This window comes from Diadema antillarum, unplaced genomic scaffold (assembly GCF_040938485.1).
Source record: "Diadema antillarum isolate AM-2024a unplaced genomic scaffold, OU_Dant_1.0 scf00000134, whole genome shotgun sequence".
NCBI lineage: Eukaryota > Metazoa > Echinodermata > Echinoidea > Diadematoida > Diadematidae > Diadema > Diadema antillarum.
The window spans coordinates 3,845,001-3,899,301 of record NW_027271023.1 but is presented as its reverse complement, the minus strand read 5'-3'; the positions used below and the strand labels follow the sequence as shown (position 1 = coordinate 3,899,301).

The 54,301-nt window shown below is 40.7% G+C and overlaps 2 protein-coding genes across 2 annotated transcripts; one reads left to right on the top strand and one right to left on the bottom strand.

Annotated features, from left to right (window-relative positions):
• Positions 1-3,058: 3,058 nt before the first annotated feature.
• On the bottom strand, positions 3,059-40,441 carry LOC139720853 (ADP-ribosylation factor-like protein 3). Its single transcript, XM_071632189.1, has 5 exons — positions 40,190-40,441; positions 38,872-39,082; positions 6,504-6,610; positions 5,845-6,030; positions 3,059-3,100 (listed from the first exon to the last, which is right to left on the bottom strand). The coding sequence occupies exons 1-5, from the start codon at positions 40,190-40,192 to the stop codon at positions 3,059-3,061; spliced, it is 549 nt and encodes a 182-aa protein (XP_071488290.1). The 5' UTR covers positions 40,193-40,441.
• A 2,023-nt stretch (positions 40,442-42,464) lies between these two features.
• Positions 42,465-49,106, top strand: LOC139720852 (putative malate dehydrogenase 1B). Its single transcript, XM_071632187.1, has 4 exons — positions 42,465-42,492; positions 44,268-44,380; positions 45,268-46,369; positions 48,676-49,106. Exons 1-4 carry the CDS (start codon positions 42,471-42,473, stop codon positions 49,104-49,106), a joined length of 1,668 nt encoding a protein of 555 aa, XP_071488288.1. The 5' UTR covers positions 42,465-42,470.
• The last annotated feature ends 5,195 nt before the right edge of the window (positions 49,107-54,301 follow it).

The window sequence follows — 54,301 nt, the reverse complement described above, 5'->3', positions numbered from 1 at the left end:
TCTTGTCAATAGAGGTGGGCTATAGAGGGTAACATTTTCAAAACATGCTCATCACACCTTAGTTTGATGACTTTGTGCCTACTGACACCATTTTTGAAAAAAAGAACGAAAAAAATGCAAAATCCGGGGTGCCCTGGCCGAAATTGTAAAAAATCCAAGATGGCCGCCGTTTCAGCTTAAAAAAGACATTTTTGGCTATAACTCGGCTATTTTTTGGTCTATTGTGATGGTTTTCGTGTCTAACCCCATGTTTTAGGGGTCAAGGAAATGGAATATAATGATAATTTTAGTGTAAAACCAAATCTTCCACATGATATTAACCTTTTCCCCATATTTAGGGTTAAATTTTCCATGTCCTTTACCCCTACCCCACCCGCCATTTTTTGAACTTTTTTCTTTATTTTTTTAAAAGTCATGTTAACTACCTTACTCTTAATAACAAGTTCTCTGGTGTTTTCTACCAACGACACAGCAAGAAATATACAAATAACTTACGTTATACATGTATGTGTCATGCAGATACCGGTATTTGGCTGGTGCATTCAGGATGCATGATGACTGTGCAACCAGTGCTAATACTGTACTGCTGTATAGTGCCCATTATTTTGGTCATTAGACCTTTAACAATACTGGAATAGTCAAAGTGTACAGTTCTACTGTAGGTGTACGAATTTGTAAACTGACTTGAATAAGCCTTCTATAATATGCCAATTGTCCAGCACAAAGGTACAGGTAATGTTTTGACTGGATGATGTACATTGTATCCGCCATCTTGCCTAGAAAACACATTGTTTAGTAATACCATAGCTCAGTCATTTTTTCATCTTTTAGCCTAGTTTTGGTGTTTCACCATCACCACTTTGACTTTATTAGTTGTTTCCAGTTCTTTTTTCCAATTCCAAAACGTGGCCCAAGCACAACAAGCAGGTAGGGTACAGTGTATGTGCATAGGATGTCTGTTACAGAAATGTAAGACATGGGGCGAACTCAAGGAATGCCTGGATACCCAAGATCCTACCAAACTCAAAGCTATTTACGTGAAGAGCTTTCATACTGCACTTGTATCCCATCTGAGGTGAAAATGAAGGTGAACTTGACTCTTCCATTGACTGGATGAGAGTCTTATAATCTCCCTGCCCCTGATCTGCCTACTGAAGATGACATGGTGAATGCATTCCATCAAAAGTCAACCAATGGCATCATACAACCAACTGCCCAATCCAAACTTGAAGAAACTGTTGATAGTGAACTGGGCATCAATGAATTCTGCATTGTGATATTGGATCACATACAAAGGTGAACGAAACTGGTACCTGGGTATGTCTTGAGACCAAGAGCATGAGGCATATAGAATCGAGCACATGGAAAGAATGAAAGGAACAGATCAGCATCAGCACTAGTGATGCCCAAAGCAAGCTGATGTACAGACAGTACTGCTGATGCAGATTTTTCCATGTACAATTATATTGGCTCATGGGATGCATCATCCAGCCAAAACATCACCTATGTGCTGGACAATATTGGCATATCATAGAAGGCTTATTCAAGTCATTTTAAAATTCAATTTGTGCACCTACAGTAGAACTGTACACTATGACGACATGTCTAATGACCAAATGTTAATTAGCACTACAAAGCAGATACAGTGTAAGCACTGGCTTCACAGTTACCATACATCCTGAATGCACCAGCCACATACCGGTATCTGCATGACACATACATGTATAACGTAAGTTACTTGTATTCTTTCTGTATTGTTGGTAGAAAACACCAGATTGATAGCTAGAACTTGTTATTAAGAGTATGGTAGTCAACATGACTTGAAAAAAAATACATGAAAAAGTGCAAAAAATGGCGGGTGGGGTAGGGGTAAAGGACAAGGAAAATTTAACCCTAAATGTGGGGAAAAGGTTAGTTTCATGTGGAAGATTATGTTTTACACTAAAATTATCATTATAATCCATTTTCTTGATCCCTAAAACATGGGGTTAGAGACCAAAACCATCACAATAGACCAAAAAATAGCCGAGTTATAGCCAAAAATGTCTTTTTGAAGCCGAAACGGCGGCCATCTTGGATTTTTTATGATTTTGGCCGGGGCACCCCGGATTTTGCATTTTTTTCGTTCTTTTTTTCAAAAATGGTGTCAGTAGGCACAAAGTCATCAAACTAAGGTGTGATGAGCATGCTCTAAAAATGTGACCTAAAATTGACCCTCTATAGCCCACCTCTATTGTCAAGGACTCATTTATTTCATCTCTTTATATTCTATTGATTCTCATCTCTCATAAGTCGAAATTTCTCTAAGTCGAAGCTATTTCTTCTGTCCAAATAAGATATGACTTTAGGCAAGGTTGACAGTTTCATTATTATAAGATTTTCATCCATGGATGGAAGTTCATTCATTGTAGTCAAATGTTTGACAACAGGGCTTCCTACAAATAGGATGGTGTCACAGAGCACACAACATACCCTAGACCTTCCCAGGCCCTTCAGCATGCCATGGACTCTTGTGCAACAAGGGATATGCTCATGATACATTGTGTGTGTTTGGGCAAATACATTTTCATACAATATCAAGATTCTCTTTCTAGGCAACATCCATAATGCTAAAATATCAAGCCATGAACCAACCTGTTGGAGTATAGTGCACTCTTTGAAGTTCTAGGGTTCATTTTGGTGCAATGATATGCCCACTGATTAGTTCTGAGAGCATGACAAAGTGCTTGCAAGTGGCATGTGTAGACATTTTCTACAAATAGATTATAATACCTTACAATCTTCCTAATTTCTCTCGTAACTTGTACTTTGACATACCCAATCTTTACAACAAACAAAATGTCTCCATGGATGATTTATCTCTTTAAGAAATCTATTGTCTGTGAAAATGCACTTTGTACATGGAGCAACACTACGTAACAGTGTCAGACACGTTGTCCACGAGTTAGATCAGTCCAGAAAGCAGCAAGAATCACATACTATGACAACATTTTCAAGGCTTGTTTTGTTGGAGTGTGTGAAGCAATCACATGCCCCTCTGTAGGAAAAACTGTTCCACTCACGTTGCCTTAATGTGATCTGTTATCCACTTTAATCCAGGCTGTAAAGGTAAAGAAAAAAGTAAAGAAAAATTGTGATCAAAACAGTAACATCAGTGTCAATTTTCTTGTCGTCAATGTCCAATATTGTAAAGAAAATCAGCAGATCTCATATTTCACTCTTCAGGACCGGTATGGGATACAACATGAAGGCAGTGTGTGAATGTAACATCAAAAGTGCCCATCATTTCCATTTAAAAAGATTATGCTTTAATTTTTAATACCTTAAATGGGCCTTGATGGATCAATGATTCAAAGGCCATTAGTTCACATTGTTTATGCAAGAACTATCAATAAAATGTTGCTACGGCGGTCGCTATGGCAACTGGTACAAGTGGTGTATGGCGTATGTCTCCACCACATCGCATTATTCTCCTAATGTGCCAGAAGTACATATTGCCAATGTGAGAAGACAATTTGACATGATTGCCAAATAGTCATTATCTGGTAATCATACATCAAATTTCATCACAATACTTTGAGCCACATTCAAAATATGGAAAACAGGAAATTTCAGCATTTTCACTTGACCTACATCCCCACGGCCCAAAACAATCCCCAGATAATTATTGTGTGGACTCGAGATGCATAATGACAATGTACAAAATTGTATTCAGTACCAAATACACTGCTAAATATATCCACACTTAAAAAGAAGGAGGATATGGAGAAAACTGTAATTTCAGCATCAAATAATGTATAAGCTGTTATTTTTGCAAATTTTGCTAATCACTGTTGGACAGTGAATTTAACATGCGAAAATGTCTCAAAGCAACAAGCATTTGCGCACTTAAAATAGCCTTGGTGACAAAATCACGAAAAAAAACAAATCTTGTGAAAATGTCTGTGACCTCCTCATTCGCAAAATCATCTGTACGCACAAATAGGAGCTTATACAGTAGTGTAATTTGTAAATTTAATGTATAGAGAATCAAAGTCAGGCAATACAAGTAAGCCTACTGAGTTTCATGAAGATAAATCAGGGTGGTCCACAACTTGAAATTAGAGCATGTTGCTGGCTCAGAATCTGAAAAAAGATTGCAGAAACTGTATGTGCGCAGAGCTCACATCACGAGCATGTAGTACACAATATTTCACAGCTAATCTCTCTTTGTGCTGCTTACATTCAATGTCCTCTCTCATGTTTTGCACACAAATATCTAGTATCAGGTAGTTTGATGTTTCTTATCTTTTGCACATGTTTTTCACATGTTTGAATTCATTTTATTTGAACTTGTTGCAAATTTTTGAGGATGTTGCATGGCATGTTTGCTAGCTGTTGAGGATGTTGCACAAAGGTTGAGGATGTTGCGCAAGAATTTGAGCATGTTGCAGCGACATGCTGAAACCCCTCATGGGACCACCCTGCCTTTTAGAGTCATTTCTGAGATATGAAGGAAAACAAGTAAAATTTTAAAATTTTAATTTGACCTTTGACCTTACAACTCAAAACTGTCCACAGATTATCTTTTTTTTGGTTTAACCCTATCTCAACTAGGCTATTTGAGACCAAGTTTTTACTCGGGGTTGGGGGGTGGAGGGGGGTTGCCCCCCCCCCCCCCCCCCTTCAGATCTCGGCTGCCGGTCGCGCGATCGCCGCAAAATTTTGCCTGATCATAGAGCCGGATGTCATCTACAAGATTACATGGTCATACAATAAAAAAATATTGACTTTCTATTTTTAGTAAATTATTTATGTAAATTTATGCATGAAATCATAGTTTCACCTGTAACTCCATCAAAAAGGCTGAAGGATTGGTCAAGTTTTGTGTCAGAATTCCTCAAGACAAATCAAACAATTTTCTTGTACAAAAATTGCACAATCGAAATCAATTTATTTTGGTTTTTATTGTTTTGTTAATTTCTTATGTATTTTGTTTTTTGGACCTTTTGTTTTCTATTGTTTTTTGGCCAAAATTTGTTGCAGGGACTTTTTCAAGCTTATCTACATTAGAATTGATTAATTTCTATGATTAAAAGTTGAAATAATCTAATTTATATAAATTTAAAGTCATACAATCGTGGCGAGTGGTTTGTGCGGCACGGAGATGAAAGCAACACGCTGTCTGGCATTGCGCAATTGCATGCACAAACTTCGGTCGTTCGGAGTTAATGTACCATTAGGGATGACGATCGTCTGCCTTTAACAAAACACAATATGCATTGGATTTGCACACCATATCATGAATTTGAGCTGTTTTCGGGTTGACTTGCATATTCATGTATGCAAAACATTACGTAACTTCAGAATGGTGTACCCGGATGTCGCAAATTTGGTCTCAAAATATGCGGGAGACTTCAACAAAAAAAGTCATACACGACGCGGCAAAATCTTTGCGCGTTGCGGAATCATGGCGCGAAATGTCGAGGGGAGTCAATATGACCCCCCCCCCCCCAGTTGATATAGGGTTAATGTATCATACACCATTCTATAGATTTCTAGAGACAAATACTAGTACTCTGTAAAGGGAAATAGTGTACAGTGTACCACCAGTTTGGCACAAGTTGAACATGTGGTAATTAATCATCCAACCCATATCAACACCAGCTACAGTTATAAATCTATCATTCATCAAAATGGAGGGCATATGGGATGGAGATGTTCTGAAACTGAAGAGGCTTCCTTTGAAAATGAGATCACATCATTATCATCATAATCTATATCGAGTAAGTCAGTCAGTGAAGTTAACAATGAAGTTAGCTGCCAATAAAGGAAGCTGCAGATCAAAATTTTCAATACCACTACCTGTATTCCTTCACTGGTGATAGCCGAGCAGGCCTGTATCTGCCAGACCCGGTCTCGGATGGTGTGCAGGTTCAGGCCCTCGGCGATCTCGCATGCTGGTGCCGCCCCTACCAGGTCCTGCTTGTTGGCAAACACGAGGAGCGGAACGCCTCTCAACTGCTCCTCCTCAAGCAGATGTGCGAGTTCCTGAATTACCAAACAGATCAATCAGTCAATCAATCAATTGATCAATAAATTACAAAGAATAAATGTAAACTTTGTATGTTTCCTTTAAGAACAACAGCATTATGAAATGCACCACCTGTGCATTTGTTTCAGTTCAAAAGAAATGACTGGAAAGATGAAAAAAAAAATTGTAATGGGTAGAAAGAAAGAACCTTACTGACTTCTTTTGCAATACCATCATTATCAAACACAGTTACAAACAATATCATTCAGATTCAGATTCATGTGAACATTGTACAGAGATTACAAGTTTCAACAGTTTTACCTTTAAATACATGTCTGACATCTACAGACATTCACGACCAAAGCATTAACACACACACAAAAAAAACCCCCACACACACCAAAAGAAAAAAAAAATACTTTGATGCATTTTATAACTCCCTGGCTCCAAGTGTGTACAATCTGAACCAAGTACTGCTAACTGTACTTACTTCTCCAGTCTCCTCAAATCTCTTTGTATCTGAGCTGTCTATGACATAGATTATCATCTCTGTATTTTGAAAGTAGTTTGACCAGTAGGAGCGGATCTTCCTCTGACCTGCAGAAGACAGGGTAAACAGAAAAATGAGAACTGCTTCAGTGATCTTCAGAATAATGTTAATGTTACTGGTGCTACTAAAGTATCATTATCTTTAACTCTTTATGTGCCATGTTCGCATGCACAACTCAGTCGACTGCGCGCCAAGTTCACATATTCTGCTGAAACGCACAAACCCGCCCAAAGCGATCAACAAATCGCCAAATGCCAGAATACAATGAAAGTGCTTCTTATTGTAACATTGCAAAAGTGCAGTAGTAAAGTTGTCCCCAGTATATTTGACCCTGCAGATGCCCCCTCCTGAGATGCACCCCCCCCCAATCATTAAGAGTGGAGCAGTCTGCAAGTAGCTTAATTTGCATATTTAATCCCAAGCCAGCTAAGAGCTGCTAGAGAGTTCTTTGTGGGTGCACGAAGACCCCAAATTTGCCATTGTTCTAGCTGCTCTACCAAGGTGAACATCTCCCACTGAGCATCTCCTCAAATCCGAAATTTGCCCAGAAAATCTGCAGCCTGAAGGTTCTGCAAACATGGAGCCAGCAGAATTCTTGTAATTCTGTAACTGGACATTCACTCGCCAGTTACTGTACATTCCTTATGAGCACAGGCTAGGTGGCCAGGGGTTTTCTTTTTTATTATTTATTTCTGAGCGGAATAAAAAGAGATGAAACGTAACTTCGGCCTATGAGTGCGTTTATCCTGCCGACACAATTAAGAAAGAAAAGAATTCCAGTGGTCCTCGGTTCTAATGTATTAAGGGATGTTCAGGCGGAGCTTCAGTCGTTACACGGGGATCAATATTTGCAGAAGGTCAAAGAGTCTGGGAATGAAGCACAGGCCAACATGCTCTATGCACTCCAAGTGTATAGGCCCCAAGCTGATATCAGAACTGTTAGAATTGCAGGAAATACTGCTATTTTAATTCCAGCTCGCACAGTAACAGTAATTGATGGATCCTGTGAACCCGCTTCTGTTGGGCAAAGACGAGAGGTCCTCCTTGAGCGTCATGTGTCCCATGTAGCTGAGCTACCACAAGGAGTTACCCTAGGAGCTGCGTTGGTGACAGTGGACGACAAGGGTAGAGTGCCCATGCAGGTGGCTAACTTCAGCGATAAAGATGTGTACCTTCCCCCAAGAACCCCCATCGGCGTATTGAAACCTGCCTCCATCGTCGAACATGGATTACACAGTGGTGATGTTGATGAACTTGTATCCAGGTTAGATGTTGGTGAGCTTACCAATGACCAGCAAAGGCAACTCCTCACAACCCTCTCCAAATTTCAGCACACTTTTAGCAAGGATGATGAAGACATAGGATATTGTGACCTTGTCAGCCACAGGATAGTAACAGAAGACGACAGACCAGTAAAGATCCCGTACCGCAGAATCCCTCCACATCACTGGGACGAAGTGAGAGACTATCTCAAGAAGTCACTGGAGAGGGGAATCATCCGAGAGTCGTCCAGTCCCTATGCATCACCTATTGTTCTTGTGAGAAAGAAGGACGGTAAATTGAGGGTCTGTGTAGATTACCGGGCTCTTAATTCTAAGACGCATAAAGACGCATACCCTCTCCCACGGATCGAGGAGGCTCTGCAAGCACTCAAGGGAGCAAAATACTTCTGCTCCTTGGATCTGGCTCATGGATTCAACCAGCTTCCAGTAGCCGAAGAGGACATCGAGAAGACAGCCTTTAGAACTGGAACAGGTGGGCTTTATGAGTACACCAGAATGCCGTTCGGACTGTGTAACGCGCCGGCGACATTCATGCGTGTGATGGATAAGGCCTTTGGAGACCTCAATTTCCAGTCTCTTCTGGTGTATCTCGATGACATCCTGATATTTGGTGCTACATTTGAAGAGACCCTGCACAGGCTTGAGACGGTGCTTTCTCGCTTAGCTACACTGAACCTGAAAGTCAAGCCTGAAAAGTGTCAACTTTTCAGGACGAAGGTACATTACTTGGGGCATGTAGTGTCAAGCGAAGGTACAACTCCAGATCCAGAGAAGGTGCGTGCAGTACAGGAATGGCCTCCGCCAGTGACAGAGCGAGATCTCCGAGGTTTTCTAGGGCTGTCTGGCTATTATCGTCGATTCGTTCAAGGCTACGCGCAGATCGCAGCACCCCTCCATAACCTCCTGAAACAGCCGGAAGATGTTAGGAAAACCACAAAGAAGAAGACCAGGCATAACAACACAAGAAACGTCTCAACAGACTGGACCGCGGAGTGTGAGAAAGCCTTTGTCACCCTCAAAGAAGCACTTGTATCACCCCCCTGTGTTAGGCTACCCCGACTTTGAGCTGCCATTCATCCTGGAGACAGATGCCAGTTACTTCGGCTTAGGTGCTGTTCTCTCTCAGGTGCAGGGGCAGAGGAAAGTGGTCATTGCCTATGCCAGTAGGAGCTTAAAACCCAATGAGCGCAATATGAATAACTACTCGAGCATGAAATTGGAATTGCTTGCTCTAAAGTGGGCAATCACTGAGAAATTTCGTGATCTACTCATTGGTGCCGAATTTGAGGTCTACACGGACAACAATCCCCTCAGCTATCTACAGACCACTGCAAAGTTAGGAGCAACTGAGACTAGGTGGGCTGCTGACCTTGCTCAATTCCGGTTTAAGATCAAGTACCGATCAGGGAAGTCCAATGGAAACGCCGACTCCCTGAGCAGGAAGACACAACATGGTGTTCAGCCTACTTCTGCTCGACTGGAAGAAGTCACCCTGACGTCTGTTCAGCAAGAACAAGTCATTGCTGATAATCCTACTCCTGTGCCGCCAGAAGTTCGTACAGGTGTCTATGAAGGTATGACACATGGACTGTTGAATGAGGTGCATGCCCGGTCAAAGGGTATGGAGCCAGAGACAGTTTCCCCTTTGCCTTCCATGTCTAGGGATGACCTAAGGCGTCTTCAAGAGTCTGATGAGGGACTAAGCAGGTTCTACAGTGCCGACCGCGGGAAACGTCACGCTTTTCCGAGATCTGGACGAGGCCACTGACGCGTATCCCCGCGGGTACCCGCGGGTATACGCGTTCAGTGGACGAGTCCATCCGCCCGCACGGATAATCCATCCTCGGGAATTTGCGTCTCGATTGACGCGGGTTGGACGAGGGTGGACGAGGGTGGACGAGGGTATTCAAGGGCACATTCCCGTTAAGCTTTATTTTGACCGCTCAATCAAAATACATTTCATGGAGTTCCGACTTTGCCCATTTTCATCAAATTCCGATTTCAGGGGCTTCTTTTCGATTTAATCACACTCTGATGTCCACTGCCTTGATTGTTCGCTACTTTCTAAAGAAGTACACCTGCGGAAGTTGTGCACATGCGTTCATCACTCAAGTATCAATAATTATTAGAACATATCGACATCGGTTACGATCATCTCGCTATTCACGACTTTTAACGACCTGCGCCACCAAAATTTCATTGCTGAAAATTCGGTGGCCCAATCGGGCTACAAAAAAAGTCGGATGTTTGCCTTTACTTTTGAAAATGAACAGTGGTAACAGTCGGCTCCGTAAGACGCAAAAATGAATGTCGCATGTTTACTTTTGATTTTAGAAATGAATCACGGTGACATTTGACTCCGTATGATACTGGAATAAATACCGAATGTTTGCTTTGGCGTTCGGAAGTGAATGATAATATTCAACTCCGTAAGACGATAAGATAAATGCCGGATGTTTGCTCTTACGTTCGAAAGTAAATAGCAATAACATTCAGCTCCGGAAGATGCTTGAGTAGGCTATATGTCGAATGATCCCTTTGACGTTCGGAAATGAATAACAAAAATATTCAACTCCGTACGATGATAAAATAAAAGACGGATATTTGCTTTTACTTTCGAAAATAAATAGCAATAACATTCGGCTTCGGAAAATGCTAACATAAATGTCAGATGATTGCTTTTACGTTCGGAAGTGAATAGCAGTAATATTCTGCTCCATACGATGCTAAAATAACTGTTGGATGTTTGCTTTTAGATTTCGAAATGAATAACAGTAACATTCAGGTGCGTTCGGTGGTAAAATTAATGTTCAATGATTGCTTTGATGTTCGGAAATGAATAACAATGACATTCAACTCCGTATATAGGTTTATAAAATATACAATGTATATCTGATGTTTGCTTTTACGTTCGGAAGTAAATAGCAATAACATTCAGCTCCCGAAGATGCTAAAGTAAATGTCGAATGATCCCTTTGACGTTCGGAAATAAATAACAAAAATATTCAACTTCTTACGATAATAAAATGAATGACGGATGATTGCCTGTACTTTCGAAAGTAAATAGCAATAGCATTCGGCTCCGGAAGATGACAAAATAGATGTCAGATGATTGCTTTTACGTTCGGAAGTGAATAGCAGTAATATTCTGCTCCATACGATGCTAAAATAACTGTCGGATGTTCGCTTTTAAATTTCGAAATGAATAACAGTAACATTCACCTGCGTTCGATGGTTCGGAAATGAACACAATAATATTCAACTCCGTGTATACGATGATAACATAAATGTCTGATGTTTGCCTTTATGTTCAAGAGTAAATGGCAATAACATTCAGCTCCGGAAGATGCTAAAATAAATGTCGAATGTTTGCTGTGACGTTCGGAAATTAATAACAAAAATATTCAACTCCGTATATACGATTTTGCGTTCGGAAGTGAATAGCAGTAATGTTCTGCTCCATACGATGCTAAAATAACTGTTGGATGTTCGCTTTTAAATTTCGAAATGAATAACAGTATACATTCAGCTGCGTTCGATGGTTCGGAAATGAACACAATAATATTCAACTCCGTGTATATGATAACATAAATGTCTGATGTTTGCTTTTATGTTCAAGAGTAAATAGCAATAACATTCAGCTCCGGAAGATGCTAAAATAAATAACGCATGTTTGTTGTGACGTTCGGAAATGAATAACCAAAATAACTCCGTATATACGATGATAAAATAAATGTCTGATATTCGGTTTTACGTTCGAAATATAACAATAACAATCAGCTCCCTTCGACTTTCGGAAATGAATGATAATAATATTCAACTCCGTACGATGTTTAAATAAATGTCGGATGCTTGCTTATAATTTATATTGCTATGTACTTTCGCAAATAAATAGCAATAACATTCGGCTCCGGAAGATGCCAAAATGATTAATGTCACATGATTGCTTTTACGTTTGGAAGTGAATAGCAGTTACATTCTGTTCCGTACTATGCTAAAATAAATGTCGGATATTTGCTACATGTGTATTACATTTCGAAATGAATAGTAACATTTGGCTGCGTTTGATGGTAAAAAACAAAACAAAAACAAAACAAAACAAAACACACACACACAAAAAAAAAAACTGTCTGATGTCTGCCTTGACGTTCAAAATTCGGCCCCGTACGATATGATGAAATAATTGTCAGATGACTCATTTCACTTTCGCAAGTGGACAACAGTGACATTCGGCTCCGTACGATGATAAAATAGATGTCGGATGTTTGCTTTTATATTTGGAAATGACTAACTGTTAAATTCTGCTCCGTATACGACAGAGCTGCCAACCTTTCGAAGCACAAATTAGTACTCAGCAGCTCCAAAATTTGTATTTTCCACCAGAATTCGTATTTTTTTCAATCTCCCTCTTTTTGCTATGAGGCCTACAGGCTCTAAACATTGATTGATTGCTTTCTCGCAATGTGTACAAGTGCAAGTTTGTACCTCCAAAATCTTTCTGGGCTGATTATGGAAGCTTCCATTTTCTAGCAGGGGACGGGGAATGCTTGATCTTCTCAAGAGAGCTTCTGTGTGAGCGGATGCAAAACTCTGTTCTGTGTTTCCAATTATGTACTATCAAAACATAATCATGCGTTGTTTTCAGGCTTTTTTCATTTTATTGGATTTTAAACATCAGTATTTTTCGAAGTATTCCAATTCCTTTTCCCCTGACTGGAATCGGAAAGTCTGCTATAACGATGATCGCAAAATGCCGCGCTGTGTGTGGAAGCGCCGATGTGGTGCAAACACGTGGCTTCATTTTCAAGTTTAAATGAATGCGCCATGTGCTCCTGCCTATAAGAGGTTACTGCAAGTTCGATGGATCGAATGCGCCATAGCTGAGCTGAGCTGAATGGCTTGTTTACGGTAAACATGCAATTTACGTTCGATATGAAGAAATCATTACGTCTTTCACGAGGGAAAAACACACAAAACAAACAAACAAACAAACAAAATACACCCACGAACGAATGTTGATAGCCAAAACTTTGAAAAGTAATAAGCAGTTTTGATGCGCGTGAACTGAAATTAATTGTCATTACACGTTGTATTTTGCTGTCTAACCAGGTGATGACTGCATCTCATTGGACCTTCTCGTAGTGAATTTGTCTGGGCATACGAGACCTTTCATGTATTTCTGTGATTGCATTTTTAATTGACTAAATAATCAATCCTTTTGTTATTGTTCAGGGAACATTAGATATTCGATCAAGTACACTATAATCGACTCTTCGATGTTCCCTACTATGCGCCAAAAGAAAGGCTATAGACATAGAACCATGATATCTTTGGAATTTTTCCTTTAATTCAACTAATGAGCTGGTTCTTCGATCGATATTTCCAGGATACTTACACGCTGTTTATTCCAATGCGCGCATTCTTTCGTCTGGCACGCACCTGGGTGTGGCACCTGCTTTTGTGGAAATTTCCACAAGGGAGAGGGGTGGGGTGTCAAGTTTCTTCGAGCCGAAGAGACTGCATACACAATCTCTTCGCTTTTATTTATTGTCATTCGTGTTTTCGCCTTATTCTTTGCTGATATTGAACATTTAGATTTAACTTTACGAAAGTTGCTATAGCACATGGTTCGTTTTGTTGTTAGGTGTACGTAATTTCTTTTTTTTTTAATCATTCTTGAGAGGGGAAAGAAGAGTAAGGGGGAAAGAAGACTAGAGGGAAAGGGAAATAAAACAAACGTCACGTACGCTGAGCATTCACAGGAAGCCGTCTTTTTACACCAGTCACCAGCATAGTTATCATCACTATCAGACATCACTCAAGATCATTTTAGCCTTTTCCTATGATCAACATTAAGAAACACGCATAATCCCTCGAGATAAATACCTAGGAAACTCAATAATAAATACAAAGTATCAACACCTCCCAACAACACAAACATTTAGAAAAGACAGCAAATAGCACATCGAAGCGACTGGGATCAAACTCCGTCGCTTCGATTGCAGCGAAGCGGAGAAATCGCCGTTACGAAAATAACAGTGCGAGACACTAAGAGAATTACGTTTAAATACTTCAAAGTATAAAGGGAACAGATAAAGTGATATAAAATGTAAGAAATCGTACTAAACGAGGTGTGAGAAACGACGGAAATAAAACGAAGTTTAGTAGTAAGCTTAGGCCCTAGCAAAAGTTTTGCAGCACCGAAAGCTACGCGAAAATAAACACACATATTATAAAACTCGGTATTGCGACGAGATCCTATGGGATCAAGTCAATAAACGATACAAAACAAAGGAAATTGATTCATTTTGACGGGAAAATAGTTTGTTATAAGTATTCTGTTATATGAGATCTCCTTTAATAGGCCTAGAAATAATCGAGTTTCCACGATACTCTGGAAAGAAAGTTCGAACGCTTTTCACCTGCACATATACTGCAGAGGGCAGTGCACATCAGTCATCAATACACGAACAGAAACTCACCTCTACAACTTCCTCGCAGAAAATGATGCAATAGCGTTATAAAAAAAAACAGACAACACTCTAAAAATCATTTCGTACTTGGGAGGCAAGGGACAAGAGGATGAAAAGAAGAGAAAAAGAAGCAGACATTGCACAACGGGACGCTTTCACCCCGCCTCATACGGTACTGTAGTGGCAGCTGGCTACATGCCGGCGGATACTGTTTTAGAACAAAAAACGCCGCGGAACGCTATCTGCCGCTACACCGGCCGGCCACACATTGGGATACCACGGCGATCCATGTAAACATCCAGGGTCCGTAGGCGACAGGGGTTCACGCGCGCGAAGTTCTGTTCGGTGTACACAGTACGCAAGCAGCGATATGCGTGTGCGCACATTTTTCTATTCAGCGCTTTCCACATACGGTGCGTACGCGTTGCATCGATATCCCAGCTGAATACAGATAACATGGCACATGCGACGTGCGTTTGCTATATTTTTACCCATTATTTTTCCCCACTGTGAATTCGTACTTTCTAAGGACGTTTTCATATTGTCGTATTCCCTTCGATTTTTCGTATACGAATTTTTCGGAACGGTTGGCAGCTCTGGTACAATGCAAACATAAATAACAGATTATTGCTTTCACATTTGAAAATGATTAATGGTATACATAGGCTCAGTATGATGCTTAAATAAATAGAGGATGTTTGCTTCACATTCGGAAATCAATAAGGGTAACATTCAGCTCCATAAGATGCTAAAATGAATGTCGGTTGTTTGCTTTTATACAGTGTATTTGACAATGATTAACGGTAATATTCGGCTCCGTAAGGTTCTAACATACTATAGTAAATGTTGGATGATTGCTTTTACAATCAGAAATGAATAGCGGTAACTTTCGGCTCTTTACAATGCTAAAACAAACAATCTGGAAATGCTCCCACTTTCTCATCCCAAAAGTAAGCTATGACCACCTAATAGCATAGGCATCAACTTTTATAATTATCTATAAGCCTATTTGCTAAATCTTAGAATTCAGAATAATAGTGATTGAGATGATCTACTTTTGTATTCATTTATTTTAGACATGGGTACCTGTCACGTCAGTAATGCTTAATAATTGTTTTTAGTAGGACCGATTTAGTTTTTCCTATGTTTTTCTTGATTTTTTTGGCCACCAAAAAAAAAGAAAAAAGAAATCAATGATTTTGGTGGTCAAAAATAAAAATTAGTTTGGAGCCCTGCGATATCATTGGGCTCATCATTACTTAATCTTTCCCAAGATACGCTAATATTTATATCATCAATCTGCCGACGTCATCCGACAATTCATGATTCAAACCTTTTTTTTTTTCATCGTCCGTAACCCAACTTTGAACACAGACAGGGTATTCTTTCTCATTCTAGAGTAATGAAGGAGCGCACTTTCGGCTGTGATCTAAGTCCTATTATCATCATGAGTTCATGTCGCCGTTTAGTGATCTAAACTTCAGCTTTGCTGAACTGTTCAATGTCTTGAGCAGGAAGCGAAAACAATGGCTGGACTAAGGAACCTTCGTTTTTAAAAGGGGGAAACAAAAAACAACACTGAAACCGAACAAGCCGGCCGAGCATTGTTTAGGTTAACCACGCGTGGTGATAATCGCGCCCATTGATCGCTCTGTCCAGCTGGCTTAACCCTATTCTAACTGGGAGGAGTTTTTACTGGGGGTGACCCCCCCCCCCCCCCCCCCCCTTCAGATCTCGGCCACCGATCGCGCGATCGCTGCGAAATTTTTCCTGAAGATAGAGCTGGATGTCAACTACAAGATTACATGGTCATACAATAGAAAAATATTGCCTTTCTATTTTTAATAAATTGATTATGCAAAGTTGTGCATGAAATCATATTTTCACCTATAACTCCATAAAAAAGACTGAAGTATTGCTAAATTTTTGTGTCAAAATTCCTCAAGACATATAAACCAATTTTCATTTAAAAATAAAGCACAGTCAAAACCAATTTCTTTTGTTTTTTATTGTTTTGTTAATTTCTTATGTATTTTATTGATTGTTCGACCTTGTGTTTTCTGTTGTTTTTCAAAATTTGTTGCAGGCACTTTTTCAGGCTTATCTACACTATATAGAATTGATTAATTTCAATGGTTCAAAGATGAAATACTATAATTTATATCAATTTAACCCCAAAAACACAATTTACATTCAATTTGCACACGATATCATGAATTTGAGCTGTTTTCCGGTTGACATGCATTTGCATAACATTACGTAACTTCAGAACGGTGTACTCAGACGTCGCAAATTTGGTCTCAAAATATGCGGAAGACTTCAATGAAAAAAGTTGTGAAACGACGCGGCAAAATCTTTGCGCGTTGCAGAATCGTGACGCGAAACGTGGGGGGGGGGGGGTCAATTTGACCCATTTGACCCCCCCCCCCCCCCCCCCCCCCCACTCAGTTAGAATAGGGTTAAGAGTATGCATATTGACCAAAAATAGTCAGAGGGATGCTAATTTACTCTTACAAGCTATCGCTACTATTTAAGTTGAAAACTGGAACTTTCTGAAAGGTTAATTACATAACTTTTTGTACATGCCCGTGAGACCGAAAATGGCTCAAAAATGTGATTTTGTGTACAAAGTCAATACAAATTGAGTTTTATCACATGGTTCATATAAATATGCTTATTTTTACTCTCAATGGCTAAAATCAATTTGTTTTAGTAGTATTATGCTTCAAAAAGGGTCTGCCACAAATTTTGCTGAAAAAAACAACAAAAACAAAAGGTCGAAAAAACAAAGAAATACATAAGAAATTCATAAACAATAAAATAAATAAGAAATTAATTTTGATACCGATTTTTTTTTCAAGTACATTTGCTAAGAATGCTACAAAGAATATCTAGACCCAAAATGAGCACTTTTGGAGCTTTATTTACTGATTTAGATAAAAAAGTCTGATTTCTCGCATAAATTAGCATAATTAATCAAAATAAAATAAAAGAAGACTATTTTGGAAAATTTAAATATACGATCTTGTAGATTACATCGCACACTACCATTGTGCAAATTTCCAGATGATCGTAAAATCAGTTCTGGCTACAGGATTTTATAATAATTATAATAGCATACAACATGTACCAAGTTTTCATCGTTTACCTGTCTTATCACTCCAAAGCAGTTCAGCTTAACTGTTGGCTTATAGAAGTGATCATCAATCGGTAAGGATTAGTCAGATGAATTCATGAATTCACTTTATGCATCACGGCTAATCGAACTATTCAACATCGTTGAAGTAACCATACTTTTTTATTTTCATAGTTCAAACTATTTCTTAACATTTATATGCAAAACGAAAGTACTCTACACGTTTTTCAAAATGCTCAGATCGTAAATTGTAATGAGTCAATTCCACAAAGATTGCATTACAGCAACCTTTACTGACCTAAACAAGTTTTCTATAGAGCTATCAGTTCTATTATAATGGCATTCTGATAACTTCGACTGCGTTTTGAACTCGTACCGAGCACAGCATTCAAAACAACGGGTTCCTCAGGTCCTCTTTAGGTACTGGTATACTTGCTAAAAGCATTCTCTTTAGCTTCCATTGACAACAACATGCCATGGGAGGAGAATGGAAGCGATCAACTTTCTCGGTAAATGAGGCTTTTCGTATATAGCACACATTGCGTGCCTCTTTCTTTTTTTCTGTTTCTGTTGTTTCAAACTACACTGCAGCCGACACACAACACAAACACACCAAAGTTTACATTCAGGCAACCGTATTTTGGTATTGGTTAGAATCGAATTATATCTGTCTTGTGATTGGCTAATTATCTGTAGAAAAAACAAAACAAAACAAAACAAAGACAAAAACAAACAAACACAAAAATGCTGAAAACTGCTTATCGAATATCAGTGGCGTGCCAAAGGAGTAAAATGGAGTCTATACTCTAAAGGGGCCTGAGCTTTTGATTCCAGAAGAATCTTCGTCAGAGGCAAAATGATAATCAGGCAGGGAAAGCAATCACATTATAAAGAAGTTCACACAACACGAACAGTCAGGGACAGGCTAGGGACACGGAACAAAGAAAACAAAAGGAGAGGATGGGAGGTCATGGGCAAGGAGGCCAACAGGTGAAGGGAGGGGGATTAAAGCAGGAGGGTGGATAGACAAAAGGCATAGGAGGGTCAGTGATAATCCTGAGTGCCATGGGGGTGCATCCATTTAAGAATGAATTTTCTCACACACCCAAGCTGTCGCCATTTATGTGTGTGCGATGAAGCGTTAACGCCGTCGCTAAGCAGGACTGTTGCATCATGGGGGGGGGGGGGGGGGGGGAACGGGTTGTGAGCTTGAACATAACCTGAACTTTAAGGGCGATTTTCTTTTTTTTTTCTTTTATGACTTCTAGGGATGCGGAAAGGGGTTGTTTTATATAGTATTGTAAAGATAAAACTATACAATGTATGTAGAATTCAAGTATTTATATATACATGTGTAGACATGCCTAAAATTTCGTTTACTGCGACATACGCATTTCGACCGAGCGCATCACGACCTGTATGGACTACGCACATGTATTCTTTTATCTTGCGCTCTGCTTTTGTGGGAATTTCTTCAAGCATAGGTGTCAGGTTTTCCTACGTTACGTCTGCGGTCATTAATTCCATATTTGTTAGTTTGTCTGCTTTCTTATTCTGTGTTTTATGCATTTTACTTGAACTTAAAGGTCTAGACATTTCGTTTGCTAAATGCACGCGAGTCACGTTGCATTGTATGATGTATTTTGTTTCGTTGACCATTCATGAGAAGCGTTTCTTTGAGCAAACTCTCTTTTCACACCAAAATCACTTATAGAAGGTAGTCATCCACATTGGTTATCAAAATAATAATTCCGTCATTTTCCTTTCGTTCAGAAACAGGAATCAGAATTACATCAAAATTACATCTCACAGCGATAATAGGGCCTACTAGAACCAACTCATCGCAGCAAAATGACACATTACGGTTACGAGGACATACACAATGCTTGAACAAATTACTTTGCTTCAAAATGTAGAAACAGATGAAGTGACATAACAAGAGAAAGGGCGCACCGAAAGAGGTACACTGTATCAAGATCAACTAAGATAAACTCTAACAAAAAAGAAGAAGAAGGAGGAAACTATTCCCCCCCCCCACACACACACACACACGCACACACATACACACAAACGAGTAGATACACAAAGGTCATATGTTTACCTTTGGGAGCAGTGATTTAAAAGATGTTTTAGATATCACATGTGATGCATAATAGGTCCGTTGTGCAAAGCATCCTACATAATTTTTTGTAATAAAGCCTAGAATATAAGGAGATATCAGTATTTCTCTTATAGATTGTAAAGAACCTTCGGAATTAGGACCTTTGTTTCATTTTCGGATTAACGAACCTTCGGCATAACGAACCTTATTTCATTTTTTGATAAATGAACCTTTGGAATAACAAGTTACAAACCTCATATTTTCGGATTAACGAACCTTCGGAATAGCGAACTGTAACCGTTCACATAGTGTACTGTATTTTCGATCATACGGATTCAATTTTTTTTTTTTCCAGCGGTTGTTTCTATCCCTATAACTCACATTTCAGAACTATGGGGGTTTTGTTTCATGTACGTGGTGAATTAATACGCCTTTAACGCAAGAGCAAAAACATGGGAAAGTTTGAATGCTTTTCACGTGCACATCGTCACATAAAGAGAATCAGGTGCTGACGGACCATAGAAGTGTCTCAAAATCAATACTGCCATGCAGCTTGCACCAAAATCACAATTCTGATAGGTATTATCCCGTAACAGGGGCGGATCCAGGAATTCCGTAAAGTGGGGGCGCGTTTACAAAATTAAAGGGGGCGCACGCACCCCTCCCCCATTTTTTTTATACATTTCTTTTGTTTCAACAACAACAACAACAACAAAAAATAAAGGGGGGGGGGGCGGGCGCCGGTTGCGGTCCTCCCTGGATCCGCCCCTGCGTAACCAAGTAAGTTTGAGAGAGAAAAGTTTGAGCCAAAAACACAGCGTTGACAAGTACTACCACAAATTGCATTTTAAATATGGTATATAGTACACAGTACGAGAAAGTATACAGCACGAGATCTCTAGTTTGATTTTCATTTCGCTTCGAATAGTAGACGAGCAGTGACAATCCGTCAAAGTGCAAACTACAGCTAGGGCCTAGCGGCACAGTTTACAGGTCTACCTTCTGTTCACTGCATGGTACACATAAACAAGAACAAAAGCGTTTTCTTCTTTTGCATGTTAGCATGGGGACGATAGTGAATTAAGTTCACCAAGATTCAATGTTTGTAAACAAGAAAGCAGCGCGTAGCAAAGACCTCAGATCGTTGTTATAGCACACGTGCATCTATTGTGGTAACATTTTAATCAACGCACTAACACCATCTGAACATACTGAACGATCATGCCACACAATCACTGTGAAGGGGAAATGTTCAGCAACAACAAGAGCACGAGTATGTAGCCTACCATATACTGTACGCGCATTCATTCCGTGAGTGCCAAATACAAGCTAGAAACACACGCAATAAAGAAACATTGCAAGTTCATGAACTGAGGGACCTTTTTTTTGTCTTATATCTTAACAAGATAAAGACGTTGTGATTTCGGGTGCTGTTCGTTATTCCGAAGGTTCGTTATTCCGAAGGTTCGTTTATCCGAAACACATAAATTCCCTAAACCATAGAGGTTCGTTAATCCGAAAACGAAAAAAGGTTCGTTAATTCGAACATTTGCGGCGTTATTTCGAAGGTTCGTTAATCCAAAAATGACATAGGGTTCGTCATTCCGAAGGTTCGTTAATCCGAAAATGAAATAGGGTTCGTTATCTCGAAGGTTCGTTGATCCGAAATGATATAGGATCCGAAATGATATAGGGTCCGTAACGAACCTTCGAAGTAAGTCGAGCTTTGTTTCATTTTCGGATTAACGAACCTTCGGAATAACGAACCTTATTTCATTTTCGGATTAACAAACCTTCGGACTAAAGAACCTTACTAACGAACCTTCGGAATAACGAGCTGTAACCGTGATTTCATATCCAATTTGTTTAATTGGACCTTTTAAAAGCTATGATTGTATCGAATCATTGAGAGCAATGAAATTTAATGGCCTTCTGTCCGCCGTATCAAAAGTGTGATGATAAAGGGGATGTGCGCATTGTCATTCGAAATACATGTAACTACATGTAACTCTACATTTAAGTAATTAGTCTGATTATTATATAGCAACTGATTTTGGGATTGATAGTCACTACTGACAGTTTTTATTCTGGTAAACGGCACCTGTCAATCTCACAGGCGTCAAGTCGAAGCACTCACACGTCATGAATTGACCATAACGTAAAAACGACAGAACTCTACACACAAGAGTTCTGTGATAAAAACACGCTGGGCACACAAGATGAGTATGTTGGAACCACATGGCGCACTCACTGCTGGCAGGGCAAGCACGTGCTTTGCTCATCGAACTGATCGTTTTTATAGCGATCATAATATCGCTGCACAGCAGAGATTCGTATTCCAATGCACAGTAGGCCTACTCTCTCTCTCTCTCTCTCTCTAAAAAAAAAAAAAAAATGAAAACATTCACACTTGAAGGGGTGGATACATTTAAAACGGAGTCAATTTAGAGTGAAATTGGAGTGAATTTTGAGTGAAAATGTTCATTTTCACTCGGAGTGACCTCCGGGATCACTCGAAGATTTTGGAGTGCTATTGATGTAGCGCGATTCCGCTGCTTAAGCATTCAGTTTTGCTCATAATCATTAATTTCAGCCTTCTTTTTTTTTTCTTGGAAAGCAAGCACTCCTTAAAGAGGGAAAACCCCGATTGGACAAATTGCGACGTAAACATGCATTGACATAGTTATGTGATACGTATAAACAATTTATCATGAAAGGAGAGAAGAGTACCTACAGTACATGTATCCAAGATAAACATTATGCATGCACGTGTAGTACCACTTCTCGGGGACTCGAGTGAAGTTAAACGCAGCTTTGTTGATTACATAATGCCACTCTGGTGGTTTCGCCATACCCTTCTCTCTCTCCTACGTTTTCTTTGTTTTCTCCCTCTCTTTGTCTTTTTCTTTTTTCCCTACAAATCGTGTACTTTAAGAATAGACAGACGGTGTTAAACTTCAACTCAAGTGGCTTCTTAAGATCTGCGCCTCTTTCATCCATCTTAGGGACCGTGACACTATTGTGAATGACACAATTAAAAGCATCACACAAGGACTTTCACGCCTCGTTAGACCTTTAAGACTCAGATCTTTTTCTTTCTTTTTATGTGTGTGTGTGTGTAGACGTGGACGCCATTGGGAAATATCAAGCTCGAGACAATAAGTGGCCACTTACAATATAATGACCGACCGATGTTGAAGGTAGATTAAATCAGTAACTAAGTCAGAAATTGGGGAACCAGTAAATAAATAGGCAGCGATCGACACTTCGACGGTTTGCCAATCTAATGTGCAGCGATCGACGTCGAAAGTGTCAATCAAATACGTTATTTACGGTCGACGTCGAAGGTTGATAAAATCAGTAAGCAGCGATCGATGTCGAAGGTTGATAATCGGATGGGTGCTGTTCGTAATATTCCGAAGGTTCGTAATTCCGAAGGGTCGTTAAATTCGAAACACACAAATTCCCTAAACCTACAGGTTCGTTAATTCGAACGTTTGTGGCGTTATTCCGAGGGTTCGTTATTCTGAAGATTCATGAATCCGAAAATGAAATTAACGGAACAATATACCTTCTGAATAACGAATCTTCGGACTAGAGAGCCTTCGGAATAACGAACATCGGAATAATAGCTACCGATGTGTAAGGTTGATGAAATTATTAAATAGCGACCAATGTCCAAAGTTGATTAGGTCATACCGTCCGACGTTAGTGATCGAGAAAACTATAAAGTAGCGGCTGATGTCGAAAGTTGATAAAATAAGGACAATTAAATCAAATAGGTATAGCGTCCATAATGTCGAGATCAAATAAAATTGAGCAGCAACGAAGTGTCGAAGGTTTATGCAATCAACTTGGTATCGCACGACGTCGAATGTTAAGCAAAATTATCTGATTTATCCGACATTTGTTTTAGCATTGTAAAGAGGCTAAAGTTACCGTTATTCATTTCTGATCGCAAAAGCAATCATCCAACATTTACTAGTATTTTGACACCTTACGGAGCCGAATGTTACCGTTAATCATTTTCAAATGTTAAAGTAAACAACCGACATTCATTTTAGCATCTTACGGAGCTGAATGTTATCCTTTTTCATTTCCAAACGTGAAAGCAAACATCCGCTATTTATTTTAGCATCTAACTGAGCCGATTGATACCGTTAATCAGTTCCAAATGTAAAAGCAACAATCTGTTATTTATTTTAGCATCGTTCGGAGCAGAACATTACCGTTATTCATTTCCAAATTTAAAAGCAAACATCCGACAATCATTTTAGCATCGTACGGAGCCGAATGTTACTGTTTTTTTCATTTTGAACGTCAAGGCAGACATCAGACATTTACTTTACCATCAAACGCAGCTGAATGTTACTGTTCTTCATTTCGAAATGTAATAGCAAATATCCGACATTTATTTTATTATATGGAGCAGACTGTTACTGCTATTCGCCTCCAAACGTAAAAAGCAATCATCTGCCATTTTCTGGGCATCTTCCGGAGCCAAATGTTATTGCTATTTACTTTCGAAAGTAAAAGCAAACACCCGACATCTGTTTAATCATCATACGGAGTTGAATATTAGTGTTATTAATTTCCGAACATCAAAGGGATCATTCCACATTTATTTTAGCATCTTCCGGAGCTGAATGTTATTGTTATTTACTTTTGAACGTAAAAGCAAACATCCGGCATTTATTTTTATCATCGTACAGAGTTGAATATTATTGTTATTCATTTCCGAACGTCAAAGCAAAGATCCGACATTTATTTTAGCATCTTCCGGAGCTGAATGTTATTGTTATTTACTTTTGAACGTAAAAGCAAACATCCGGCATTTATTTTTATCATCGTACAGAGTTGAATATTATTGTTATTCATTTCCGAACGTCAAAGCAAAGATCCGACATTTATTTTAGCATCTTCCGGAGATGAATGTTATTGCTATTTACTTCCGAAAGTAAAAGCAAACATCCGACATTTATTTAATCATCGTACGGAGTATTATTGTTATTCATTTCCAAACGTCAAAGGGATCATTCGACATTTGCTTTAGCATATTCGGGAGCTGAATGTTATGGTTATTATTTTACTTTCGAACGTAAAAGCAAACATCCGGCAAATTACTGATACTTTTCAAAAGATTTTCGCGAATCGATTTCAGCTAATTTCCTTCATGTAGCCGATGGTTGACGGGAGAGTTTGATTTTCATATCATTAATTCCGCGCTGGAGCGCTCGGGCCAATGCGGGTGTTTAGACGAGCGTGAAAGTGCGGGCGACTTCCCTCGTCTGTACGCGTCCAAACGCCCGCGTATTACCTAGTACGCCCGGACGAAAGGGCTTCCCGCATTTGCCCTAGGGGTTTTCGTGACGTTTCCCGCGGTCGGCACTGTATCACTTCTGGAGAAAAGGGCATCCACCAACCCGACGGCAACTGATGAAAGAGGGCAAGTATTCTCGTAAACTGTTGAGATGCTGGAAGAAGGTGAAGGAAGAGGATGGTGTTCTTTACCGCGTCATTCACGATCGAGGGGAGGAAGTGCGACAGCTACTACTCCCAAGCTGCTTGAAAGATAGAGTACTCAGCTCTATCCATGATCAAGCAGGTCATCAAGCGTACGAGAAGACGTTTGCTCTTGCAAGGACCAGGTGCTATTGGCCAGGTATGTCATCAGACATCTCAGACTACTGTCTGAAATGCCAGAGATGTACTTTGGCCAAAGCAGGGAAGCGCCTTCATCCCACAATGGGATCTCTGACAGCGACAAGGCCCCTGGAGATACTTGCAATGGATTTCACGGTGCTGGAAAGGAGCAGCAGTGGAATAGAAAATGTGCTTGTCCTCACCGATGTGTTCACAAAGTTCACTCAAGCCATTCCAACCCGTGATCAGAAAGCGTCCACTGTCGCCCGTGTACTAGTCCGCGATTGGTTTGTTAGGTTTGGTGTTCCACGACGCATCCATAGCGATCAAGGCCGCAACTTTGAAAGCAAGATCATACAAGAACTTTGCAAAGTGTATGGCATAGCCAAGAGCCGGACGACGCCCTATCACCCAGAGGGTAATGGGCAATGCGAGAGGTTCAACCGGACTTTACACGACAGATTGAGGACACTGCCTCCAGAACACAAGAGGAAATGGCCTGACTTCCTACCTGAGCTAGTGTACTCATACAACAGCACACCTCACTCATCAACCGGGTATTCACCACACTATCTGTTCTTCGGACGAGACCCAGTGTTACCAATAGACCACCTACTTGGTGTCGGCACACACTCGGAAGAGAACCAAGAATTAGATAGTTGGATCGCAGACCATCACAGTAAGCTTAATCAAGCATTTGAGTTGGCAGCAAAGAGAACAGAGCAGGAGGCACTGCGACGAAGAGCGTTGAACGACCGCAAGGCTACTGATGTGGATCTCCCTGTTGGAGCCAGAGTTTTCATTAGGAACCGTAGTGTTAAAGGCCGGAACAAGATACAAGACGCTTGGGAATCAAGGCCTTACAAGGTGGTCAAACGTTTGGAAAGCGGTGGACATGCTTATGTTGTTGAGCCGGTGTCTGGTAGAGAGTCGGAGCGAAAGACTCTTCACAGAAGAGATCTACTGGATTCCAAGACACTAGTCGATGACATGGGACCGCATGTCGAGCCAGATGATGAGATTGAACCCACCTCATCAGGCAAATCAGATAGTGAATTGGACAGATCTGATGATGATGATGAATGTTTGAACGACTTCGTAGTTCACGTACCTACTCCCATTCCCAGAGAGGAAAATCCCCAACTCACGAAGTGGTGAATGAGACACCAGCAGAGATTTCCACGAGTATCCCGAGTGATCAATCACAAGATGGCGAATTACCTGTGTTGGAAGATGATTCTGCAGATGGCGAAGATGAACATGACAGTAATGATCAGTCCATACCAAACCTACCTGCAGACGAAATTGGTGACCAACCTGAGACTCAAACACAAGCGTGTGACGATCACGAACCTGAACCTTCTAATGTTCCAAGACGGTCTTCAAGAACAACAGCAGGTCACCATCCAAACCCATACAATCTACCTTGCTCATCTGTGAGAGAAATCAATGCTGAAATACATAATCAGTCACATCCCAGCATCATGGCAGATGTTGCAAAGTCAAACCTCCTTATAATGCAGATGTTAAGTCAGTATAAGTAAGTTTTTATGATGTGGTATGTTCGAATTTATTTTGATGTTAACTTACTTTTACAGTTTGTATTCAGTGGGTTATGTGGGACACAAACCCTCAAGCAGGGAAGTGTGTAACATTGCAAAAGTGCAGTAGTAAAGTTGTCCCCAGTATATTTGACCCTGCAGATGCCCCCTCCTGAGATGCACCCCCCCCCCCATCATTAAGAGTGGAGCAGTCTGCAAGTAGCTTAATTTGCATATTTAATCCCAAGCCAGCTAAGAGCTGCTAGAGAGTTCTTTGTGGGTGCACAAAGACCCCAAATTTGCCATTGTTCTAGCTGCTCTACCAAGGTGAACATCTCCCACTGAGCATCTCCTCAAATCCGAAATTTGCCCAGAAAATCTGCAGCCTGAAGGTTCTGCAAACATGGAGCCAGCAGAATTCTTGTAATTCTGTAACTGGACATTCACTCGCCAGTTACTGTACATTCCTTATGAGCACAGGCTAGGTGGCCAGGGGTTTTCTTTTTTAATTCTACCGGAGTATTGACAGGATCTTTGACAACTAAAAATCCTAGATTGTAGAAAGTATGATTGAAGACTGTAATTGGGAGCTCAATGTATCCAACGAAGGGTATGTCTGCTCCTTGTGACGCAGAGATTTGGATGATTGACGACACATTCACTAGCTCAAAATCCTGAGCTAGATTTTCCTTGAAGAAACTCTCTGTAACCGTAGAGACTTCAGCTCCAGTGTCTATCAAACATCTAACCTCTGTGTCACCAAGCTTGATGCTAACCTCCGGACAGTCTCCCACCGCTCGTCTTATAATTGAGCCTCCCTGTAACACCGTCTCGCCCACCACTTGGCTCTCAGTAGCAGGCTGGTCTAGTTTGACGACTGCTGAGTAGTCTGCGAAGAAGGATGTGAGGTTGGAGTTTGGTCATTCATTATGGGTGCATGTGTTTTCGGGCAGTGTTTCCTCAGGTGTCCTGGCTCGTTGCAGAGCCAACATTTTGGCGTAGTCGGCAGGATATTCCTGACACTCAACTCAAACCCAGGCTGCCGGTGAGCGGTGCGTGACCCCTGATGACTCCCTGCTGTGACACCAACCGATGGCCTGCAGTGACTGTGGACCCACCTCCGAGTTCCTGTGATGAAAGTCTGAGGGAGGCTGACTTCTCGCTCCTCTGAAGGATGGTGTATCAACAACGGCTGAGCATGTGACTGATGGCTGGTTCCCTTCTACTCTTCCAAGAAAGATAACTCCTAGTTATAATCTATAATACTAGTTGTTTATTTGTATACTCAAATACTGTTTGAGGCAGTTAAGTTTTGCCTTTGTTTTGCATTTTGTTTTCTTTTGTCCTGTTTTCCCTTTCTTTCCAATATGTCTCAAGATAAGCCAGATTTTGAGAAACGGCTGGAGGAGATGGAGAAGATGATGGAGATGATGAAGGCTGCCATGGACAAGAAGGAACAAGAAGCAAAGGTGGCAAAGGAAGAGTTAGAAGAGCTGAAGAAGTCAACGGCTGCCAGAGAGGATGCTCAATCAATAGCAGGAGACGACCAAGCCACCGCAAATACAGCCCATCGTCCACTCCCTGACCCCTCCATGACGAGGACACTTTATATTTCTGCAGGTAGGAAGCTGGAGAGGTTCAGCGGTCGGCCCGAAAGGTCTGGTGATCCATCTGCGGAGGACTGGATAGAGGATGCCCAGATGGTCATGGCGTCCAAGAATCTCCGGCCAGATGAACAAGCAGCGTTCATAATGGAGCATCTCTTTGGGAAGGCTCGCCGCGAGATCCTGGGTAGAGGTGAGGATATTAAGACATGTCCCCATAAAATCTTCCAGGTGCTGTCCAAGGTTTTCGGTGATACCAGTAACCTAGCTCAGCTTCAACAAAGGTTTTACGGGTACCGACAAACAGAGGGGGAGGATATTGTGTCACTTTCCCTCGAGCTTGTCAAACTGTTTGACAGGATGGTTCTCCTTGATTCCACCCTCAAGCGCACCAGGGAGACCCAACTCAAAGATCGCCTGGCGGAAGCAGTGAGGGACGAAGGGATGAGGATGGAGCTGAGGCGTCTCTCTAATGATCATCCACAGATGTCCTTCTTCGACACCAGGGATCGGGTCTTAGAACTCATGGGTCGGAGAGAGAAAGGAAAGGGGAAGCGAGATGTCACAGTGCAAGGTGTAAATGTTGGTGACAACATGGAAGACACTGTCCGCCAACAAGCCAAGCAGATCGCTGCCCAGCAGAAACAAATTGAGTCTCTGCTCACCCTTCTATCCAAGCCACAGCGACCACCACGACCAAGTGAGGGAAACACACTACCCATACCCTAGCAATGGGGAATTCTCTGACAGACCCGTCTATCAAAACCACCCTCTTCTTCTGCCCTGCAACAATCTGAGGGGTTCTAACAAACACTGACTTTACCACGGCTGTACTACAGCCACTGTCCCTTAGAACGGACCCCTCCATGACGAGGACACTTTATATTTCTGCAGGTAGGAAGCTGGAGAGGTTCAGCGGTCGGCCCGAAAGGTCTGGTGATCCTTCTGCGGAGGACTGGATAGAGGATGCCCAGATGGTCATGGCGTCCAAGAATCTCCGGCCAGATGAACAAGCAGCGTTCATAATGGAGCATCTCTTTGGGAAGGCTCGCCGCGAGATCCTGGGTAGAGGTGAGGATATTAAGACATGTCCCCATAAAATCTTCCAGGTGCTGTCCAAGGTTTTCGGTGATACCAGTAACCTAGCTCAGCTTCAACAAAGGTTTTACGGGTACCGACAAACAGAGGGGGAGGATATTGTGTCACTTTCCCTCGAGCTTGTCAAACTGTTTGACAGGATGGTTCTCCTTGATTCCACCCTCAAGCGCACCAGGGAGACCCAACTCAAAGATCGCCTGGCGGAAGCAGTGAGGGACGAATGGATGAGGATGGAGCTGAGGCGTCTCTCTAATGATCATCCACAGATGTCCTTCTTCGACACCAGGGATCGGGTCTTAGAACTCATGGGTCGGAGAGAGAAAGGAAAGGGGAAGCGAGATGTCACAGTGCAAGGTGTAAATGTTGGTGACAACATGGAAGACACTGTCCGCCAACAAGCCAAGCAGATCGCTGCCCAGCAGAAACAAATTGAGTCTCTGCTCACCCTTCTATCCAAGCCACAGCGACCACCACGACCAAGTGAGGGAAACACACGAAAATGTTGGCTCTGCAACGAGCCAGGACACCTGAGGAAACACTGCCCGAAAACACATGCACCCATAATGAATGACCAAACTCCAACCTCACATCCTTCTTCGCAGACTACTCAGCAGTCGTCAAACTAGACCAGCCTGCTACTGAGAGCCAAGTGGTGGGCGAGACGGTGTTACAGGGAGGCTCAATTATAAGACGAGCGGTGGGAGACTGTCCGGAGGTTAGCATCAAGCTTGGTGACACAGAGGTTAGATGTTTGATAGACACTGGAGCTGAAGTCTCTACGGTTACAGAGAGTTTCTTCAAGGAAAATCTAGCTCAGGATTTTGAGCTAGTGAATGTGTCGTCAATCATCCAAATCTCTGCGTCACAAGGAGCAGACATACCCTTCGTTGGATACATTGAGCTCCCAATTACAGTCTTCAATCATACTTTCTACAATCTAGGATTTTTAGTTGTCAAAGATCCTGTCAATACTCCGGTAGAATTAAGAAAGAAAAGAATTCCAGTGGTCCTCGGTTCTAATGTATTAAGGGATGTTCAGGCGGAGCTTCAGTCGTTACACGGGGATCAATATTTGCAGAAGGTCAAAGAGTCTGGGAATGAAGCACAGGCCAACATGCTCTATGCACTCCAAGTGTATAGGCCCCAAGCTGATATCAGAACTGTTAGAATTGCAGGAAATACTGCTATTTTAATTCCAGCTCGCACAGTAACAGTAATTGATGGATCCTGTGAACCCGCTTCTGTTGGGCAAAGACGAGAGGTCCTCCTTGAGCGTCATGTGTCCCATGTAGCTGAGCTACCACAAGGAGTTACCCTAGGAGCTGCGTTGGTGACAGTGGACGACAAGGGTAGAGTGCCCATGCAGGTGGCTAACTTCAGCGATAAAGATGTGTACCTTCCCCCAAGAACCCCCATCGGCGTATTGAAACCTGCCTCCATCGTCGAACATGGATTACACAGTGGTGATGTTGATGAACTTGTATCCAGGTTAGATGTTGGTGAGCTTACCAATGACCAGCAAAGGCAACTCCTCACAACCCTCTCCAAATTTCAGCACACTTTTAGCAAGGATGATGAAGACATAGGATATTGTGACCTTGTCAGCCACAGGATAGTAACAGAAGACGACAGACCAGTAAAGATCCCGTACCGCAGAATCCCTCCACATCACTGGGACGAAGTGAGAGACTATCTCAAGAAGTCACTGGAGAGGGGAATCATCCGAGAGTCGTCCAGTCCCTATGCATCACCTATTGTTCTTGTGAGAAAGAAGGACGGTAAATTGAGGGTCTGTGTAGATTACCGGGCTCTTAATTCTAAGACGCATAAAGACGCATACCCTCTCCCACGGATCGAGGAGGCTCTGCAAGCACTCAAGGGAGCAAAATACTTCTGGGCAATTCCGCAGTTAGAGGGACATGACCATAAAATTTCAATTTGGTTTTTTCCTTGATTTTTGTGTTTGACTTTAGAAAGAACACATTGATAATTCAGGAAAAACTATTTTTCAGGGTATCTTGATAGTTTAAGGTATTCAATTCACCAATTTTGAACAAGTAATCTTTCAGATTGAATTTCATCAGCAAAATCTCCATAATGGCAAAGAAGATAGCTAGTCAAGTTAAATGCCATTTTCTAGCCACAAATATTGAATTCATAGAGGCAATGCAGTGCTTTCATGGATAGATTAAGTAAAATCAACTTACATGTCTTCGAAATGCAAGCATGTGTGCATTTCCCCAACCATCGGACAGTCATGTAACGTTACTAACCAAAAAGTGAAATTATTTACCTCCAGAGTGTATAAGGTGTCTATGAATGATAATATTTCAATTTTTCCTGCTGTGTCCAATGACTAACTGAAATATAAAAATAAGTATTACTAATCATTATAGAAGTTAGAAATAACAGCAGTCAAAATGTGTAACGTTACTAACCACGTAACGTTACTAACCACAGCCTGTGTGTATTGTAACGTTACTAACCATGAAATAAGTGAATAAGACTCCAATGGACAGGTCCTGGTCTGGCAAAATTTTGCCTGATGATAGAGCCAGATGTCAACTACAAGATTTCGTGTCATACAGTAAAAAGATATTGGCTTTTTTTTTATAGTAAATTAATTATGCAAATTTACGCATGAAATCATATTTTCACCTCTAACTCCATAAAAAAGACTGAAGGATCGCTAAATTTTTGTGTAAGAGTTCCTCAAGACACATCAAACAATTTTCTTGCAAAAAAAAATAGCAAAATCAAAATCAGTTTCTTTTGTTTTTTATTGTTTTGTTAATTTCTTATGTATTTTAGTGTTTTTTTACCTTTTGTTTTCTATTGGTTTTTTTGCCAAAATTTGTTGCAGGCACTTTTTCAAGCTTCTCTACATTACAATTGATTAATTTCACTGGTCAAAGGTTGAAACAATCTAGTTAATATCAAATTAACAAAAAAACACAATTTGCATTAGATTTGCACACGATATCATGAATTTGAGCTATTTTCAGGTCGACATGCATTTATGTAAAACATTACATAACTGCAGAACGGTGTACCCGGACGTCGCAAATTTGGTCTCAAAATATGCGGGAGACTTCAATGAAAAAAAGTCATGAGACGATGCGGCAAAATCTTTGCGCGTTGCGAAATCGTGGTGGGAAATGTTGGGGGGGGGGGTGTACAGCATTCGCATCACTACAGAAGGCTCACAAGGTGCACATTGAGTGATTTTTTTTTTTGCCACTTCGAAGGGGCAATTGATGGAATCTGTGGGCCAGCAGAGCATTTTGTGTGGAAAGTAGTGTTAAAAACAATTGAGGCCATCACTTCAAATTTTCTGTCCCAATTTGAAATTATCATAGAATGGTTTGTTGGGGTTAATTACGCTTCAGGTACAGCGAACAGACTTTTGTTTTCAGAACAATGCAGAGATTAGACATTCAAACTGGTCTAAAAGATAAAAAAATACAAGTCTCTAGACTTGAATAAACATGAATTCAACTAATACACTGTATTATTTGAGTTAATGTCATATGACTTACAATTTTTGTAAACTACTTTCACAATAATATAAAACATTGCATTATGCTGGATTCCTATTATGCAATGACTACGCACACCACAATTGGCCATACACTGTACATACTACAATTTTTATACCGGTACATTAGTTTTTGCTCTTTGATTTCTTTCCCCTTTATTAAAGGTACTCTTGATAAGGAACACATTAACTGTTTTGCTCAATAAAACAGGCTACTTCTGTGAATTACTGTGAGTCATGATGAACAGTGATTGGCAAAGTTATAAAACTGTGGATATCACTTGACCCAGTCTTTAAAAGTGGTACTTTTTTTTAGTTTGTAATTTATGCAAACTTTTTTTCTAGTCTTTTTTAACATGTACAAGTACAATGGTACTATACTGCATGAGTTTGATGATTGAAATAAGAGTTTAATGTCTTATCTGATGTTTCTTAGCTTTAACTTTGCATTCTCATGGGGAAACATGTAATGATTTGAGTTAACACACAATTCTGTAATCACTGGACAAACCGTAACGTTACTAACCGTAACGTTACTAACCATGATTTTTGTACATAATTTTCAAACAAAGTTATAATGAGAAAGGATATTTGGGGTAGATATTGCCCTTAAAGCTAGAAATGAAAAATAAGTGTTGATATATTTCAAGCTATACCAGTTTTAGCAAACTTTTTGTTCAAAGATGCTCATCATTTTTTTATGTCCTTTTTTTGTAACGTTACTAACCGGCATTAAAAGCAGACCTTTCTTCTAAAATAATTCATGAAATGATTTCATTCTTTGCTCTGTTCTAGGTCTACACTAGAATGATCTCTGGTGACATTAATGAGACTTCACATCCACAGATAGAGAAATGAGTCTAATCTAAATCATGACAATGTCCCTAAAATGTAACGTTACTAACCGCGGAATTGCCCTTCTGCTCCTTGGATCTGGCTCATGGATTCAACCAGCTTCCAGTAGCCGAAGAGGACATCGAGAAGACAGCCTTTAGAACTGGAACAGGTGGGCTTTATGAGTACACCAGAATGCCGTTCGGACTGTGTAACGCGCCGGCGACATTCATGCGTGTGATGGATAAGGCCTTTGGAGACCTCAATTTCCAGTCTCTTCTGGTGTATCTCGATGACATCCTGATATTTGGTGCTACATTTGAAGAGACCCTGCACAGGCTTGAGACGGTGCTTTCTCGCTTAGCTACACTGAACCTGAAAGTCAAGCCTGAAAAGTGTCAACTTTTCAGGACGAAGGTACATTACTTGGGGCATGTAGTGTCAAGCGAAGGTACAACTCCAGATCCAGAGAAGGTGCGTGCAGTACAGGAATGGCCTCCGCCAGTGACAGAGCGAGATCTCCGAGGTTTTCTAGGGCTGTCTGGCTATTATCGTCGATTCGTTCAAGGCTACGCGCAGATCGCAGCACCCCTCCATAACCTCCTGAAACAGCCGGAAGATGTTAGGAAAACCACAAAGAAGAAGACCAGGCATAACAACACAAGAAACGTCTCAACAGACTGGACCGCGGAGTGTGAGAAAGCCTTTGTCACCCTCAAAGAAGCACTTGTATCACCCCCTGTGTTAGGCTACCCCGACTTTGAGCTGCCATTCATCCTGGAGACAGATGCCAGTTACTTCGGCTTAGGTGCTGTTCTCTCTCAGGTGCAGGGGCAGAGGAAAGTGGTCATTGCCTATGCCAGTAGGAGCTTAAAACCCAATGAGCGCAATATGAATAACTACTCGAGCATGAAATTGGAATTGCTTGCTCTAAAGTGGGCAATCACTGAGAAATTTCGTGATCTACTCATTGGTGCCGAATTTGAGGTCTACACGGACAACAATCCCCTCAGCTATCTACAGACCACTGCAAAGTTAGGAGCAACTGAGACTAGGTGGGCTGCTGACCTTGCTCAATTCCGGTTTAAGATCAAGTACCGATCAGGGAAGTCCAATGGAAACGCCGACTCCCTGAGCAGGAAGACACAACATGGTGTTCAGCCTACTTCTGCTCGACTGGAAGAAGTCACCCTGACGTCTGTTCAGCAAGAACAAGTCATTGCTGATAATCCTACTCCTGTGCCGCCAGAAGTTCGTACAGGTGTCTATGAAGGTATGACACATGGACTGTTGAATGAGGTGCATGCCCGGTCAAAGGGTATGGAGCCAGAGACAGTTTCCCCTTTGCCTTCCATGTCTAGGGATGACCTAAGGCGTCTTCAAGAGTCTGATGAGGGACTAAGCAGGTTCTATCACTTCTGGAGAAAAGGGCATCCACCAACTCGACGGCAACTGATGAAAGAGGGCAAGTATTCTCGTAAACTGTTGAGATGCTGGAAGAAGGTGAAGGAAGAGGATGGTGTCCTTTACCGCGTCATTCACGATCGAGGGGAGGAAGTGCGACAGCTACTACTCCCAAGCTGCTTGAAAGATAGAGTACTCAGCTCTATCCATGATCAAGCAGGTCATCAAGCGTACGAGAAGACGTTTGCTCTTGCAAGGACCAGGTGCTATTGGCCAGGTATGTCATCAGACATTTCAGACTACTGTCTGAAATGCCAGAGATGTACTTTGGCCAAAGCAGGGGAGCGCCTTCATCCCACAATGGGATCTCTGACAGCGACAAGGCCCCTGGAGATACTTGCAATGGATTTCACAGTGCTGGAAAGGAGCAGCAGTGGAATTGAAAATGTACTTGTCCTCACCGATGTGTTCACAAAGTTCACTCAAGCCATTCCAACCCGTGATCAGAAAGCGTCCACTGTCGCCCGTGTACTAGTCCGTGATTGGTTTGTTAGGTTTGGTGTTCCACGACGCATCCATAGCGATCAAGGCCGCAACTTTGAAAGCAAGATCATACAAGAACTTTGCAAAGTGTATGGCATAGCCAAGAGCCGGACGACGCCCTATCACCCAGAGGGTAATGGGCAATGCGAGAGGTTCAACCGGACTTTACACGACAGATTGAGGACACTGCCTCCAGAACACAAGAGGAAATGGCCTGACTTCCTACCTGAGCTAGTGTACTCATACAACAGCACACCTCACTCATCAACCGGGTATTCACCACACTATCTGTTCTTCGGACGAGACCCAGTGTTACCAATAGACCACCTACTTGGTGTCGGCACACACTCGGAAGAGAACCAAGAATTAGATAGTTGGATCGCAGACCATCACAGTAAGCTTAATCAAGCATTTGAGTTGGCAGCAAAGAGAACAGAGCAGGAGGCACTGCGACGAAGAGCGTTGAACGACCGCAAGGCTACTGATGTGGATCTCCCTGTTGGAGCCAGAGTTTTCATTAGGAACCGTAGTGTTAAAGGCCGGAACAAGATACAAGACGCTTGGGAATCAAGGCCTTACAAGGTGGTCAAATGTTTGGAAAGCGGTGGACATGCTTATGTTGTTGAGCCGGTGTCTGGTAGAGAGTCGGAGCGAAAGACTCTTCACAGAAGAGATCTACTGGATTCCAAGACACTAGTCGATGACATGGGACCGCATGTCGAGCCAGATGATGAGATTGAACCCACCTCATCAGGCAAATCAGATAGTGAATTGGACAGATCTGATGATGATGATGAATGTTTGAACGACTTCGTAGTTCACGTACCTACTCCCATTCCCAGAGAGGAAAATCCCCCAACTCACGAAGTGGTGAATGAGACACCAGCAGAGATTTCCACGAGTATCCCGAGTGATCAATCACAAGATGGCGAATTACCTGTGTTGGAAGATGATTCTGCAGATGGCGAAGATGAACATGACAGTAATGATCAGTCCATACCAAACCTACCTGCAGACGAAATTGGTGACCAACCTGAGACTCAAACACAAGCGTGTGACGATCACGAACCTGAACCTTCTAATGTTCCAAGACGGTCTTCAAGAACAACAGCAGGTCACCATCCAAACCCATACAATCTACCTTGCTCATCTGTGAGAGAAATCAATGCTGAAATACATAATCAGTCACATCCCAGCATCATGGCAGATGTTGCAAAGTCAAACCTCCTTATAATGCAGATGTTAAGTCAGTATAAGTAAGTTTTTATGATGTGGTATGTTCGAATTTATTTTGATGTTAACTTACTTTTACAGTTTGTATTCAGTGGGTTATGTGGGACACAAACCCTCAAGCAGGGAAGTGTGTAACATTGCAAAAGTGCAGTAGTAAAGTTGTCCCCAGTATATTTGACCCTGCAGATGCCCCCTCCTGAGATGCACCCCCCCCCAATCATTAAGAGTGGAGCAGTCTGCAAGTAGCTTAATTTGCATATTTAATCCCAAGCCAGCTAAGAGCTGCTAGAGAGTTCTTTGTGGGTGCACGAAGACCCCAAATTTGCCATTGTTCTAGCTGCTATACCAAGGTGAACATCTCCCACTGAGCATCTCCTCAAATCCGAAATTTGCCCAGAAAATCTGCAGCCTGAAGGTTCTGCAAACATGGAGCCAGCAGAATTCTTGTAATTCTGTAACTGGACATTCACTCGCCAGTTACTGTACATTCCTTATGAGCACAGGCTAGGTGGCCAGGGGTTTTCTTTTTTATTATTTATTTCTGAGCGGAATAAAAAGAGATGAAACGTAACTTCGGCCTATGAGTGCGTTTATCATGCGTCACATTATGATTCCATTCCTTCAACACATAAGCCCAGGTTTAATGTCAAAATGTAGGATCAGGGTTCGAAATTGGCGATGGTCCGCTGGCCATTGGCCACCCGAAATCACGTCGGACTAGCTAAAAATCGTAAAATTCTGAAGTTACTAGTCCGTCTGGCTAGCCAAAATATTGCTTCAGTGTCAAAATTGATTCTAAGTAGTCCGCCTGGCTAGTTAAAAAAAAAGTTAAGTGCGACCCCTGAGGATACGTGAATACACCTACACATTTTATATACGAAATATTATGTGTTCATGCATCACTAAAACCAAAAAAAAAAAAGTCACACAAGCCCATTTTCTTTGAGGACTTAAAATAGGTGAAATGGGTCAACCTAGAATGGTTTTTTTTTTCTAAGTGAACTTATTTATATTTCCTGAAGTAGCAATACTTCTTTATAATTCTAAAATTTGGCATTATAACACGAATAGAAAATTGTGTCTCTTGTAGGTTCTCTAGAATACTTTTTTTCCCTCGAATAGTACAGTACGTATGTTTAATTACGGGTGGTATTAGACGCTCCTTTTCATTTATTTGAAACCTGTGGCAACAATCTTCACTTTCAACTCTAATAACCTTCAAATGGATAATGCTATTGCAATGAAATCTGTAAGTTTCAACAATTTAAACTGATAATCTCGTAAAAAATGGTTGCTATGGGATCTTTTATCCTGTTTTTGTCCCATTTATTGCACAGAGCACTGGCAGGTGAGATTGAACACTTGAATACAAGTTGTAGATCCTTAAACCTCAAAGCCGCTTCTTGTAATTCTTTCAGAGTGGAGGCCTATAGGCCATACTTTTTTCCATTTACAGTTATTTCAAATGGGTTAGAGAAGTCAATTTGTATTGAGTTTATATGTGATTTTAAAGCTGAAATTCTGCTTTTTCAGAGCCTGCCCTTACATAAAAGTCAATGTCTGGTGACTTTTAGGGGGTACAGCCTGTACTGTGATGCAGGGTCAAATACAGTGCAACTATACGAGACTAGCTAGCTTCCCTTTTTCAATCTGGTGGGGTTGAGGTTTTATCTTTCTGTTTTTTCAATGATTTTTTTTTACATGATGATTTGTTTTCAAACAGCGTTACCTTCAACAGTAAGTCAGGATTTTAAATCGGATTTCACTCATGATCAAGATATTCCCAATGGCATGACACCACATTCACAAAGTGGTTTGTTAATAAGTGAAAGAAAAAGTCTGACTTTAGAATTACAAAGAAGAAAACTGAACTCTACCTCCAACATCCCAGAGATTGATATCAATGCCTGCAGCACTGATCGTCTTCACATTGAACCCAAGAGTAGACCTGACATCTGTAACCTCTTCACTGGAGAGGCACATTGCAATGGTTGTCTTGCCGGCATTGTCCAGGCCCAGAAGAAGGACACGCACATTGGTTTTCCGAGAAGAAGTTTTTCTCAATCGTCTGAAAAACGCCAACAACCCCTACAGAAACATTGAAACGTAACTCTGTTGGTTTAATAGTGAAAAGCATGTATGAAATAGTTACAAGTGGATTCTAGAAATGTACATGTACAGAGTCTGTAGACTTAAGTTTCTGTGACAGTTGTGCTTAAAAACTGTGCATAAAATCTTCAGAAATGTTTCTTGGTGAGGGTGATGTCAATGAGATAATTCAGTCAAAACTAGAGTCAAATTGATGTTTTCGCAAAAATGCAGTTAATTTGGTACACTATTGTCCTCTCGCCAGTGTTGCTGAGTAATTATCACAGCTAAATCTAGCTAGAAACATCCCAAGTGTTGAAGCTACCTCCCGTTCCAGGGCCAGGGGTATGTTTGCCCACCTTACTGGTCTGATTATCAAACCCGGAAGTGGCCCCCCACTTTTGAAAATGCTCCGCCAGCCCTGTGAAATCACCTGCAATACTCGATGAAGGAAGGGATTTTGAGGTGTAAGTAGATACAATACATGGATATGGTCTCTACTTGCTTGCAAACGGTACCAGGTAAAAGGCAATCCTGGGTTTTAGGGGACTAAATTAATTCTGGCTTCTACACTTTGTAACTTCAGCACAGCCTCAGGGCCTTCACCTAACCCTAAACTCTAAGTCTATAAACTGTGGTTAACCCTGTAATGTTTAAACCCTAAAGCCACCTAAATTTAGTATTAACGTTAATACAGTTGCACTTTGATACATCACTATCAGTATCACTTTCTCAATTTTAGCAGGGGTAAATTGCATATGGCTGTGTAACGGTTATACAGAAAGATTCGTCAGTCCAAATGAGTCTTTTAATTTTATCATTATCATTATTATTATTTTCTTTTTAACGTTATCGCTCTCCTCCGGACTCCGTGAAGCCAGACGCAGTCTCCGCGGAACATGCATATATCCCCGATGGGTACAGACCGATCTTTCACTAGTTTCAGTCAAATGGCTATGCTGAAGTTAAAAGCCTAAAATAAATTAGCCCCCTAATTCATGAACTAGCTCTGTAGCTGTATAAAGTGTAGGTAGGGTTCTGACGGTATAATGTACAAATTACTGATAGCAGGGTTGACTTGTGCAAATATTAATGAGAAACGTTTACCATCAACGTCCGCTTCCGAAATGGCAGAGCACACGTAAACTCGATCAAGGTCAGCTGCGATGCGCTCCGGACTCTGACGGCTAGTGTAGGCAGACGGTTCCGGGATGCGACAGTAGGGTACAAACCCTGGCTGTCATATCCAGCCCAGGGCCAGACGAGAAAGTGTTTACCGGTATCACTCAGTTCAAACTATCGTGTACTTCATCCGTTGACTCGCCGCCGCACGCCGGTCCTGCCTCTTTCGTTTGTGGAGCTCACTCACCGCAGTACGGTAACCATAGGCCTACCAATTACTTAGTATGCCGACGGTGCACAACTGTGTAGCGATAGCACAAGCAGCGCCTGATCCTCGCTACCCACCACCACCTTGCATGCACGTCATCAAACCGTGCCGTATTCTCGAAGCCGATAACTTTTTAATGTACTGCAGTGCACAAATTATTATCTGTGCATCTGGCTACTACTGTTTAGTAACTGCTCACAGCTGGCAAGCTCAACGCGCTGCTCCTCAGCAGCTCAGCCATGCTAGCGCTAGGCGCCAGTTTATCATACAGTAGAATCAAAGGTACGATTTGGTAGAACCCCCTATGATACGTATTACGTAATGCTTCTCGCACCGTATGTACATGTACGTTACCAGGGCCCGGCGGCGGTTTTTTTTTTTTAGACGGCACAGATTGGGGCATAGCGCGTAACCTATGATGGGAAACACGTTGGGTTAGGGTTAGGGTTTAGGGTTAGGGTTAGGGTTAGGGTCCCCGATCTATCTGTGCCTTCTAAGAAAAATCCTGGCCATATGCAAAGATAGATAATTAGTCAAATGAATGTTTTACATTTAATTTTGTACAAATAACAGTCTACTAACTGAAAAAACAAAAAACATTAGGAAATCATAATTATTTTTTCTAAATTTACTGTAATGGACTTGGGTTGTTTTTGTACTCACGTATTCAATTATAGTAGGTCGTGAAACAAAATGCTAGGGAATACAGGCTCTGATCTGAGAAAGCTATATTGAATCTTTTGACTTAGTATCGATAGCCCATCATTTACTAGTAAATGCTGCATGCTACCAAGAGGTCTTTCAAAATAAACTTGCCCAAAATCTGTCCTCTGCAGGAAGGAAACCGCTCTCTGACCCAAATCTGCTAATGCTTGTCCCGATCTCGTCTTTTCTTCTTCTTCTTCTTCTTCTTCTTCTTCTTCTTCTTCTTGCTCTTCTTCTTCTCGTGTTCATCTTCTGTTCCGTCGTCTTCGGCTTCCGACCCCCCTCTCTGTTGCACGATACCTACAATATACAGCGGCAACATCCAGCATGCAGACAAAGCAATATTCTTCAAGAGCAATATTAGCACGCTGCACTTCTTCCTGGCAAACTTATTAATTTCCATATTCTGGTAATCTATGCCCAGTGATAAAGGTAGATAGATAGATAGATAGATAGATAGATAGATAGATAGATAAGATAGATAATAGGTCTAGCTAGTTTTTCATAAATCGCATTTCACACTTGTTAACCATCTCAATGTTCACATGCACAGACTATTTTGGTTTGTTTGTTTACCAAGTATTCGCGCGCATTAGCTTTTGGGTGAAAAGTCGTTGTATATAATTGGTAACGACAGCAGATACTCAGTCTGCAGATGCTTTAGGCAATGAAAGATGAACCTTATTCGTCTGAAAAATTGGCTTATCAAAAAAATCGCAACGTTCGACCCCGTAGAATTCACCTCTCATTGAGCGATTTGACCATAGTTATATACAAGATAAATAGTATATAGTACATGTCTCTAATAGGCACCTAATAATCTTATTTGGCAAATCCACCATGTGACAAACGATCATCCCACCAAAAAGGCACATCATTCTGTAGGCCTATAGTAGTATTATTTATTATAATATGATAAATAATACTGGTAATGTATAGGCCTACAGAATGATAGCCTTTGTCACGAACAAAAAAATCATCATAACATGTTTATGTCCAAGACTAGAACAACATACTGCTCAAAACGTCTATTGAGTTGATCCTTTTCAGGACCACCTCTCACACCGATAATTCTGTAATGGTGTACCAGATACCAGCAAAGCTAAAAAGTTTGAGGTATAATAGACAATAAGTGTGCTGAGCACCCGCAGTTACTTTTTCCCATCCACCAAACTGTGATGTGACTCGACTGAACCACAGAAATAGTTCTGTGGACTGAACTCTATTATTTACATGCTGCCCTCAACGTTCGTTGATACGAATCCTGGCAACAGAAAACAACTTCGATGCAGGATGGCGAAGTTCGTGATTGCAGGTATTGTGCAATGCTAATTTCTGCAATTACATTTATATTTCGTATCAAGAGCCGGGTAAAGAGAAAACTAGGCTGCTATTTTGTCCTTTCTAGTGGACAGCGTAAAAGATTGACGATGCATTCTGTGAAATATCGAATCTATCGAGTACCGTGGGTTGACCCGTCCATGCTCAGTCCCACGCGTTCGAAAATGTTTAAGTATTGAAACGGCGGCTATAATAAATATGCAGCATTGACGCAGCACGCTTGTCTACAAAACAAAGCAACATTTTAGATAGCATAACACTACAGTTTACTGGCTGCAATCACTGAAAGTTTTTTTTTTTTTCAATTTGTTAGTAATATGGTGCTCTGAAGTGAGCGCAACACACAACAGACACTTTAACTGTGACCAGCCCGAACGCGAAAGGAGACTGCGCACCACAGCCCAGCCCAGGGTTACAGACAGATTAGATAGACATTTGTCCTAATGGCTAAAGTAAACTTGGGAGTCCATGTTTATGTTTGGTGCTAATTGCTATGTTATTGTTAAAGTTGTGTATGGTTGGACCTACACTTCTCATTGACCATGTTTTGATTAAATACCTTCCAGTTGTATCTTAGAAAATATTCGACAACTTCACCTTAATTTCATCTCACCTACGGCAGAAAATATTGCAGATTCATATCACAGGCTTAGATTGTCAAGTCATTGCAGCATTAACTTTATTTGAAATTTCTTGTGCACTTATGTGTCCATTTTATCTAGAACTAAAATTGATAGTTTCTGCAGGCATACGGAAACTAGGTTTTTCCTTTAAATCTCATACTTTGAACAGATGCCTACACCTGTACTGTTTGTGCATAATTACTAGAACTCACAAGGTCAAAATACAGTACTCTCCGCATAATCGGGTAGGCTCGGGCAGAGCGTTTCTTACCCGATTAAGCGGAGTGCCCAATTAACAGAAGAACACGTCTCATTCACAATTGACACACACAATGTGTGTGTACATGCATTGTACACTGCACCAAACACCTACATTTGTTTATGCTTAATTAACAAGCGTGTTTGCACGGCACATTATACATACCTTACACTGGCTCAGTCACAAGCAATAAGTTACACTCTTTTTATGGACATATAATATAATTATGTAGCTGAAGACATATTATATCTACCGACAACTTTGTCGTTTGACTATAGACTCCTCGCTAACACGTACGCAGGCGTTTTCCGAATTAAACACGTCTCTTTGCGTGCACTAACCACGTAGAACGTCAGGTTACTTTTCGAGAAGTGACTGGGGAAAAGCAAAATTTAGGAGCTGGTGAATGGCCTGATTTTCGTTGCAAACTTCTTGTATTATGAATTGTGAGTGTTTTTGCGGAGCAAGGGAGGTGCGCAAGTGTTCTCAACTCCTGTCTGTCGATGCAGTTGTGAGTGCCAGCTACAGGTGAAAGGTTCGTTTACGTGTGGCAAGTGGGCACTGGTTCATGTGTTTACACATTTAATCACTTCCCAAATGATCGGTCTTCTTTGCAAATTAAGCGGAAATATATATATAAATATACAGTATATTGGGAAATCGGGCGGCTCTCAGCACACAATGCTATAAGTACGTATGGACAGAAATCACTGATATCTCTATGAAAGAACAAGGTCAGTGGTGGAAATGAGCTGCATGCTTGGCGGAGGTCTGCACTCTCAGAGTGCTTCTCTAGTAAGGTATGACATTATTTTTGTGTGTCATAATGCATTCATACTCCACCTTACTCTCATCTTCTACCAACAGGCAAGGCAGATTGTCCTTATTATGCCAGAGTGGAACTACTGGCTGATGAACTTAATGCAAACTTACCAGACTTCTCTGTCCACAAGATTGTAAAACAACCTAAAGAGTGGGAGGTAAGTTGTCCGTATATATGTTTCATTGATCTGAGTGACAGGCAATGTACATGTAGCAACTACATGTATCAGTCATGCATGTTGTAAAAACAGCACAGTTGTATCTAGACCTCTAATTACTTTAATGTATGTAGATTAGTCAGAAATAAATTAGGAACAGTATACGTAGCTGAATTAAGTATTTCCTGATTATGTTGTATAGCGCTATGCCCACCCAGGATCTCTGTTGTACTTGTGCTCCAGAAGAACACTCTATGACAATTGTTCAGGTTTTATGTACATGTACATGAAGTCACTTTATTGCAGCAAGTTCACACATTTGTGAAAGTATACAATGGTGTGATCGATTGGAGAGAGCAATACAGGAGAACAACCCCTTCTGCTCATGCTTTCAATTAATTATCTTCCCTTAAAAGTGAAAAGCACAAACTATATTCTTTTCTTTTCTTTTGATTTGTAAGATTTTTGTATTAGGGGACTGAGGTCATTGAATTGTTCCTGGTGTTTTTACATGTAATCAAGATCAATGAAGGTGAAAAAGATTTTGATGTAGTTTTGGGAAGTGAGAGAGTTTTGTGTAAGTGATGGTGCTCTGACTGTCTGTAATATTTAGGAGGTTGACATACTGTGGCTTGAGAGGCAGGGACTAGATGCGGGGATTTCTGAGAGAGAGAGAATGCCTGTCTCCTTTTGTAAGAAAAAGGATTCTATTCTAGGTGCTATATGACGATGATTTCTTTTCTGTGGAAAATATTCTATATGAATAAAACATTGCATGAAATTCATCTAGTCAAGTGAGGCTGCCATTTCATCATCTGTGGGTAATTTGTGCATTGAATCCCACGTTTGTATGAATGTTATTAATACTTTTCATTAATTTCTTGCAGAAATGGCTGCTAGAAACATGCAATCAGAATGGCTGGTCCTACAGCAAGTCACCAATTGTTTGGAGAGAGCTGCTTGATAGGGGCGGGGCTGGAGTGCTCATAGGCGGGTCCAATGAGTTCCAAGAGTATGCCTGTGGTTATTATGGCATCTCCTCCAAGCAGATGAGTACAGATATGACCAAAATATCAAAGGAAAACTTTGATACCAAAGTCATTGTGGATACTGAGGAGGAACACAGATTGAGTCTCAGCAAGCCTCTGCACATCTGCATCACCAATGCCTCCAGCCCCGTGGCCTACCACATGGTCAATGAGATGGCACGAGGAGATGTTTTGGGCAGCTCTGTAGAGGTCAGCATCAGGCTTTTGACAAGGCTGGAGGAGAAGACATATGTAGAGGGGCAGTGCATGGAGGCTTTTGATCTAGCCAGTCCACTTCTGAGAGGTGTGAAGGTTTGCACGGATGCCACGGAAGCGCTGTCAGGCGTCCACGTTGCAGTCTTCCTGGATGAATTCCCACTGACAGATGATGAGAAGGAGAATCTTGGTGGAGTGAGCAAGGCAGGATGTGAACAGTTCGCCGTGTACGGTCGCATTCTGAATCAGTTTGCCCAACAAGACGTTAGAGTGGTCATCGCAGGAAAAGGCAAACTGAACTTCTCTGCACTCATCTTGAAGCATAATGCCCCAAGGATTGCACGCCAGAATATCATCATCACACCACGGCACCAGGAAAACCAAGCCAAGGCTGCCATCGCACGAAAAATCAACGTAAATTCAGCAGGTGTTGCCGACCTCATCGTATGGGGAAATGTCGGAGGAATGACACATACTGACATCACAAAGGCACGCGTGTTCAAATATGAGGGTGCCATCTGGGGCCCACCGTCATATTCAAGACCAGTGATGGAGGTTGTCCATGATGAGAAGTGGCTGCAGAATGAATTTCGACAACTTATAAAGAATCATGCAGATGCCCTAGAGATCATGTTGAACCACCGCACGGCCATGTCTGAGGCACATGCTGTGAACAGTGTGATCACCCATTGGTTCAATGGGTCGTCCGGAGATGAGGTCTTTTCTTTGGGTGTTTACTCGGAGGGTGAGTTGTAACTCTCGTGCTATCTGGCTCTAAATGTTTAAAGATCAGAGATTTAAACCACAGCAGTGACATGGGTGTTGAAAATTCTGTAAAAACTGCATATGTGACTTCTTTTTATTTTTTTAATCAAATGATATGATATGTCAACATTGGATTTTTTTTTTTGTATGTAATTTCAAGGAGTATGCATTCGTGCAAATTCACTGCTTTCTTACTCTAATCTAAATCATTTTACATTGTACTTGATATCTTTTTATACCCCCGCCAAACGAAGTTTGAAGGGGGTATATAGGAATCAACGGACGGTCGGGCGGTCGGGCGGTCGGTCGGGCGGTCGGTCGGGCGGTCGGTCGGGCGGTCGGGCGGTCAGGCGGTCGGTCGGGCGGGCGGTCGGGCGGTCGGTCCGTTGCAAATCTTGCGTCGCGAACTACTTCCTCAGTTTTCAACCGATTCCCATAAAACTTGGCACAGATGTGTGCCTTGGGTTGTAGATGTGCAAGACGTATTTTTTGACAGTACCCAAAAGTTAGTTGCCATGGTAACGGCATATTATGGGCAAAAATGGGTACAAATCTTGCGTCGCGAACTCCTCCCACAGTTTTAGATCAATTTTTATGAAATTAGGTACAGATGTTCATCTGAATATGTTAATGTGCAAGACACATATTTCCGCAGTGGCAAAAAGTGCGTTGCCATGGTAACGGCATGTTATTGGTAAAATATAGGGCAAAATGCTTCATGGCAAAACTGCTTCATCAGTGTTCTTCCAATTCTCATGGAATTCATATTGAATGTTTGTCTTAGGATATAGGTCAGCATGACACATTTCTTGACAGTGACAAAAAGTATGTTGCCATGGTAACAGCTCACATATTATGAGCCAAAATGATGGAAAATTTTGTGTTGCAAACTACTTCCTCAGTTTTTGCCCAATTTCCATGAAACTTGGTACAGATGTGTGCCTTTGGTTGTAGATGTGCAAGACGCATTTTTTGACAGTACCCGAAAGTACGTTGCCATGGTAACGGCATATTAATGGCAGAAGATCAAGGAAAGATCTTGCGGATTTAACAACTTCCTCAGTTTTTTGACCAAAGCTTATGAAATGTGGCACACACCTTGATCTTGGTGGGAAGATGTGGAAGACATATTTTTCAGACGTGTCGGAAGCTGTGTTGCCATGGTAACGGCATATAAATGGCAGAAGATCAAGGAAAGATCTTGCGGATTGAACTACTTCCTCTGTATTCGACTGAAGCTCCTAAAATGTGGCACACACATTGGTCTTGGTGGGAAGATGTGCAAGACATATTTTTTGGACGTGTCGGAAGCTGCGTTGCCATGGTAACGGCATATTAATGGCGGAAGATCAAGGAAAGATCTTGTGGATTGAACTACTTCCTCAGTTTTTGACAAAAGCTTATGAAATGTGGCACACACAATAGTCTTGGTGGGAAGATGTGCAAGACATATTTTTCGGACGTGTCTGAAGCTGCGTTGCCATGGTAACGGCATTTAAATGGCAGAAGATCAAGGAAAGATCATTCCTTGGGTAAGACTGTCGTCACGGGGCGGGGGTATTAATCACCTTCAGTGATATTTTTGTATAAATCTAGCTGGAGTCTTTAAAGGGACTTTACAGTTGTGGTTGAGGTGAGGATTTAGCTTTTTAACATTTTGCAAGATATTCAGAAACCACTCTATGAGATGTCAAAAAGCATGCAATTGTAAGGGGTATCAAAAGTTTATTTGATGAAAATCGGTTTTGAAATGGCTGAGATATCCAAAAACAAGGTGAAACAAAGAGATCTTAATGAAAGGCATGGCCTGTCGCCTCTTATTATTATCATTTTTTTTGATATCTCAGCCATTTTAAAACCAATTTTCGTCAAATAAACATGGAATCCTTCTTAAAATTACATGCTCTTTCATATTTCATTTACGGCATAAGAGGTTTCTCATTATCTCACTTAGGAATGTTTTAAACCTGAATCCCCACCTCAACCAGTACTGCACTGTCCGTTTAATACACACAAAATGTTCCAAATGGGACTGCTTCATAAATTTTGTAGGACAAACTATGTCACTTATTGTAGGACCTCTAGTATGTATTTCAAAAACGTTTTCTTTCAATTGTGTCTTGACCTTATGTGACAGGTGAGAAATATCAGAAATACATTTTAGTTTATGCTAAAAATCAAGAGAATTTATACAGGAAGCAAACAAGAAAAACATATGTGCAACACTAAACAGAATTCAGTTTATTATTTACATTGTATTTGTCTCTTGTTTCTTTTCTCTGATAGGCTGGTATGACTTGCCAGGGGATATTTTCTTCTCACTCCCAGTCAAATTTCAGAAGGGGACGTGGGAAGTGGTTCAGGATCGTCAAATCACCCCAGAACTCCAGCAGGAGCTGGATGGAATCAAACAGGAGCTCCTTCACGAGAGGTACGTCATCTTTCCCCCGCCCAAGCAGGACACGCCTCCCCCCGAAGAGGCCGAGGAGGAAGAGGGCAAGAAAGTGTTTGGCGAGCAGGAAGCAGGAGTGGAAGACGGGGACGATAAGGGGGAGAAGGCAAACACGGGTGACGCCTCCGATTCGAGGTCGGGCCACCTTTCGCGCATCGCTGAAGAGACCGAGACAGATGCAACCAAGGACATCGACAGCCTGTCTGAGACTGACAAGTCCAAGGCAGCCACACCGGCAACTCCAGCGACACCTCAGGGCCAGTAGTTTTGTGGATTCCCGAAAGTTCAGCTTTATCCTTCCACAAGCTTGCTTTCTACAAGATCATGCCTACTTGCTGTTTCAACCAACAATCTATTCTGCTGTGATCCTGGATGCTATCAAATGATGATTTTTTTTTTTTTCAAGAAGGCAGAACATAACTGTGGTTTCACATGGGCTTGTAAGGATGCAATGTATGGGGCCCATGCAGATAAGGCATACTACATTGTAGGTCAACATTTTTGTGCTACAGAGTTGCTGGACTCTTTGCTTGATTTAAGTGATAATGAAATTGTGGCGAATGGCATTCTTAGCAAACATACTGAAAGTGAGGTATTTGACAGTATGTGATATTACCACTAAAGCCCCAATATAGTTAGAAAAAATCCAACAAGTGTACACAGAGGCAACTGACTAAACACATCACTTCATATTTTGCTATTACATGTATGTGGTCATGCAGTATTAAGAAATGGTTGCAAAATCTGTTAGTCATGAGGGGAGGCATAATAGACCAGAATTCAAAGGACCTACTCATTTACCTTTCCTTTGTGAGAGATATGTATCATGATAATCTGATCATAGAAATAACTATCCTGAAACTATTTGCTTGTCTTATCCATGCTACATACCTATTGTATAGTTTATTTCATCTGCTTGAGAAAGAAAGGTACATTAAAACATAAAATAATTGAACTCCCAAACTTTTCTCTATGTGCTATGGTGTAAATCCCCTGTGTGCCACATTATTCTGAGAAAGCGACATAGTCAGGCCATGGGAAAACATTAAACTGTTTTTTCCAAACGTATGCACTTTTTATAGATTTTTATTATCCTGGACATGTAATTGTAGAGAAAATGGCAAGCCTTGTTTTTATGCAAATTGCATAACAAATCTATGATTGTTTTTCTTTCAAATGACCAGTAGCTACATTATTGTAGAGCCATGACTTTTGCACACAAAACAATGACAGAAACTAAGAATTTACTCGCAAATCTAGGAGGGAACCATTTGATATTCAATCACCCCATAAAATGCAAGTTACATGAGACAGGATTCGTTACTCCGAATGTCCGTTATTCCCTGGATTCATTATTCCAAATTTTTGTTATTCCGAAAATGAAAAAAAAAAAGGTTCGTAATTAAATCAGGAGGTTCCTTATTAAGAAAGTCTGTTAATCCAAAAATTAAACATTAACTATTCTTAAGGTCCGTTCTTCTAAAAGTGGAATGGGCCTGATATTCGTTAAGGTGAAAACGTTTATTATGAGGTTTTTTAAATCTGGAGGCTTTGGTTGTTAATTTGTTTCTCAACATTTGGATTAACGAACCTGATTTTCATGTTCCAATTAACAAACCTTTCGATTAACCTTTGGAGATTCCTATCATTTACTGAACAAAAAATGCTTCATGATTATACGAACCTTAATCAATTTTCGGATTGACAAACCGTATGAATAACGAGCCTCCGAAATAACGCGCTACAAAATGTTTGTTATAACTAACCATATTGTATAATACAGTGTTTATCAAAGTCACAAACATCCATCCAAGTTATATGGACTTACTGTATTTTGTTATGACGAAACTTTGGAGTACCAAACCTTATACCATTTTTAACTAATATAATAACACAAATTCTCCTCGGTAATAGAGTGTAACACAAGGAGTAAATGCTTTCATTGTCCTCTGTAATTTGGCGATAGATGGGCGGGTTTGTGCGTTTGGGTAGAGTATGTGAACTTGGCACGCCGTCGACTGAGTCGGGCATGTGAACGTTGCACGTAAGAGTTAAATCACTTTAGCACTGCAAGGAGCGTTTGCAGCGCTCTTGTCAAAGAAGTCTTCTGGTAAACTGTCAAGTGTACATTATGGGCAATTGTTACGTAATGTATGACTGGTTGCATGAATGTAGCTTTGCACTATACGTGTACACCACTACTTATTTGGAAGTGACTTCAAATGCAAATTTTACATGCTTCGCACTTCTCTCTTTTTTTTTTCCAGGGGTTATTGATATAATTGTCTTATGATTACGGATTCCTACAAGGAAAAAATGTGAGTCTTCATTGTGAAATTATGACTTTGAAAGCTGTGTACACTGTACAATACGTGCCCATTATAATGAACACAGTTATAACGAAATTCCGGTTACAACAAAGTAAAAATTCAGGCTACATCATTATCCACTCTATGTATTTTTATCATTCACTTGTTCAGTTATAACAAAATTTTGATACAACAAAAGAAAACTGCCGGTCCTGAGGACTTCGTTATAATGGGAGTCCACTGTACATATATTGTACATGTACCTCACATGAGTTCTGGCATGTAGGCCCATGTATGTGAATATTTGGTACTGTGATGGAAGGGTTGCTTTTGTGCAAACAGAAACTGCAAAGCTTGAAGTGTGTGCAAAAGTCCCTCCATTCATAAACACTTTGTATGGCCATGTCTGTCTATGGCACAATGCATATAGTGTAGTACATGTATCCGACTCCATTATGTATGAAAAAGACATGAGAAGTGATGGTGGAGGTAACTTGTTGCGTTAGATGTATTGTCATATCAGAAGCATTCTGTTTTGTATATCTTCATTTTCTCTGAACGGGTTGATGCTTATTGTGTGTAAATAATGTACATTAATGTTATAATATAACTGGAAATAGAGCTATATCTTAAATTCTAAATGATTTGTAAGTGCTATGATCTGTGAAGAGGGACTTATGGAGAAAATTGTTGTTTGTAATGGAAAATTGACATCTGATTCTAAGTGAGAATATCAAATACACAAAGAATATTTCCTCTTTCATTTAGAACAATCTCGTCATTCCACAAAACGGCAAAAAATGTCTGATGTCTTGCTTGTATTTTTGTGGATATTGTTTTGATAATGATGTGTAAAGTTCAACTGTCGAGAGTTGGAAAAGATGTATAAAGAGTGATAACCAGACATACACATGAAAAAACAAAACAAAACAAAAACAGCCTGATATTTTATGTGTTTATATACATTGTAATCCATGCTTTGCCAATCAGAAAAAAAAAAAAAGTTTAGCTTTGGGTGAGCAAGATCATATTGAAATCACAGTTATCATAACTTTTCATTACATACATGCAAAGGATAGTGTATGGTATCTGCATCTACAAACCAATACTCACCATAATCTAGCTCTTCTACTGAAGAGAAGATGCTTAAATTTCAATCATATTTTTTCCTATACCTAGAATTCCTTCCCCTCCCATTTTCCACTCATAGTAATGACTCCAAAATGACAGTTCAGTGAAGAGAGTTATTTATTAGTAGTACCGTATGAGACAAAAATGTGAATGGCATTTTTATTTGCGATATGAAAGGGATCACAAACCTATAACGGCTTTAAACTCTGTGATATGTGCAACTGAGGTTGCCGCGTGGGTCTGTAGTAGATCCCTGGTTATATGATGTTTCATTGGAATGTAGTGCCTAATGGCTATTTTGGTTGTATTTTTTTTTTCACTGCTTGATGTTGTCGGTGCTCTTCTCATCCTGACTTCCATATGCCTTACCTAGGCTTCATGCAGTTTTTTATTTTATAATTTCATTCCATCTTTTACTGGTAGGCCTAAACCCACCTGGATTTCATATTGCTTTATCAAATGTGCATATTCATGCACAGTTTTGTGTAAATGGCACAAAGATGTGTATATGAAGAGATTTTGCAGTTTGTTTGTACAAAGTGAATCATAAGTCTGGAACAGGACTCCTTATTTTGAATAAAAGATACTTGTACCATTATTACTCATTTGCCTGTTATTTTTTGTTTATTTCCATACACTATGTTATTTAACTATGTTTTAACATAAATATTGTTTCGTCTCATGGAATATTGTGTAGTGAGGAAATTATCTTGTGATCCATTGTCATTGTGAAAATTGTTCTGACGAACACTATTGTCACAAAATTGTCACAGTGAAACATGGATTGAATGGGATATAGGTCCTAGTATAGTTGAAAATATTAGGGAGACAATTTGTGTCTCCTTAACATTTTCAACTATATGATACATATTTATATATACATAAATGTGTGTGTGTTTTATATATATATATATATATATATATATATATATATATATATGTACATAAATGTGTGTGTGTGTGTGTGTGTGTGTGTGTGTGTGTGTGTGTGTGTGTGTGTGTGTGCACTTACCCATGGTGTAAAACGAGGACACACGTACGAACTTCACATTTAAACCGAGGACACACAGACAACCGAGGACGTCCTCGGTACGCAGACCATTCCAAACGGTCTTTTTTTTTTTGCATTCTTTTCCATGTAGGGGTACATGTTTGTAGGTTCTCGATTAGCATTATTGTAATAAGTCCTCGGTTGGATGGTACGCATGAGTCCTCGGTTGACAAGAGTCCTACTGACACACAGGTCCTCGGTTATGCGGTAAATTTCTTATGGGTAAAACAGGTCCTCTGTTTCCACCATAGATGTGTGCGTGTGTGTGTGTGTAATGACCTGTGGTATGCAAACCGCAATGTAATCCTCGCTGTTTAATTGTAATGAGCTTAAAATTAATGAATTTACAACCAGTTTTGGCTGTTACAGAAAGCAAACGTACAGTTAATGACACAACATAGCATTACTCTATAAAAATAAAAATACATATAATCCCGAAATATTTCGTCCAGCAAAAGTTCACTGACCAAGTGTTCTAAAATTCTTGACGGCTGATGATCCAAAGGAGAAGTAGACCAGGGAGGTGTCACCTACCTTAGTAGACTAAATCGTGTGTATGAAATATCCCATGCACAGAAATGATTGATATATATCTTCAGAGTTCCAAACTTGCAGTCAACCACAAGAATTTGCTTTCTTTTGGTAATGAAACCTTATTCTTTGTTACCAAAGAAAGTGAAATGTCCATGTCCTCGTCGAAAAAAATGAATTGAATTAAATATTGGTCAGATGTATTCATAAATGCGATTTCATGACATTTTCTTTTTCGAGAGCAAAAGAATTCTAGAGCGTTCTCCACCTCCCTAGCTTGCATAGTCTAAAATATTCTATACCATTGTGCCACCAAACAGATTAAAGTGACATGAAATCAATTTTGTGACAAGTTACACACATCATGCGTTTTACTGAATATTTTGAAAAATAATCGAATAACGTCGACCTACTGTTATTATAGGCAATTATCACTCG

What these genes read in the sequence shown, in the direction of transcription:
- LOC139720853 (XM_071632189.1), bottom strand. An exon ending in CAATCTCTGGGATGTTGGAG is followed by an intron (nt 6,611 to 38,871) that starts GTAGAGTTCAGT and finishes TGTCTTCTGCAG; the next exon opens with GTCAGAGGAAGATCCGCTCC. An exon ending in GATTTGAGGAGACTGGAGAA is followed by an intron (nt 6,031 to 6,503) that starts GTAAGTACAGTT and finishes TTGGTAATTCAG; the next exon opens with GAACTCGCACATCTGCTTGA.
- LOC139720852 (XM_071632187.1), top strand. Translation starts at nt 42,471, where the DNA reads ATGGCGAAGTTCGTGATTGCAG. An exon ending in GGCGAAGTTCGTGATTGCAG is followed by an intron (nt 42,493 to 44,267) that starts GTATTGTGCAAT and finishes TTCTACCAACAG; the next exon opens with GCAAGGCAGATTGTCCTTAT. An exon ending in TTTGGGTGTTTACTCGGAGG is followed by an intron (nt 46,370 to 48,675) that starts GTGAGTTGTAAC and finishes TTTCTCTGATAG; the next exon opens with GCTGGTATGACTTGCCAGGG.